This window comes from Vanessa atalanta, chromosome 19, assembly GCF_905147765.1.
Source record: "Vanessa atalanta chromosome 19, ilVanAtal1.2, whole genome shotgun sequence".
NCBI lineage: Eukaryota > Metazoa > Arthropoda > Insecta > Lepidoptera > Nymphalidae > Vanessa > Vanessa atalanta.
In genome coordinates, this window is record NC_061889.1 from 511501 (window position 1) to 565484 (window position 53984).

Sequence of the window (53984 nt, forward strand, 5' to 3'; positions counted from 1 at the left end):
TAGAATAACTGTTGAGTGAATGGTACCTACACAGAAGGGGTTGTCCAAAACCCTGCCACCCAGTAAATGTTAGTCAATGCGCCATATCTCTAAGATTATCTTCGCAGGAGATATTATGAAATGCAGAACCTATATTATACTGTACGGATTGCGCATTTTCTGCCAACAAGACCTATAGGAACTGTTAATAGTCATGCTTAACGCCTACCGAATTCCCTTTTCCTCTGAAACTAGGAGAAGGTACACGAAAAGGTTACTGATCTGGTCTATAAAAGTTGTTTTTTTTTTTAACAATTTGTAATTTTAAATGTAACGTTGCAATCGATGCTGGTATTAAGCTTATACAAAATATTTACCACTTACAATCAGGTGACCCATTTGCAAACCCCCCCTCAACTTTTGGTATAAAATATCGACGTAGACAATGATCTCTCTGAAATAGTAATATCGTTTTAATCACCTACCATGGACATGGCATTCTTTAAGATTATGCACCCGATATTAAATCCTGCAGAAGAGCAACTAGTGGAATCTATAATCTGGACTTTCTTTTGATGAATTATATTTTTATAGCAAAACAATATTGACTTTACTTCTCAATGTGATTGATAATATTGTAATGTTTGTAAAACGTAAGAGTATTTCCTAGATATTGTGACACTTATAATATTTATTAATACGAAAAACAAACCTGGTCCTATTAGACGAGTAAAAGGGTTAGTAAATCTTTCACGGGATAATATAATACCCCAAAATGCGTTCAAAAATTACCAGATGTAAGTCTTGTTTAAAGATGAATATAATAAAAGATGTTATTCGGAATAGACGCTACTCATACTATAACCTTCTGGCGTACTGTCATTATAGATACTAATCAAAGACAATGAGATTTCGACATAGACAATTTTACTATTTTTTACTAATTCATATATTTCCAAAAAATTTAATAGATAAATCTGAACATGGACAATTTTACTACTCACTACTAAAGATTTAATGATATATTCTTAACATTAATTTAACGTTCAAAGATAATGAGTCACTTTGCGACATTGCCCAAGGACATTACATTAACAGCCTGTAAATTTCCCACAGCTGGGCTAAGGCCTCCTCTCCCTTTGAGAAGGCTTAGAGCATATTCCACCAAGATGCTTCAATGCGGGTTGGTGGATATACATGTGACAGAATTTCATTAAAATTAGTCACATGCAGGTTTCCTCACGATGTTTTCCTTCACCGCCGAGCACGAGATGAATTATAAATACAAATTAAGCACATAAAAATTCAGCGGTGCTTGATTGAGTTTGAACCCGATCATCGGTTAAGATGCACCCGTTCTATCCACTGGGCCATCTCGCCCAATCACATTAGTCATCCCCAATCCACCACAACAACAAAAAGTAGATTTTACCTTTTTTTATTTTATTACTCTTAAGTATTCATGAAGATATCAATAATTGTTTCGATAGGAGAATTATATATAAATAATTTATAGAAACTAGATTCAAATGTTTATTATATTACACACTGAGTACACTTAGGTAACTATAGCTATGACTTGCTTGCAGTACACATATATAAAGTTTCTAATATTTTTATCTAAAATAGACGTTGATAAATACATTTTTTTTTTATTCAATTTCTTTTAAGTACATACATAAAATATTGTTATACACTAATTTATATTTACAATGTGTCATTATAATTCAACGTTTAATATAATCTGTCTTTTAAAAAAAAAGCTATATTAACAAACAAAATTCACTCGGACATGTGGCAGTGAGAGTACTATGTAATATCATAAATGTTTATATCTGCCATTATTATTTTCCATCGATGTTTCGATAAATTAAAACAGTACTAATACAACGTACTTCAATGTATCCAAAACTATAAATAACTAGGTAACAATTTTTAAAGTTTTTAAAGAATGTAAATTATTGTGACATTACGATTTCATTTGTATAAGTTTCAATTGTAGTTGTTGTTAAGAGTGGCATAATCTTTATTTTGTAATAAATTCTGTATTAAATAAGTCTACAAACATTTATTATTATTCAATACGAAAACGCAATAGTTTTATGTAGTCTAAATAGATATAGGCCGCTAGAAGTACTACATTTTTAAGGGTATTTTCATCGAGCAACTTAATTTTTTACATGTTTAAATTATGGATATGCTGAGATGCAAATGCAAGTTCATTTATTTGTTATAGTTTAAATTAAGTCACAGCAATAGCGCCCATACCATACATTTACTAATTGTACAGAAATTTTATAAGGTATTTTACTGTAGCATTTGATGGTAATGGTGGACCATCTGGTAAATAGTCATCACCGCTTAAAGGTTGGCATTGTGGTACCATCCTTTGCATCGCCAATGCACAAGCAACATAAAAAACAAGCTGTTATGTCCCTGTGACCCTGTGTGACCCTGGCTTGCTCTCCCTTCAAACCAGAATACAACAATATTAAGTCCTCTGCTCGGTGGTGAAAAATATGTGTGGGTGGTACTTACCCAGTAGTGTTTGCTCAAAATCACAAGGTAGTATAAACCAATATATTGCAATAACAAATTGTATGTAAGTTTTGTGTGAGGAATGGCAAGTTTATTTGCGATGTTTTATCATTTACAATCCAATCAAAAATTCTTACAAAATTTTAGTAAAAAAAAAATTGTTCCGTATACAATTTGCAAATAAACTGTTCAATGGTACATACTTAAGCCGAATGTCACCTCTGTACCCTTTGATCCGTGTCTAAATTAAATACCTACAATAAATTAATTTAAAAAAAAATGTCAATATAAAAATTCATAACAAAGAAACAGAAATGAGAGATAAATAGACAACAAGTAAAAAAACATAACCCTAAAACTGTTTTCACACAGGAAATAGAACCTTATTACAGAGAGGTTTTAGTCGGTTTTCCTGTACGCACCCCGCGCCCGCCACGCCTTGAGCAGGTTGTAGGAGAAATACAGCTGGAAGAAGTGCACTTGCGACGCGAGGAGGACGAAAGCATACCACAGCAGTCCGTAGGGGTAGCCCTGGAAAATACAATTGTACTATTAGCACTGAGTTATTAAGCAAATCGCATGAAATACTTAAAACTAAGGTTTGTTTATCTTTTTTCCTACTTCCATTGGAATAGGCTATAAGAGGGTCCAGCTTGGTAATCTTTCTCGTGTACGTCGACGTCATCAGACATCTTTAGAAGTGAATTCTCTAATGACCATTTATTAATTATTAACGGCAGTGAGTTCGTTTTTTTGAATCAGTCCATTTACTTAGAATCGTTACAACCGTTCTTTCCATGGCAACCACTAATGTCTTGGGAAATGTTATTTCCTAGGCAACAAATGCAAATCGAACACAGAACACACTCAAACGTTATTTCAAGATGGAATAACGCTTGACGCTTCTCTTATCTCTAGAAAGTTGCACGAGGACATATATGTAATATTGAAATGGATTTTAAGGGACTATTCATACCCATAGACCAACACTAAGCGGAAACCATTCTTATCGGTCAATGCATGCCAACCTTGGGAACTAAGACGTTATCTCTCTGTTGTCTTTGTCTCTAAGAAGTTGTGTCTCTGATTGCACTGGCATCACAACGTATGCAATATTTGGCAATAGATTAAATGAGGATTGACTAAAAAACCAAACCAGTTTCTTTTTTTCGGGCAAATGAGCTACTTGAATAGCCACCTCTAACTAGTGGCCTGGTTACTGAAAGTTGACAATGTTTACATTCCCATGCCTCGGAAAACACGTAAAATCGTTGATCCTGGCCGTCAAAACTTTCTAGTCAGAGCTGGATTCAGAGGTCTAGAGATCTTATTTTGCCTCTTATCATATTAATTTTTTACAGATCCAATGTCAATAATTAGCGATCCACTCACCATCAGATCATCTACATGAATGTTCACCTACCAATTTTTAAAAAATAAATGGTAACCTACCTGCCACATTTGTATATCATCATCGTCCTCATCTTCATCTAATGTTAGATACTGGTACACATCCCCACAGTAGTATATCACACAATACAACAACGGCCCCAGTCCTATAGCCATAATGCCATATATGTACCGACGGAGGTTCTTTACATTGTTTCGTTTGATTGCTGACAGTCCCAGAAATGAGAGAAGCAGAGATAGACACCAGATATACTCCCACCAGAGTGGCTGTAAAATACATAATAATTGTTCAAAACACACACATAATTGTTATTCAATAACCGTTTGTTGACAAATATATAGCATACTGACGGTCCTGACTTAAACTTGATGAAAAAGATTTTTTATTTACTTTTCAATCATAGCAACACTACTGACCTACTCAATCTAATTGAAAACATCCAGGGACCCACTCAAATACCCAAAAAATTCATGAAATTGGTCCAACAGTTTAGGAGTTCAGTTACAGAGTATGTATCGTATATATAGAGTATTTATATATAAAATCTCTGAGTTTCTCTCACAAGTTTTATATCAACATCGCAAACATTTAAAGCCTCAAGTAACAGTACTGAATTACATGTAAACAAAACAAATAACTGCACCTGAAGTATATACTGACTTGGTTCAGTTTCAACTGCTTATATATTTTTATACAATAATCGTCAGTTTTTTTACATAGTGTAAATAACTATGTATTATGAAAGTGGCTATTCACTGTTCAATACTGATATTATACATGTGAAATTAACTCATGTCTGTTACCTCTTCAAGCTTTAACAGCTAAACCAATTTAGATTAAATTTGGTATAGAGATAGTATGAATCCTGGGAAAAGGTGATGGGACGGTTTGTGTGCTATAGGTAAATTTTAATAAATATTGCACCGGTAATGCCACAGGTTCAGCTAGTAAGTAAATAGCATCCATATCGAGTTCATGTATAAAAAAATATTTTAATACAAATATTAATAGCATGGTTTTACTTAAAATACAATTCTATGTATGTGTTTCTGATACTTTATTAGTTATTTTAAATTTTTACTTATGAAAGTTAAGTGAAATACACAATTACTTGTGGGATCTGTAGCTCTTCTATTTCGAGTATGAATATATCCAGCTTGTCCAGGATGTCTGCTGAAAGTTTGGCCATCATCGTCAGGAACAGTAAATGGTGAAAAAACACACAGTACTTGAGACGAGATTTGTTTAGTGCACTGAAAAACAAAATTTAATCAATTAAATATAAATACTATTAGGGATTATATTAGGGATCATTACAGGGACAGCATAATGAGGCCATTTTAAGGTAAGTTATTATCTACGGCTTTAAACTTGAAAACTTTATGGAAATAGTAAGACAATATTAATATTAGCTCACCTATGATGGCTTAATATATTTATAAAATTGTTAATTTAAGAAATAAGATATAGTTGAATAGTTATTTAAATTATTGAACATTATTTTATAAATTTATGTTTTTTGTGTCTGGGTAAGTACTGTTTTGTGAAAGTTTTATAAGTCTTATAAGGTTATCACACTTGCCGATTGAATTAGTCATTTTTATGGATTTTTAACTAACAAATAGGAAAATAATACGAACTTTCATAATATATAATTCGAATGAATGGCGCCAAACCGTCCACGACCAAGCTTTTGTCTAAAAATAATTTGACGGCTATTGACGAAATGTCGCGTGTCACATTTACTCTGAACATAGAGTTAGCCAGCGCCCAACACACGTAAAAATAATCCCAAAGCTCACCTTATTTGATACTGAGCCGCTATTTTTTCCCTGTGCTCGTAATCAGCTCCATTCGTACCTGTCACCATAATACCGCCTCTAGAAGCCATTTTTTAAATTAACTTCACTTATTAAGTAATATAAATAACTCCCTAGAAGTACTACAATTAGTACTAGGCCGTATATACAGATGTATCTGTTTATATTTAATTATTTTCAATCAATCCATCACAATTTCACATCTGCCAAACGAAATTGAGCTGGCGAACTGACATGCCAAAAATGCCAACGTCTCAAGGTTGACATGTGTACGTTTAGAAATAAGGCGTATAATAATTAATAACATTTTCAGTACATACATCATTCTTGCGAGTAAATTTGATAAAACCTAAAATCAAACACTTATGTTCTCTTAACATAAAATAAGTCGAAGACCTATAATCTAGATATTAAATTGTTAATGTTGCCGTTAGAAATTGTCCCCGCACATCTTATTACGTTTACATAACTTTCTGTAGATAAGGAGTTATAACTCTGCTTTGACATTGTTGTTATTTTATACATATTTATTAAATAAATATTCCTAGGTACCTATTACATAATAAACTTCGATTAGAAATAATGATGTCTTTGATCATGGCTTGAAAATTTAAAACTTATATCTCTATAGTAATGATTCATGATTAAATTTATTTTTTAAATTTTGTTTTGCTTTTAATCTCGGTGGCAATTACTTAATGCCTATAAATATAGCAAAAACCCGTTTAATAGTCTCGTATCTCTTAATTAAATTTGATCGGTCTTGATACTTAAAACTTCCATGTATATAATACGGCTAAATTGGCATATGAAATGAAAGATCGATAACGATTTTAATTGTTTCGACGTTGTTTTATAAACACGAGGCTTATTGATTAAAACGCAGCCTTTATTTTGATTCAGTCGGACCTATTTGCGCGTTTATATAAGGCTTGCTAGCTCTTTGTCTTTCATTCATACATTATTTTTACGAGAAACATGAAGCTATTAGCGATTGTTGCGATGTTCGCGTTTGTGGCGGTACAGGTAAAGGAGCCTTTAATATTTGTTGCAATGATTAGTTTATTAGTTTTGCTCGTTTGCCACCTGTAATAAAAGAAAAAAAATACTAATGTGATAAATTGGTGCATTCATATCAAACAAAAATTATATGTATTTGATAAAATGCAAGTAATTATAACTCTTTGAGTATTAGACAGATTCATCAAAATTTAATTATGTACTTAATAATGACTCAAGAGTTAATAAATGGTCTAAAAGTGTTTACCAAGTCTCTTGCTGGTTCTTCTGCGGAAAAATTCGAAATGGTTGCAGTTTTAATTTTAATTATCTAGGTAACTTTATACAATTATGATTTAAAAGTGCTTGTATCATTAAAAATCGGCTGAAAACTGTTACTTAGGTACCCACCTACCCGTAGAGCAATGCGGTTTTATAATCTCCAAAACTTCTCATATGAAGACCATTGATAAAAAAGTTTTTTTTTTAAATATATTTATTAGGTTTTTTATGTTCAATGATGATGACCTTTTTTGGACGGTGGAACAAATACAACAAGCCATTTTTTTTTGTTGTTCAATCTCTAGTTCAGCTGTTCAGCCCCGGTTCCGGATGAAGAGAAGAAAGAAGCCGAGGTTGTACCAGCAGCGGTCGCTGTTGAAGCCTCATCGCATGCCGTACCAGAGGTAATAATGAAATTGTATAAATATCACTATTTAGTTCTTAGTCTGGTTTAGTTACACTATATACTGATCATTACTACAGAATCTCCAATGCCCCCCCCCCCCCCCCATAGAACATACTCTTTCATGGCTATTTAGAGCACTATCAAATATTGTATGTATGTACTATATCTCTATATTAAATGAAATTTATAAAAAAACAAAATTACTGATACAGTATTCTATTTCTAAAATTAACATAAAAATGAAACAATAAAGACCAAAAATAATAAATCTTTTCTTAAACTTAACAAACATCGATGATAGGATGAACATGTGAATCTTGTAAAAAATATTTACTGTGAAGCATTTCTTGCGGAAGTGATGTCCAGAATCAGTAGCAGGTTAACGCATCATCTAAAAATAGGCGGTTAATTTCGCTACCATATCCGATTAGGGAGAAATAATTCTCTGAGCAGCATAGGCGTTATAAATTTCTGCTTCAAGTGTGATAGTTATGCTATTTCTAAACTCCGTATCAAAATAAAATTCAAAATAGCTAGATTTCTGATAAACTCGCACCAATAGAGTTTTACAATAAGAATTAAATAAAAAAAGTAAGGTTCTGGCGCTCCAGACTCGAATCGATTCAGTTAGCTACTGCGTAGAATACATGCCATCTGAGTGCTGCATATATTTTTTGGCTTGGCTTTTGACTTAAAAATCTTGGTGTACCGGTAACAGTAATCTCAAAGAGTAGATTAAATATAAGTCATGTGTTATCATCGATGCCTCAAAGTGTACAATATAATTCAATTAATTGCGCAACATTCGGTACAATAAAGATTTTTAATTGAATCATTATTAAAAACATGGCATGAACTGCGAGGATAATTGTAGTCTGTAATTGATTTGATATAGTTCGCGGAACATTAATATGATCAACTAAATATTCTCGTTATATATGAGTGAGAAATTCTAACCTTATAACCAAATATGTGAAATACAAACATCATAACTTCACTAATAATCTTAAAATTTGGACAAATATGGCGTTCACGCGATCGATTAACGGCTAAATCGAAGGCGATTTGAGTAATCTGAACAGACTTTCGTCCAAATTGAAGCTACTTTTTTGTTGATCAACAAATGATAGCCCAGTAGTTAGGACGCGTGCATTTTTACCGATGATCGCGGGTTCAAACACCAATGAATTTTCATGTGTTTAATTTTTGTTTATAATTAATTTCGTGCTCGGTGGTGAAGGAAAACATCGTAAGGTATGCATGTGTTTAATTTCAACGAAATTCTGCCGCATTGGAGCAGCGTGGTGATAATTTGCTCCAAACCTTCTCCTCAAAGGAGCCTTAGCCCAGCAGTGGGAAAATTACCGACTGTTAATGTTATAGTGTTGTGGTGCGTGACTTAACGTGCTGATCTTACGTTAAATCATTATCATTTTATATAGGTTTTCTCACAATTCACAAACAAAAACTCTTTCTAAAGTTATTAAATAATAATAAGAACACAATTATTATGGGCATTTTGTCGAAGATAACTTCTATTTTAAAATATTTTATTTTTATGATACGATCTGTTTTTTTTCTTAATATTAATTTTAATAGTTTTATTGTTTCGCAAATCAAGAACTCAGAACCACTGTGTTAGATAAGTCTAATACATAATATATACCCAATAAATATGTGTGTTATGATTTAGGCAAAGCCCGACCAGTCTGAAGCAGTCGCTAAACCTGCTGAGCCAGCAGCTTCGTCGGCAAACGCAGATGAAAAGAAGGCGTGATTACCGCATCACATATATCGAGAGCACATGTATTTAATAAAATAATATAATACATATTATGATTTACTTTATGTAATATTTCTAATAATAAAGCCTTACTGTCTTGCTTACTGTGGTAGTTTATTGAATGAACGTTTTTTTATATTTTTTTAATAAACGGTTCGTATAAAAAAAACATCGTGTTCGTGAAAATTACTTAGGTAGAGGTATCTTATGTTTTTTTACAGTAGGTTTTTTTGTAAGGACATAGTCATCTTAAATCAAAATTTTCTTTATACGAGAAGGCTTTTTATTAGCCCTTTGGAATCGTCATTCAGCCAGTCAGGTTTATATGTAAAGCTACCACCGGTTCGGAACTTAGAATCTAGTCTTCTCTTCGTAGAAAAAAAAACCGTAGGTATGTTTACTTTACCTGCAACCTAGTGAATAAGATCCAAATTCAAGACAACATATTAAAGGTAAGAGGATTCCTTAGCCAACAGTTAGACATTTACGGGTCGTCACTATAAAAATTAAGTAAATGGAATACCATAATTACTTCTAAATAGACACGCCTTGGCATTTTCTATATTATAACCCCTTAAAGGAGAATAAAACGAGAATATTAGCAGAGGGCATACACAGTATGACAAGTTGTGATTATGTGTTTTATGAGGAAACAAATATGTACCTCCTGGAATTTTTTTATGTCTTGGAACTGCTTTTTTTTAATTTAATATACAACATCCACGGGCTCACAGTTGCCCGTGCCTTTTTACATTTTATTTTTATACATTTTGGCGTTATTTTATATTTTTACTAAACATCAGCAGATCTTCGCTGGACTTCGCGAGCTTGTCGTCTTCTTGGAAGACGTGGCCAACACTGACATTTTTTTTTCAGTTTAAAATAATATATAAATAATATATGGTAATATTATATTATTTATATATTGCTTGGAACTGCTTATGTCCGCATGTAATTAAGTAACATTTTTAGTTTAAATATACATATACACAGGTATTACGCAGTCGTTACTTTATTATACAGGAAAATTTAACCCAATATATCGTTAAAACATTTATTGAAATATATTGGAGTATGTAGTAACGGTAATAAAATTATGAACTACATATGATTCCACAATGACTAAACAGCTAGTCAATTTTTTCAGTAAAAATATAATCCTAATTTTTTTTCGTAATTGCTTTACATATTCATTAATATCGTTACATATGAAATATTAAGTCTACATTTCCGTTTAGTACATGGAACCTCTTTTTTTAATTATAAAACATTCAGATTCAGTAAATCTGCTACCCAAGCCTAAATTAACTACCTGATTTTGAAAGAAAATTCATAATTTCTGTCCCATTACACATTATGTTATTATCAGTCGGTGGTAAAAAAGAGTATATCTCGCACACTAGCCGGTGTGGGCAGTTCAAGTGATCCTAGAGTGACGGCTCCAGCGCTGCCCGCACGGAACCGGGACGTGCTCTCTGACACTACCCCTGGTCCTTGAATATACAACGTCACCTAGAGATAAAATAAATCTTCTTATAAAAACAAAAATACTGAGTGTAGAAATATGAAAATCAGGACACAGGTTTATTTCATATTTTTATTTATAACGTAAGTTTCCACTCAAAAGGGATATTTGGATAATCAACTATAAGGGATATGGGATATCTTTGTTTGAATTATACCCGTACAAAGTCGGGGCAAGCAGCTGTTATATATAGTATAGTAATGGATTTACGGCTGAGTAAGCCAGTGTAAATACAGAAATATGACATAGTGCTTTAGTGAAGATAATTGGATGTTGCTTTTGATGCATTATTTCTTAGAATCCTAAACTCTGGGCAGTCACGCAACTTATTTTAAAGAACCTACCTGCTGAGGACTATGATGACTAGGCTCTCCAGATAGCGGCATAGACCTCGGCTCCCGTGATGATTCCTTCCTTCTTCTCTTGTTGTTACGACGTGTGTCTTGCCGTTTTCTAATACCACCTATATGGACAACATCTGAAAGATTGGTATATTTTTTATTTACATTGGAATATTAAGCAACACGTAGAGAATAAATGCAGAAATCGAGATGTAATCATTCTGTCGACTAATAATTCAGTGCTTGATATGTTGTGTTGAACATGCTGTTTCAAATAACGAAAAAATATATTTAATGTTATCATACAGAACATATAAATAATTGTGAATTATTTCGGTTCTTTCACCGGTTCTTCTCAGGTCCGAGCTGTTTTGTTTTTTTTTTACCTGTCGTAGATTTTTGATTATCAATGACCAAGTGTAACGCTTAGGTATATATTGTATAAAGATTTTTCTTACTTTGACTTGACTTTCACTTTGAGAAGAGGTAAATTTAAAGAAATTAAAATAATGACTGTCGCTTCTCAATTTGTTTTTGATAATGTTATGTATGTACGCAAAAACATAAATGATTTTCCCAGAAATTGTGACGTACATTCTATTAACACTAGGAACAAGAATAAACTTGTTACTCCAAGTACCCGATTACACAGGGTTAGTAACTCTTTTTTGGGGCAATGTATACGTTTTTACAACAGGATCCCAGAAAACGTTCAAAATTATTCAATTATAAAATTCAAAAGAGTCGTTAAAGAGCGTTTGTGTGCTAAAGGATATTACAACACTAATGACTTTTTAGTTGACTGCACACCTTGGGAATGAAATGATCGCCTCCAGGCTGTTTCAAACAACTAAAATATACTTATCATTGTACCTACATGGAAAATGGTTAAAAAAAATATATCCCGCTGAGTTTCTTTCGCCGGTTCTTCTCAGGTCCGAGGTGCTAAATTCCGAACCGGTGGTAGATTTTTGACAATCAATAAGCAAGTGCAAACACTTCTATATTGAATTAAGATTTTTGACTTTGACTTTGACTTTGAGACTTGTACTTGACTTTGAATACGGAGCCGAAAAAAATCCGCACAGGAGATGTAAAACTTTTGCGCGGTATATTTATCGGTAACTTTCAATCGACCAAGATCTACGACATATATGACGTACACAGAATTAATACCCAAACAAAACACGGCACAAAAAAGCTATTTGAATGTTGAACGGTTCACGGTTAAAAATAAAAAACAATAGGAACGCCAGTGTGACCTCAAAACCATTGTAATACTTACTTGTATTGCCCGTTTGACAAAACTATATACCATACCTTCATCTTCTCCGGGAGGAGGAGGCAGGGGATGCGGCGCGCGGGCTAGTGGGATGCTTTTTCGTCGATTCTCTATCAAGCGAATGAGACAGTCCAAGGCGGCTTGCTTATTCTATTATTAGTTAAAACGAGATATTATAAATGGTCATTTTATATTTTACCAAAACCAAACTATCATAAAGTCCATTATCTTCGAAGTATTTTATCTATGATATTGATTAAAATGTATCTGTCTTTAAATTAATAAAGCTAGCAATTGTGTTAAAATGTGCAAGATTCTAGTCATAAATCATGAAAATCTACATCAGCTTTTTAAAAATACAACTTACATAATACAGTCTCAAAAGGCATTAGGATACTGACCTTGATCTCCTCCAGCAACGGCTCAAACGCAGCTGAATCATTGTTGTCACGTAACGCCTCCCAGCTTTTATAGAGTTTGCGATCCGACAACCTTATTGAGTTCTCAAGTTCACGTACCTCTAATACAGATTATCTTCTCAATTTAAATTCAAGTATGTGATATGCAAAAAAGTACTCGTGAATTACGTACGCAGATAATAACTAATATATTTTAATATACCAATGATGCCGTCCTGACCGATTATGCCCGATATTACGCAGGATATATTTTAGTGTGTGCACAGACACAGGATCACACTATTCACTGAATCATTCTCGTTATCCGATGGGACGGCAAATCCGACACGACCGAAAACAGTAGGTACAGACCTTTAAGTGCTTTCCGAGGCACGGGAGTGTACACAATTCCAACATCCAGACGCCAGACATTTACTGAAAATTTTTCGTTAGAAAAATCTAATCTTTTTATGGGCTTGAACTGCGGTTTGCCACTCGAATTGTCAATATACCAACATAAAGATCGGAAAGCACGTACTGCCACTGGTTATGCATTTGAAGTGTTGGAATATACAAAAATTCAAGCCTCTATACATAATAGATTTCTCTTTCATTATATTATTCAATCTTTCACTCATTCACATTCGCTCACCACTCATTCAATCAACGAACAGCTTTACTTGATTATTTAATATTCATTATTAAAAACATTGTCAAACAGTGCAGACGTGTCTTATTATACCTACCCCATTTCCCTTCAGGTTATGGGCCCAGGTCATGTTTAAAGTTGTTTAAATAATTAAAATTAATAGTAAAAGTGTTACTCAAAATGGATTCGCGAAGTAAAAGAAATATACAACAATTTAACGGTGATCGCTATAGTACTTGGAAGTTTCGTATAAGGTCACTACTAGAAGAAATGTAGTTATTGCCTGTTATTGACGAAGAACCACCACCAATACCAGATAATGAGTGGATTAAGAAGAATATGCTAGCAAAAGGTACGATTGTAGATTACTTGGGTGACACATTTTTAAGCTTTGCAAGAGGTTCTTCTACTGCAAAATCCATAATGGCCGAACTAGACAAAGTATATGAGCGGAGGAGCTTAGCGACTCAATTGGCTTTACGTAAACAGTTACTTAATATGAAACTACAGCCAGATGTGACACTATTCGAACATTTTAACAATTTCGATAATATCATTACTGAATTAATATCGGCTGGTGCAAAATTGGATGAGATGGATAAAATATCACATTTACTTTTAACTCTACCCACATCATACGATGGTGTTATAACGGCACTGGAAACACTTGGAGAGGAACAATTGCATCTATCTTTTGTAAAAACTCGTCTTCTAGATCACGAAGTCAAACTAAAGAATACCACGACGACAGAACTCAAAGTTTTACATACATTAACGAATAAATTCAAATCGCAGAACAAAATTGGATTCGATAAAAGGAAATCATATAATTATTATAAAAAGAAGTCATACACCGGAAATTCATCATATAAAATTTCAAAATTATATTGTGATTATTGTGGACGACGAAATCATATGAAGAAGGATTGTCGATTTTTCAAAAAGTTACAACAAAATGGAGGTAGTAGCGGCAGTAAAACAGCAGCTGCGAGCGCTTTGCAAATCAGAAACGATAACGAGGACAGTTTCGCATTTATGTTTTCAACGTGTAAGTTGTCAAATTCTTATAAATATCATATTAATAATATTGTTTTCATTTTAGATTCGGGTGCAACTGACCACGTTGTAAATAGTAAGGAATTATTTTCTTCCTACTCAGACTTCACAATACCGATTAAAATTGGTATAGCTAAGAACAATGAAAGCATTCAAGCGTTTGGTAAAGGTACAATAAATGTCACTACTAATTTAGGTTTTCAAGGGGCGATTAATAATGTATTATATGCGCCGGACGTGCCATGTAATTTAATATCTGTATATCGTATTCAACAAGGAGGTATGGTTGTTATATTTAAAAATAACAGTGTTTATATTAACAATAGTATCAAGTGTTTAGTATCGAGTGTTATCAGTAATAATTTATTTAAATTAGTTTTTCAAGTGCATACGCGATCTCAACATAATTTAAATTTGTCTCAAACTTCTACATCTTACGAACTATGGCATAAGCGTCTAGGTCACTTAAACAAAAATAAATTTAACATTCTAAAAAACTTAATTGATGATAGTTACCTAATTAATGATATTATGCCTAATGATACATTATGTGAGTCTTGCATACTTGGTAAACAGTCGCGGTTGCCCTTTGCAAAATCAAAAGATAAATCAGTCAGAAATAGGCCACTTTTTATAGTTCATTCCGATATTTGTGGTCCTATTACACCACCTACATTTGATGATAAAAATTATTTTATTACTTTTATTGACGATTTTACTCATTATACAGTAACGTATTTGATGCATTCTAAATCTGAAGCATATAAATGTATGAAAGACTACGTAACAAAATGTGAAAATTTATTTAATTCTAAAGTTGTTAATTTATATTGCGATAATGGCCGAGAGTATCTTTCAAACGAATTCAAAGAATTTTGTGTTGACAAAGGGATAATGTATCATTTAACGGTTCCTTACACCCCACAACAAAATGGTGTATCAGAAAGAATGAATCGTACATTAACCGAAATGGCTCGAACATTGGTTACAAGTGCGAAATTAAATAAAATATTTTGGGGTGAAGCTGTTTTAACAGCTACTTATTTAATTAACATACTACCCACTAAAACTCTGATAAATAAAACACCATACGAAATGTGGCATGGTAAAAGGCCGAAAATAAATCATTTAAAAATGTTTGGATCTACTGCATACGTTCATAACAAAGCTAGAAAAACTAAATTTGATGAGAAATCTTTCAAGTCAATATTGATCGGTTACGATGCAAACGGTTATAGATTATTCAATATCGAAAATAATCAAGTTTTTATAGCTCGCGATGTTATTTTTGACGAGTTAAACTTTGAAAAATCACGCCCTACACGTAGCAGTAGTGACAACATTGAAACCCTTTCAAAATTTAGTAAGCCCGAAATTGATTCGGCAAAGCTAAAAATAGATCAACAACAAGATTCTTTTAATGACAATTCGTTGGACGGTTCATCGAATACCACTAATTTAAGACGTAGCGAAAGAATTCGAGAATTACCCCCAAAGAATTATAAGCAAATGCACGATCCTGATTTATTTTTATCTCTTTTTAATGATACGCAATCTTTACCTACATCATATAAGAATATTTTCGATAGGCACGATTCTGATAAGTGGTTGAACGCTATACAGGATGAAATTGAGTCGCTTCGAAGCAACCAAACGTGGACATTAGTTATTAGACCGAAAAATGTTAATATTATAAGTTGCAAGTGGGTATTTACAATTAAAAATAATGAATTTGGTGAACCTACACGTTATAAAGCTCGGTTGGTTGCTCGAGGTTTCACTCAAGAGTATTTACAAGACTATCACGAAACGTTCGCACCAGTGGCTCGGATAACTACTTTTAGATTTATATTAGCACTGGCAAATCAGTTTGATTTACATTTACACCACATGGACGTTAAAACCGCGTTTCTAAATGGTATATTGAAAGAAAATATTTATATGGAAGTACCGGAAGGTATTTTAGCAAGTAATAACCAGGTTTGTAAATTGAATAAAACATTATATGGCCTAAAGCAGTCGTCCAGGTGTTGGTATGCACGGTTCGATCTCATTCTCAAGGAAATGGGTTTTAAGAACTCTGAATTAGATCCTTGTCTGTACATATTAGATAAAAATTGTATAGATAAAAACGTGTATATAGTTCTGTACGTTGATGATTTAATTATTACTACTAAAAATAGTAATTTATTACAAGCGTTTAAAAACAGTTTAATGCAAAAATTTCAAATGACTGATTTGAAGGACTTAAAACTATTTCTTGGTATTAGAATTCAAAGAACAACTAATACAATTTCTTTAGATCAAACAACATATTTGCAAAATGTTCTAAATAAATTTTCTATGAAAGATTGTAATCCATCGAATTCACCTTTTCCTTCTAAAATCAATTTTGTAGCTTTAAATTCAGACACTCACTATGATGCACCTTGTAAAAATGTTATAGGATGCCTTATGTATGCAATGCTTTGCACAAGGCCAGATATTTGTGCTTGTATTAATATATTAAGTAGATATCAATCTAAAAATAACGAAGAGTTGTGGAAATATTTAAAACATCTCTTACGATACATTAAAGGTACAATTAATTTAAAATTGGTTTATAAAAAATCTGAATATAAAGAGATAATAAGTGGGTATGCAGATTCCGACTGGGGAGGTGACGAGAACGACAGAAAAAGTACAACTGGCTATTTGTTTAAGGCTTTTAATAATTGTACAATTTCGTGGACCACACGAAAACAAAATACTGTCGCCGTCTCTTCAACGGAAGCTGAATACATGGCTCTCTTTGAGGCTGTGAGAGAAGCAGTCTGGATAAGGTCATTGTTAAATAGTATTTCTATACAAATAACAGAGCCTATTGTAATATTTGAAGACAATAATAGTTGTATATGTATTGCCAATAACCCCACAAATCACAAAAAATCTAAGCACATAGATATAAAATATCATTTTATTAGGGAACAAATCGCTAATCAAATAATAAAGCTAGAACCTATTTCCACAGGAAATCAACTAGCTGACATGTTCACAAAAGCGATACCCTCCAAGAGATTTATAGAATTAAGAAAGAATTTAAATTTGTTTTGAAAAATAATTCATGTTTTGTGTTAATCAAGTAAATGAAGGAATGAGTTTATTTAATAAATAAAACTATGGTTTATGTAACTAAATAGTTAGTATTTTATTTGTAAAAATGAGTAATGAAAGAAATTATGTTATGGTATTGTTATATTATATTAACTTGTATTTTTGAGGGGGACTGTTGGAATATACAAAAATTCAAGCCTCTATACATAATAGATTTCTCTTTCATTATATTATTCAATCTTTCACTCATTCACATTCGCTCACCACTCATTCAATCAACGAACAGCTTTACTTGATTATTTAATATTCATTATTAAAAACATTGTCAAACAGTGCAGACGTGTCTTATTATACCTACCCCATTTCCCTTCATGAAGTCTTTTCGGTCAGGTCAAATTCACCGTTCCCACGGTCTATAAGAATGGAGGAATAGTGTGTGCTATTGAGAATAGCCGCCGTATCGAAATCGGTAAGAACGATATAATTATGAATTTAACGTAACTTCGTACTGTAATACATATAAACATTAATCCAATTTGCATAGTGTATCATAAAACATAAATATAAGTAATAACGATAAAACAACACACTGTCTTTACCAGCCTCCCTCAGCTTAGCGAGATGAGCAATCATCTGCGCGCGCTGAGAACGCAACGCGCGGCGCTGCAAGCGCGTCCGCGACGCCGAGTCTCGAGCGTTGCGCACTTCACGAGCGAGCGCAACCACTTCGCGAGCTTCACACTCTAAACGACGCTCTAGTTCGCTAAGGAAACCAATAATTGACAGTGCCTTAACGATTTCCACTCCCAAAGCTTAAAAAATATGTTAATTATTTTTTAAGCAACTTGATTATTGCTTATTGCGGTTAATTTATATAAAATATTCTAGTAGTTACTAAAATGGTAGTAGTTACTAAAATGGCTGTTAAGGCAATATAATTACTGTTAAATGAAATTCGTATATTAGTTGGATTACATGAAAAAAGCACTACCAACCTTGGATACTCGTCGGTGACTTTAGCATAAGATTGTATGTTTCTAATAACTTCAACTAAATGGTGAAGCTGGTTGCAAAATTCAGGCAACTGTTCTGGAGTCAAATACTGGCCGCCATACCTTGAAGTATTATTCATATCAAATACATAATTATATGTATGTATAATAACGTTGATACAATTATGTCGCTGTTTTTGTATTTTTTAACGAGTAAAGAAATTGTATTTTGAATTTACACGAATATCACTTGTATGTTCACTCGAGCGTCTGAAAAAAGGGCAACTATGTCCTATATGTATATACTCATATCTAGAGAGATCTTTGTCTAGCAGTGTGGAGTTAACACGCTGTTATCATTGCATGCGGTCCAAGTAACAATACTATTAATATGGAGGTTGCAGTGGGGCTATTATGGTGATAGCCTAGCAACTGTTGCTATCAAATATTTGTTGCGGATTGGTAAATGTTGCATTCGATAAACCAGTATTATGGAGTACTACTTGCATTCCACCAACCCGCATTGGAGCGGTGGAATATGCTCCAAACCTTCACCTCAAAGGGAGAGGAGGCCTTAGCCCAGCATGGGAAATCTACAGACTGGTAATGTATGCTACTGCATAGGTCCATAATACTGATTCATATTTTTTTTATTTCATTTGATAGCAACAGTTGCTACGCTAGAACTGTAACAGCCCCACAGATTATAAATTAACAAACCTGAGGTCAATATTAGCAGCAAACTGTGCATCGTCAATGGTACCGCTGGATACGTCGGCTTGTTGTGCAGTATCAGTATCTTCGTTGCTCCCACAACCTATACTTTCACTCATGCTATAAAATCGAAAAATATTGTTCTAAATGCTCATTACAAGTATTTATTAAATATAAGAATTATTTAATTGTTGTTGTTGTATTTGTTGTGTGCCAAACAAAAATGCGGAGCATTGGTATCGAAAGCAAAATAATTTAATTACTAGTAGAATTAATGGGACCCGCAAATATTAATTACCCAGTTGATGTAAATGAGAAGTTTTTATCGAGAGTCGAGTATCGATGCTCGCCGCGTAGTTTACCGAGCAATCTTCCCAACAGGCGCGACTGCCGGCCGGAACTTCCGCTGTCCATAGTTGAGCTAATCGAAGGAATTATACCATAATATATTACAATATTATTAACTAATTTAAATTAAATACTGTCTTTTGTTCAGCTCTACCTACTAGTTAAGTAGACGTTTAATAGATCTGGGTGCCACCGTCATGTATTCCATTCCATCGCTAAGCAGTAATACTTGGTATTGCTATGTTCCGGCTTGGAAGGAATCATAGTTCCCAAGGTTTTAGGCGAATTGTTGATATGCGGAATGGTTAATATTTCTTTAAATTACCAATGTCTATGTCCTGAATTGGCCACTTACCATCAGGTACATAGAACCATGTACACTTTATTTTTAAGAGGTAAATAATATTAGGTCTCAACAAAACTTATAGATTGAAGAGAAACATATGAAGAAAATTCTAGTTTTTTCCGACTAGCTAAGTTGAACTGCGCGACTTTTCTTTAATATGCATATAAAATCTTCCTTTATTGATAATAGCCACATTAAAATCCGTTACGGAGTTTAAAAAGCGGGAAACTCATTTATTCACTGCTTAGAGATGATAATTGTATGTTTTCCTCAATTTTATTACTGCAGATTACTGATTTTAGATGAAGTTCTTAAAATTAGATGAACACTTATCGGAATTAATTTAAACGTCTTTCAAATACTTACCTAATTTTATATTGAATATGATTTCGAAAATTAGTAGTTTGTTTTGCTGCATTAACATTTATTTTAGATTTAGAACCATTTTATTGAATTTATTTTAATTATTTCGTATGTGCATTATTGGTTATGGTGGTTTAGACATTAACGCAATGATTCCATTCTCTATGGTTGAGGCTGTCATATTTTTTATTGACCAAGGTCTATGGATATTAGATATGACCAAAGAGTATACAATAATTCACGCAAGTAAAAAATAAAATACATAAACACTTTTGACAACCTCCAAAAGATAAAAAAAAATTAAAACAGATTTTTTATTAACATCTACTAAAAGAGCAATTATTTAAATAAAACAATACATACATTTTTATTGCATTTTAATTCATATAAAAATACAATTATCATTATTAATATACATAATCGCATTTGCCAGCGAGGCATACAAAACCTATGTTTAATAATAAAAAACGCTACGGCGACATTGCTACTAATCATTTTTAAGTACAACTTGAGGCACATGTCAGTCTGAGTCCAACACAGTATAAAAATGCCACATAACTTAATTTTTAAGCCAAATAAAGACGTATTCCTTTTAGTAACATAAACATATTCGATCAAATCGTTTTAGTGCCAACATAATAAGGCTACTCTTTCAATAAAGAGTATTCAATAGCACAATACAATCACATCAATAAAACAACCATTCACATTTCCTGTGTCAAGGCTCTGTGGCTGAAGCCAAGCCAAGCTCCCCCTGACATCGTCACTACTAAAAGGAACATATCAAATGTCATGAATATTATGCCAAAATTTCAACCAAACAAATGACACGATCAAATCTCCAAAGCCTATCTAGTGAAATTCTAAAATCTACCAATTTGTGACCATAGATTCTAAGTCTATATATATTTGGCTAGCAAGAGTTGCCACTTTGACACAAAAGCCAAACCGTGAGAGAGTACCGGGTATGTTAAAAAATATAATTCTCCATTTAAAAAAAATGCGTAAATAATCCGATATACTGAAGAAATACATTGAGTAAATAAAATACCTTTGCGAGGGATTAAAACAAGTACCATCTTTGACTGGATCGAGCGAACCCAGCTAAGAGTCTAAGCGAGGGACCAGTTCGCAACATTCATCTACATTAATATGTGTACAGATAAATACACCTAGACCTATAATTTACAGACTAATTTAATTCAAATAGATATGAACGTTTTTTTTTTAAATTACAAAATAAGACTTATGCTTAGATAATTTAACATCTGCCTCATATTGTGATTCTTTTCTAAAATAAATCAATTCCAAAGACTAGATTATCTGTAAAAATATTATTCACTTATTTGTTTACATAGGTTGACATATAATTCGGACTCATTACAAATACACAGTTTAATCTATAAAATCATAAATAATTAAATCATTGAGAGATAATAATTTAATAAGTTTTTTTAATATATAGAATGTCAGGCAAAAGTATTGAAGAGATATGCCAATCTTTCTGTATACATATTAATGCATAGCCAATAATCAATCAACCCTAAATAAAATCCTGGTCCCAAAGATTCTTAACAATAGGCAGGAGCTGGCTTTACCAGAGTCCAGAAGAAAATCCACCGGGGGGCACACGGACGCGCTTAGGTGCCTCGTTCCTGGGTTCCGTGGGTGTGACCGCTTTGGGGCTCATAGATTTGGGCTCAGGGGGTGTTGTAGGTGTTGGGGCAGCATTAGGTGTCGAGGCAGCTTGGGGTATGGGGGCTTCTTGTGCTGGCTCTGGGACTGGGGCGGGAGGCGCTGGGGCTTCGTGGGGTTCGCTCGCTTGACCGTTTTGGCTAGGGGTTACTGCACCGTTTGTTGGCTTCGCTGGCTCATCTCCATAACCTGAAATTAACGATAAGAAAATGTTTGAAAAATGAATACTTAATTCTGTAAACTTTTGTGGTGGACAAAGGAGCGACACTACGCTCATTTACATTTTCAATGGAGGCTTCGTGATTCGATTTCATTTCATGCAAAGGCTAAACGGAGCTTTGGCGCAGAGCTTAAGAGAGGCCTATAGCCCAAGATAACTTGCATTTAATGATAATATTCTCCCATAAAACCTTATAGTAATTGATGCACTAGAGTTACTGCATATAATTGCAACTACATTAGCGGAAAACATACAATTGGACATTGCGCACATGTAACCAATATTAGTATTATATTTTTTGTTTTATTTACTTATTAATATTTTAGTTGTTATGTGTATCGATTATATTGATATAACTTTTTTTTTTACTAGTGTTACGTAAAATATTACCTTGGATTAAACTAGCTGCGGTGGCAGGCGCGGGACGGCGGCCTCGGGTGGGTTCGGGCTCCCCACCAAAGATGTCCGTGTGACCGCCACCAGGGGGGCGAAGCACTCGGCTGGACGAACGAGATCCGTCTCCGAGGCCAACGTTAAAAGATGTAGACGTCATTTTAGATGTATTCTGAAATAGAAAACTCGTTATAATTGATATCATTTAATTTATAAAAAGTAAATTGTCCTTTAAACATATTTAACCAAAGGTTTAGTCTGTTATACGGCATGTAACATATACCCATAAGTCGTGATAAATAAAGCATCACGATATTTTTCTTTAACTTCACCGCAAGGGTTAAATTATAAACACAAATAAAACCTCAAACAGCGGTGTTTTCTGGGACGTGAAATCGCCAGCTTAGAAAATCCACGCTTGCAAACAGGCTCTTCAAAATAAACAACCTATTGTTTTTTTTTTACTCGCAACTTTCATAATAATTTAGCGAAAGCAAGAATGCCTAAAATATCAACTGCCTACACTCAATCTAAAATGGTTTTATGACCGTTCTTTTTTGGTAATGTTATAAGATCTAGTTTTAAAACATGAGTACATTAAACGTTGCGAAATTTTAGTAAACAACATAAATCTTTTCATATATAAATATGTTTTCTTCACATGTTAATTTAGCTTCCATGAATAATTAGATAATCTATGACGTATACGAATGTCACTTTAAAATAGAAAAAAAAAATCAGTAAGAACAGTTGCAACCTCATTTAGTTAAAATTAAAAAAAGTAGATAGAACAAAATATTGTAGACCCATTGATTGCTTAGTGAGGTGAGACGCCTATACTCGAAGAGAAGTCCTTATTTATAATTACATTAAAAAAAAAGAACAAAACACTGTTTTTATTATAACAAAGGAATTAAAGTGGCTTAAATAAAATAAATAAATAAAATTCCAACCACAATAGGGCAAAATATAAATAAACAGTGAATTATCGCAATATCATTAGTCGATAACTTAAATATAATCTATGATATTCATCATGAACTAGCGAAAAATGTCGATATTCATATCGAAGAAAAATATAGAAGCTTTTGTCGGAACTTCGAAAGTAAAATGAAAGTGGATACAAATAGAAGTTGAATAGTGTTCATATTAAAAAAACTATATGTATGTATGTGTATAGTATTCAAGAACGTTTTATAGTACATAGCTGAGCTATTACCAAATCGCATGGTATACGTTAATTAAAGATTTGTTTATTTTTATTTTTTCTTATTTAGAATAGGCTATAGATATCTATATGATATTACAGTAGAAGGCTTGGCTATTGGCTATTATTAGTCTATACTAATAATAGCTAATAGCCTTCTACTGTAATACTCTATAGTAGGGTCTATATCGGATATCTCAATTGTAATATGTGTATTAAGAGATAAATAAGACTAATATTATTCTGCATAAGTGTGTGTGTGTGTGTGTGTGCAAACAACAATGCCACCTTTCCGGTATAAGATTGAGGGAATAAAGTGTATTTCCTCAAACTTATACTGGAAAGGCAATCTGATAACTGACTAGGTACTTTCCGATGCACTGGGTTGTAACACTCCGGTCTAGTACTGAAAATTACCGGAAGCTGCATCTTCAGCTATAGGCTACTTGACCAACGAGCATATCAATTAGTTCATGGCAGGTCGCTATTTAATGTCAAAATTAATTTAAAAAAATCTAATGAAATTTCTAGAAAAAATTATGTAAAGTTAAACATCAAGGGAAGTTATATACTTTCACTTCTAACTACGTTTCGTCTATTTTTAGTTCGTATTACTTAGAAATCGATTATAATTTGGGCGGACCAAGGCTGCGGTTTAAACTTCGAGTAACGACCTCATGAATCAGTAATCCAGCGGGCATTAATCATATTGTTCTCTAACCACAATAGTTCAGCGGTACCATTATTTATACCACACGCTAGGCAATGTACAATTTACAAGTCGAAAATTTATTCGTTGTCAATCTTAAGTTTAAACGTATTAGTAAAAATACTTGGTGGTAAGGCTTTATGCAAGTCCGTCCAGGTAGGTGTACCCACTCATCAGGTATTCTACCGCCAAACAGCAGTACTCAGTATAGTTGTGTTCTGGTTTGAAGGGGAACAGGCACAAAGGACATAACATCTCATAACATCTTATTTCCCAAGGTTGGTGGCGCATTGGCGATGTGAGGAATGCTTAATACTTCTTACAGCACCATTGTCCATGGATGGTGGTGAGGAATTACCATCAGATGGCACATTTGGTCGTCTGCCAGCACATATCATTGAAAAAAAGCTGTCTAATAAATAATAGTTAAAATATCGCACTGAATTGTAACCTATTTATATTTATTATTATTATTTTCTGAGTAAAGGTTTATGATATAGTCTTGTCGACGTATAGTAGAAGGCGCGAGTCGTATATCATATAAAACAAAAATATTAATGATACATAACTCATTATTATCGTTATTAGTCAGTGTTAGTTATTCCTTTAATATTCTATCTATATAAATAATTATGAATGTATACGTTATACACTTTATTGTACACCACACAGAGAAAATAAATAACTACAACATAGATCCAGTCTAATTAAAGATGCGTATAATTTTGGCGACCATATCGCTTTACCGTTAGGATAACTCAAATGTATGTAATTTTTCGCAGCGTTCCTGAGTTAAGTTCTAAATTCGCCCATTAAAACACTTTTTTGAATATTGTCCTTCAATATAAGCGCTATCTTTATCTTACCCGTGTGAAGACGGGGCGGTCTTTTTTTTAATTTGGTATAGGAAGTCAAACCAGCATATAAGCTGTTGGTAAGTATTCACACCTGCCCAAAGACATTAAGATTGTAAGAAATAGTAACATCAACCTTACATCGCCAATGCGAGGCTAACCTTGGAAAAGATGTGAGGTCCCTAGTACCTGTAACACCGTCTCATTCACCCCTCAAACCGGAACATTACTACCTAGGCAGACTTGTACGCATTACTAATAATATACATATAAGTACAAGTAAAACAAAACCGTTTATTTTATTATTAATAATAATAATAATCATGTAACTGGATATTTTTCTATAACAATGGTATTGTTCGAACTTAACAATTGTTAAACAAAAGTTTCTTAAATATAATAAACATAGATCTCATAATTATCTTACTCTCGTTTATAGTCCCATACACTTTATTTGTTTTTAAATGTCAGATCGAATAAAAAAAAAAGTTTAATTAAAAATTTACAATGCAATGCAAATTCATAAAAACAAAATATTATAATTATTTAAACTTAAGCAAAAATATACGGAACATAAAGAAAATTGATTGCATATAAAAAAAACGTACCTTTACAAGGTAATACTTTTTATTTTTTAATAGTTTGCATGTTTTGCTTGTAAATGATACGTATGACGAACAAAGGATTCATATTGATCCATTTTTAATTACCTCGTTCCGAAGGGTCGCACCTGTTTCCTAGTATCGGTGCATCGCGACAGGTGCACGCAAACCACAAAACCCTACAGACGGACTGATTAGTGTTATTTGTAACGCTTCAATTACTAAGGGTTGACAAAGAATATGTAACCTACCGGAACATGATTATACGTACCTAATATGGTCGTGTATTTTAACGTGATGTCGTTGAATACTGTATTTAAATTAACCTCTGAGAATAACATTATTATATGCTATAATAATTATATTATTTAGAATACTATTATTTATTAATAATTATATTATTATAGAATTAGTGCCACGGTTTTATATCATCTATATAATATTGTGTTAAATAATATATCTACTTTATATATTAATGTATTTTTTAAGATTATAATATCCGTTATCATTGTGTTTCATGCTAAAATGGGAGATGAAAGTTTAGATGCAGATTCGTTATTTCTGATGTAAGAAATATAAAAATCGGCATTTATCCCACGATAAATGAGATAATAACAATTGCTTACTTTTTTTTTTTAATTCATCAAAGAGGGTAAAACTTAGGATAAAATTCTATGCGAAAATTCGTTATTTTTGTATGTTAGGAATATGGATATCCTTATTTAGGTCTATGTTTGTGAGAGTCCAAGTTTTTCAATGTTTTATCAACGGCTTTAATAAATTAATCAGTTAATTCCCGATCTTCGTAAACTTAATAATACCTAAAATAGAATATCATAATTCGCATACCTAAATATGGAACGCGGACGATACCACACTCTCGTTGGTAGACAATCAGACACATGGCGAAAGTGACAACCTACACGGACATACGTCAGAACAATTATCATAACAATAGTTCATTCAACGTTCTAATTAAGACGTGCTCATTATTATTATCGCTACAATAAAACGCGCATTTCCTTTACAATGACGATAACGCGTTTTATATAAATTGTTCAGTATGAATTAATTTTAAATTGCAACGAATCTTAGTGCAAGATAACATAATCTATTATTTATTATGTTCTAATAAAATAACAAGATACGCGAACTCGTAATTCATTTTAATAATCCTTCACAATCATCTAGATCAAATACGCAAGTTAAAACCGTTTATAGAGACGGCTCTCTGGATGTCTCAACCTTTGCAAAAACGGGACGAGCAGCTAGTATCAAAACGATTACGCTATGATTATTACTAGTTTCCACTAAAAAGTAATCGACGACATTGACAATAAAATTGTCGAAGCGATATCGATTGACAAAAAAAAAAGACCCGCTGAGTTTCTTTCGCCGGTTCTTCTCAGGTCAGGGTGTTTTCTTTTCCGAACCGGTAGTAGTGTTTAATTTGACTAAGTAAGTATAATGCTTCTATATTGAATAAAGGAATTTGAGTTTGAGTTTGAGTTTGAACCTCTGTGTCGTCGAAAATAATAAGATTCTGTCTAGGCTGTCTTACGACTCGTAGAACACTGAACTTTATCGACTCATTCTATAAATAGTCAATCATAATTACCCATTGAGTTATAGGAATAGAAGAGTGCTGTAAAGAGCATAATATTTTATGACTGTTACGAGTACATATTCCTTAATAGAATCAAGTACTAATAAATATAAGTACCAGGATACAACACTCGTACCACTACACAGAGCTCTTATAAAATATACCAATTGATATTTAACATGTCTACTATAAAAGACTCAGACTTACTGCCTCCACTGATGTGAGAGGTGCTGTTTTTTTTTCGCGAAGAAAATCGGTATTTTGATTCAACGAGCAAATGCTGATAGATTTATTACCTATGATACGCGATAATATTATGGTACGATAGTTATAAGTAAAATAAAAGTGGCGGTCTGTTAACGTCCCACTGCTGGGCAAAGGCTTACTCTCCCTTTTGAGGAGAAGGTTTGAAGCTTACGCTACTGCTCTAATGCGGGTTGGCGGATAAACGTCGCCGAGCACGAGATGCATTATAAATACAAATGAAGCATATGAATTCAGTAGTACTTGTCTCGGGTTTGCACTTATATCTGTTAAGATTCACGTCTTGTAACCGCTGGCCCATCACGACTTTTGTATAACTACAATACATTTTTATCCCTGACAATGATTTCCCAAGAAAAAATAAAAAATTATAAGCGACTTTAGTATAATTTCAGAAATAAATCAATACTAGTCTTAAAGGCTAATATTACTGTTCTCCCTCCCACTACGTGTTGGGTTTTTGCAAGGAACGAGTACGATAACCCCAAGGAGGCACCATTGAGCAATAGAGGTTTAAAGATACACGCCTACGCGATTAGTGCAATAGTTCCTTGATGTTTAATGCATTTTATATTGCAAAAATCTATTCAATTTATAATATTGTTTTATTGTAAAATAGAACTACACACACAAGTAGTACTCTAGGAATTATGAAAAAAAATACAGACACATTGATAACACCATAGTCGCTATAGTAAAAAGTACTGAGTTTCTTGATGGTTTATCAATGATAGAATCTACAATACAATTAGTCATAGCGTTACTAAGTTTAATCTGTTACATGATTCAAACTAAGCTCATGAATTCCGTGGTACTTGTCCCGGGTTTGAACTTATAATCATCTGTTAAGATTCTGAAGAGGCAGACTAAAATTCATAGGAAAGTAAATATCATTTTGACTTTTGTTTATTCGACTTTGGCCAAAGTCAACACTAACAAAAATAATATCAATTTCGATGTTTTGATATAATATATCGATTACACAGAATCATCGATCCATCCGTTCGAGAATAGTTAAGTTATACTTAGATAAAATTGAATTAAAAAAAAAAACAAATTGTTTTCGAAAATTCATGAGTCAGTCTTCGAGATATTCACATATAAAATTATCATAACATTTCACATAACGTAATATAATAAAACATATAGTACGATTTTAAACATATATTAAGTTAAATTTAACGATACTTCATACCGATGTTTCATTGCATTTGCGTGTCGACAATTTTTATTGTAGCCGTTCCTGTCTGACATTCGTCATTGGTTTTCCTGTTGAGAAATTAGTACTCATAACCAATACCTTGTGTTTATTATACATATGCAAATATAACGCATTTTTATACTCATACATATATATAGACAATTAAAATTGAAACGAAATTATAGCATTCCGACTTTAACGATAAACCCTACAACAGAACTTAATGTAAAGCATTAATTCCCGCTTTTAAAATAAAAATAAACCCAGCGTAAACGAACGTAAGTGCAAGTAATTGTTGTTATAAAATATAACAAAATAAATTGTAACACCATATGTATGTTTCAAATGAAATGTTTATGGCACATATTATATATCAGACAAAAAAAAAACAACAGTTGTGTAACATGAGGTGTAAGTAACCAGATGTTTTCATCTATCGAACAGTCGGAGCCGATAACCTTACAGTGAAAACAGTTTCGCTCTTAGAAATTAATTAGCCGCACTGATGGTCACATCCGGCAGTATAAGATATCTTTCTTTAGGAATATTTCAATAAGACAATTCCAATCGACACATGCAAGTATCCTCACGATGTGTTCACCGGCGAGAACGAAATGAGTCAGACTGTTATCCGAAAGCGATTCTGTCGATCTGTTTATCTCATAACAACTATAGCTCATAATATCATAGCACCGATCGTATTCAAATTGACCTATAGCCTTGAACTTAGATAAGAACGTAGTTATATCATCTGGGATTTATAGAAATATCGTACGAAAATTAAATACAAATTGATGCATGTATTTGAAGCCGCGATCTTTTCTTCCAGTTGTTTTATCAACTGAGTCATTGCGACTGCGACATTAAGATAATCTATGCACGTATACATTTTAGCATAGAATATGACTCATGTCGTTTTAATAAAGGAGGAGAATCGGGAGCTTTGGCGCACCTTGGGAGAGGCCTACGTCCAGTTGTGGATAAAGATTGCCTGTCGCAGATGATGACTCATATCGTTTGAAAGTAACTGAATCATTATTATCTTAGTTTAAACGTCACGGATCATCAGCTTCCGGTTGTTCCGTAATATGAATCAGTGTCTATTTGGTTCTTTGTTTGGTGAAACGTCATTTTTTCTCGGACGCGTTCGGTCGGTTCGGGGAAGTAATGTGATATTAATGATTATGATCACTGGAAACCGAGCCGTGCTTGATTGCATATAGCTCATGATGTAATTTATTTTGTGAAAAATCGCACGCGTCAAATTCCATGCTTTTTATTTTCAGTTGTATCTAGTTTCCGAAAAGGCGGTAGCTGCGGAATTAATCCTCTAATATGATTAAAAAATCCCTATTTTCTGTATCTACTGTAATTTTACGCTTGAACCTACGCTCCTAGGTGATAAACTCGAGATAGTATAGTTTGCTGATGATACTTCTTTAATTTTTAAAATAAAAAGACGTCTTTCGATATATGACGATGTGAACAATACTCTCTCTGAAATAGTAAATTGGTTTAGTGTTAATAATTTAATGTTAAATAGTAAAAAGACTAAATGTATTAAATTCACTACTCCCAATGTAAGATGTGTCAAAACGAGTGTACGTTTAAACGGGGAAGCATTAGATGTTTTAGAATCTACAGAGTTCCTTGGTATGACAATAGACTCTAAGCTCCAATGGGGCCCCCATATAAATAAATTGGCGAATAGACTTAGCTCTGCAGCCTATGCGGTAAAAAAAATTAGACTTTTGACTGATGTGGATACGGCACGCCTTGTGTACTTCAGTTATTTCCATAGTATAATGTCGTATGGCATCCTACTCTGGGGTAATGCAGCTGACATTAATACTATTTTTGTACTGCAGAAGAGGGCTATTCGTGCAATTTATAACCTGGTCCCAAAAGATTCGTTAAGAGGTAAATTTAAAGAAATTAAAATAATGACTGTCGCTTCTCAATTTGTTTTTGATAATGTTATGTATGTACGCAAAAACATAAATGATTTTCCCAGAAATTGTGACGTACATTCTATTAACACTAGGAACAAGAATAAACTTGTTACTCCAAGTACCCGATTACACAGGGTTAGTAACTCTTTTTTGGGGCAATGTATACGTTTTTACAACAGGATCCCAGAAAACGTTCAAAATTATTCAATTATAAAATTCAAAAGAGTCGTTAAAGAGCGTTTGTTTGCTAAAGGATATTACAACACTAATGACTTTTTAGTTGACTGCACACCTTGGGAATGAAATGATCGCCTCCAGGCTGTTTCAAACAACTAAAATATACTTATCATTGTACCTACATGGAAAATGGTTAAAAAAAATAAATCCCGCTGAGTTTCTTTCGCCGGTTCTTCTCAGGTCCGAGGTGCTAAATTCCGAACCGGTGGTAGATTTTTGACAATCAATAAGCAAGTGCAAACACTTCTATATTGAATAAAGATTTTTGACTTTGACTTTGACTTTGAACACAGTCAAACTCGTAGGTAAGTACTAACGCAGGCTATGATAAAACGCCAGCCTAGAAGATGATTTGATTACACCCTATAGTGTTCAGATAACACAGACGCCGGAAGACCATTCCATACTACTTGAATAATATATAATAATTTTTTTTATTTACGATTTTCACAAAGCTAAAAACATTTAAAAAAAATTAAAAAAATTTACTAATATTATATATACGAAAGTATTTATCTGTCCGATGCTCTTTCACGGCTAAACCACCGAACCGAATTTGATGATATTTGCTATTTTTCAAGCTTGAACTCGAATAAAAGACGCCTACTTTTATACCTAATGTCTGTCGGCCAAACAATATAAAGCGAGTGAATTCGCGGACGACAATAAGTCAATAAATACTTACAACTTTCGTTAAACTAAAACCAGACGAGAGAAACCAAAAAAAATATCCAGCGAATATGAAATCTAATAAAAACCTTATAAAAATCCGTCTGTTTATTACGTGCGTTAAGTTGAAAAGAGCAACTTATCAAAGTGCCAAATTACGTTATCGCGAAAGTCGACGAGAATACAAATAAAGGTTGAGCAATAATAAAAAAAAAAAAATACTGAATCACGTCTGACCAATCATGTTCCTGTAACTCTATCTGTATTGGATTTTAGTCGATTAATTTCGTAGAAATAGAAATTTAATCTACCTACAAAATCACCGTTATACATCACGTGTACAGTAATCTTATATTGAGCTGTGGCGATCTAACTTCGTTCTACATTCACGAAATTCACGTATTTACAAGTTTCCAACATCACCCGTAGAGATCTGTGGGAACACTGGAACCTCAACGTAGAATACGATCGTGAAACGTCTGATATTGTTATGCGAAATTGAGTATAATTATAACGGCGACGGTTTTAAGATATTTTTTCTTTTGAGAAAGGTAGGCGGACAGAATTGCGACCAGTGCCCATTAACAAGCGCTGTAAGAAAAATCACCATTATTACATCACCAATACGCTACTAATCTTGGGAACTAAGATGTCTTCGAACTGGAACACAACACTACCAAGTACTTGCTATGTGGCAGTTGAATATATCATGCATGGGTTGTACCCACCCAGACGGGCTGGTACTTAGTCCTATTACCAACTATTTGACGAGTGATATATCAAGCGAGTTCTTACAGAATAGCGCCGCGATTAGTATTTGTGGGTCAAATCTTGCAACTGAATTTTAAACCACTCCCACTCAACTGATTCACTCGGCTGAAATTTTGCACAACGTTCTGGTGACAAAACATTATAGAATATAAAATATTAATTTGAACTGAACGCTGCTTGGTTTTCCATAGCGACATCGGCTGCCACCGACCAACGATCATATAGATGAAAGCTATAATAATTAGTGAAATTGACTTGGATTAGCATTTCAAAAACTGGAACCAAAAAAATCTTTATATTTTTTTAATTACCTCCAGGCTATACCCCTAACTTAGTGTCTTATAACATATCTAAATAATAGAAAAATAAGATAAAAGAAAGGCCTTAAATGAGGATTCGCGTTATGGATAATTTTATATATTAATGGCGTAAGCCGATTTTTGTCCCAGTGATTATGGGACGATAGCTGCACGTAGACGATCGGTTATGGTCTTATTTTGCAGAAAATTATAGAGGATTCTTGATTGCAATTTACTAAATTGTTACGATTTAACAAATAATTAATTTAAGAGAGCGGATTAAAGTTACTGGCCGGGTAGAAAGCGACACTATGGCTGTATAAAAAAAACAAATGTAAAACGTGCGAACAGACGTCGTCAGCTTACAATGGAATTAAATAAAAAAAAAAAACTTGTCATAAGTTTCGAAATTTCAAAAAATCTGTTGACTAAACGCGTTAAGTTTCGCAAGTTACCAGTATGAGTAAAAAAGTCCGTTCGATGATATCCAACTGATATATTATGACTCGTGATAGGGTTGCAACGAAAAAGAGAACTGCGCCGACCCCAAATAAAAAGTGATAAAAACCAGATAAAAATGTTGATTACATAACCCTGTCTCCTTTAGGTATCATTGATTGTAATGATATAAGCACTAATAATAAATGGTCCCGCTCACCATAAATATTTGCAATAGAAATATTAATTTAGTATTGACAATGAACGCTTATCTTTGAAATCTAAGTTGTAACGTTCGCAATTACTGACTCGCCGATCACATTGACCCTTCATACCGGAAAACATCAATATCAAGCATCGCTGTTTGAACATAGAATAACTAGCAAACAAACGGTATCTAGTTATAAGCGTATCGAGACGAGTCTAAGCTAGACTTTCATACAATATTTAAGACACATTTTTGCTATATCATTATTCATTTTTGTACAGTATTTTAGCGTTTGTCCTTTTTGAGTTTCTTTTTCTCGTTTTTTTTTAGATTAAATTATTAATTTATATAATTAACTACCTGCCTATCCAGACTTCTTGTATGTGATATGAATTATTATTTTTTTGCAGTTAATCCAGAGACCCACAAAAACGCACAAGTAAAAATCATCAAAATAGTTCGTTTGGAGGAACAAGGAAAGGTTCGTTCAACTACATATCACAGTAACTTAACGCATTTGCATATTTGCAACAGCCGCAAATTATCAAGACTTCTGACCTACGTACCTAAATAAAAAAAAAAAAACATTTTTTTTTTTATAAAATAATGATAGGTAACTATATAGAAAGTAGATATTCCATCACGAAACGCGAGAACAATAGAAATTCAATTGTAAATTTGTCCGTTGACCGCAACGGGCATTCACTTGTTGCAAAATTGAACACTCCTACGTTACAAGTAGGTTAAATATTGCATACAAAGTGCATTGGCTTGATACCTTGTATAGTGATGATTTCACTGAATTTCTAAATATAAAAAAATGATTCGTTTTATTATAAAAAAAAAAAAAATTAAAACGAAATGAGTTCGATTATAAATAAAGTAATTATTAATTATAATTGTTTATTAATTTAAATTTTAATATACCTCGTGTATGTAAATAGTTCATGTAATTACGTATTTACTGTAGGTAGTTATTTAGTTCTGACTTATGATACACGACTCTACTGAATACTAAAACGACCCGCCATGAAAATAAATACAAATTCATCCATACATTTGTCATCAGACATTTCAATACATTATTCAATTCGTTACATATTTTTTTTCTATATATTCGTTAAGATGTTAGCTATTTAGCAAAGGATATATGAACAAGTTATAAGTTAAATTAAATATATATATTGCAAGATCTGCATAAAAAAATATACGGATAATTTGAAAACTCTACTAAAGTCTGTTTGAATAAGGTCATTTTTTATTGTGTACCATTAAAATAATTATATCCATAGTCATTATCGTCACGATGATAGCCAAAATATACAAACGATAAATATAATCGAATATCGATAAAATCAAACAACTCATCGGACAACTAAAACCACGATATCGATATACGATTACATCCCTGCACAACAGTAATCGATTCGTCTGTCAGGCGAAGCGGAAATATCTCTTATACGGATATCGTAGCAATGTTAAAATAATCAGAATAACGTCTATGGCGTGTTATTATTCAACAAGGTCGGGCAGTTAAGAGACCGTATATAGAGAAACAGCAGCAAATAGATATTTACTCTGTATTTCAAATGGAAAAATGTATTGAGATTCTTTCCGGTTCTTCTCGGTATAATCTACATTTCGAACATTTAGTAAAATTCTGTAAACTGACGATTCAAAATTGCTTGTAAAAGCCTACTTGAATAAACTAATTTTTTATTTTATTTTAATTATTCTCTATCCCTGCAACATAATTCAAATGCTCTTTGTGGTTCGACATTGAATCTCACACATAAAGTTCAGGAAGATGGAAAAGTTTTGTCGCCAAGTCAACAATCTCTTCCATGCAACCTTACGATAGATAGTCCGTCTGAGTAGGTACGATCCACCCATCAGATATTCTACCACCAAACAGCAATACAACAACAACAACCTTTGTGTTCCAATTTAAAATGTATGTGAGCCATTTCAACTACACTAGGGAAGTAACATCTTAGTTCCCAAGGTTGGTGGCGCATTGGCGAGGCAAGAACGGTTATTTTATTTTAATGTCTATGGGCGACGGTAAGCACTTAGAACCAGGCGGTCCATTAGTCCGTCCGCCATTCTACTATAAAAAAAATATATGGTTATAAATGAAACCTCTTTTTTACGCTTAACCGTAGAAAATACTTAACCAATGTAGATAAAACTTATAACAGAAGTAGAAACGCGTTTTAGGACAGAGACTGCACATTTTGTATATCATCTCATCAAAGAATTAGAGACACCGTTTCGCCCGCTTTAAATTTAGACACTATTTACATGAACAATGTTTTATGGGATTTCATTAAGTTGACGCAGTAACGTTCAGCAACTGAAATCACGCGGAGCACTTTGTCATAAAATATAATTTATTAAAATATATGAAAATACTAGTAAACCAAATAAATCTAGAGAGAAACATTGCTATAGATCAATAGATAATAGCGTCGTCATGCCTCTTTAAATCCGATACGACTCTCACGCCACTCACTATACGCTAGTGGTACCACGTCAGACATCTTTACAATTTGCAAACAAGAACTGTAGTTTCAACTCATAACTCATAATGCGCGGACGCACAGGCTCCGAACAGAGTCAATATTTATACGTAAGATTTTAATTGATTTTTAAACACAATAAACTTAAAAAAAAAAAAAAATTCAGAACATATGGATACATTTTAATTAGAAATGGACCCCTAAAACTTCCTTTATTTTATTTTAACAGAAATTGTTTATTTGTACATAATACACCACTACCGTTCCCTCAATTGAAATCCACGTTCAAAACTACTTATTTATTGAAAAGACGCAACTGTAATACAATGAAATCTCTGAAATGTTTATAAGATATTATAACATTATATCAAACTATATTTTATAAATGTGAAAGTAACTATGTATTTATAATACTTCATGTCTAAAGCACTGAAGCGAACGTAATGAATTTTAACAAACGAGATACCAATTACGGGATCTATGAACTCCTTATCCCTTGAATATTTCTTCGAACATTAAGATTTAACTCGTATATTTATTAATTTAATTTATAAGTGGATCAGAAAGTGATCAAATTGATATAAATATCAGTATATAATTTAAACAGGTAGCGAATTTTAAGTGCTTTTGAATTTTACCGGATTATATTTAATGTTCCACTTCACAGCTACTTTTAACTAAGCCTTTTATTTAAACTATTCTAATGTCAAAAAAACATTCATAAATAAGACATATTACTCAATACAAGATAATATTATTGATAAAAAAACGCAGACTTATATTTGTAATTGGAATGGTGTAACAGAATAACTATTGAGTTTCCTGCCGGTTCTTCTCGTTAGAATCTACTTTCCGAACCGGTGGTTTAAATTTAATTCAATACTGTAACATGATGATTCAAAAGTCATTTCATTTATATTTCCTACTTAAATAAAGACTATTTCGATTTTGTGAACAAGACATTCGTAGGTAATGTCGAAATATCGAACTCCACCTAATAAAAATAAAAAACATGGTAAATATCCCGTTTTAAAAATAACCATATTAATTTACAATCTTATATTTCGATTTCGTTACCAAACCAACTAATTCGGAATGGACCAACAACCGAGAACCGGCAACAACCGGCGTACAACTACATAGGTACGGTAATTAAATAAAATTATATATCCTGTCTGAAATATATATACATATGAACATGTAATGGGTACCTACAGAATAATCTGTGTGTACAGTAACCCGATACTGATTAGCGTAATCGTGTAATAGATATATCGCGTTTCTGCAAAGGCAACCGCGAGCGAGAATATGTGGTCCAGTTGGCGAATATGGTGCAACCAAGGGTAATCTGTGAACGTTCTGTTCCGTATACGTATAATTATACGATACTACATAAGAGTCGAAATGTTTAAGCAATGTAAATTATGGGTATTTGTTAAGTGGGTGGGTGTACTTAAGTACTTTGTTATTTGGCTTCTTGCGATACTTAATATGGAGGCATTTTTAAGTCCAAAAGAATTATCTTATTAATGGTCACCAAATATATTGATTCGTTTACGTAAATAAATTATCTTTTACGTTATATTAAATTACGTATTTAAGATCATTCAATTTAAAAATAGCACTGAAAACCTTTCTAAAACGAATGCTATTTAATAAATAATACTATCAACCAATCATTATTGACAGTATATTTGCGATTTTGAGACTTGAGTCTAAACAGATAAATTTATAGAACTTACATTTGTTTCTGTAGTTACAGTAAACACAACACTATTTTCATATACTATCAAACGTTCAATCAAACGTTCCGTACTAAAACGTAAAAAAATATTTTTTAAACACCAATTCTTAAATTGTTCAATAATTTTGAAATTTAAACCAATATGAAGTTTACTAATCAGTTTATTTGAAATAAATTAACTATATTCTCAAAAATCTTAAAAAAAATCAATATGTATCATAAATAAATAACATGAAATAAAAAAAAAATTACCGTCTTTTAATAATATGAAAAAAATGTATCTATCCTTAGATCAAATTAGCTCGTTCATGTACAGCAATATTTGTTATTGTCTCAATAAACTCGGACATTTGTTGTTTATAGAGCCAATAAAAGAAAAGCTATCAACCCTATATGCTTTGTCACCAAAAATTACTCTAATTTATTATGTCTGAGTAAAGCCTGAGTATAGCTTGTCGTATGGTTTTTACAAACCCATCTGGGGCACTACCAACTACTTGTTTGATTATAAGTCTTGTCAATACCTATAATTATTGTCAAGGCACAAGGGACATAAAATATTAGTTTCCAAGGTAGGAGGCATGTTTGCAATGGAAAGGGACCGTTAAAATTTCTTACAGTGGCGTCTAAAGGTGACGGTGAGATTCCTTACCATCATATGGTCTATTTTACTCTGTCTAACTAAATATAAATAAAAATGTTGGTAATGAACATAATAAAAATCAATAAGACATTAGGTATATTACACACTATCAATTTATATATATATAGGTATTAAAAAACCATTGAATGGTAATTGTTAATTTCCAAGCAGTATAGGTATATACATTTAACTATTTTAATATCATACCTCTATATATATATATATATATATATATATAACTTGATTTAAAAGAATAACTACTAAATTTACTTACTAGTATCTAATCTACATTCCGAATTGCTGGTAACTTTAAAATTAATATAATATTGTGCAATGATAATTCAAGGCTTGTATGAGCCTACTTGAATTGATTATATTTTGATTTAGTATTAGTAGATGTCAATAGAGATATATATAATTTTTATTTCTAGAACATTCAAATTATTTTTTATGTTAAAATACTTATTACTAATAAACACAATGTTAATTTAGCAATATGTTAATAAATTAAAGAAATTTATACATAAATATCAACTAAAAAATACACTTCACAAACTAATAATGAACATATCATAAATTTTATTTATTTTACTGAAACTTATTGATCAATATGGAATTGAACATACTATCCTAAACTTATAGAATTGTTCGAATTGACTATCAACACTGTCAAAACTAGACAGTCTAGAAATATGAAACTTGGAACATAAGTTTATTTTCTATAACATACACACCCAGTGGAAGACATGCGAGGGGTAGCTTCGTATGAATATTACCCATATAGCAGGACAGGAATCTAATTGTATCTAAGCTTGCACTTATACCAGTATTCAGAATAAATGATATCAACCTGTTGCTGAGGTAAACATAAAATCCTATACAGTGTGATTTAAATAGATAATCAAGATTAAATATTTACTAACAACTAAGTTAAGTAACCTTAGGTCCTGAGGTTGGTGGTGTATTGGTGTACGAAATGTTTAATATTTCATATAGCAAAAATGTCTATGGTCATTGGACCGCTTACCGTCAGGTGACCTATATGCCTGCCCGGTTACCTATTGAATAAAAATAAACAATACTACCTGACAATCATAAAATCATGCAGAAAAAAAAAAATTTCGTCTCAATCACAACACCACCTTCCAGATCCTGGAAACCATACGGCTACACACAAGTTCCATCAAAGACAGCCAAATGTATATGAGTTCAGTTAAACACACATAACAGAAGATTTATATACGACGATAAATACATATGAAAGCAAATTAACTTTTATGTATCATTGGTAACAGTGCAAACTTAATTAGAATGGTTGGAACAGAAATACTGCACACCTTTCGATGCCAGTGATAAAATTAACATAGTAATTTGATGTTGTTTTTTTTAGTATATTTTTATTTGTGCTTGTGTAAGTTGTTTAGTTGTATCATGTTATAACATAAATTCTTGGTACAATTTTTAGGAATATCCATCAAAGTAACTTTAAATAAATATTTAAATTTTTAATTAGTCATTTTTCTATACCAATCATATTTAAGATAAGATATAAAAATAACATTATTTCCCTTTTAGTGGTAAATAAAACAAACTTTATCACGATTTACTTATCATTAGGCAATTCGATTTTTATTTCACAGGTATTATTAGTTATCATTTTAATTTATATTAGTTGTTATGATCTAGGATCAATTTTAGTTTTTAATTTAATTATATTTCAATAAAAAAACGTATACACGATAATGTTGACACATATTCCAATAAACCAAAATAAATAAAGATTAAAATGTATCTCGATCCTGGTCAATAAGCAGAAAAAGCATAACAAAGAGCGGTTGAAAGCCTGCAATTATGATATGACTAACTGTACTTTCAATACGTCGAGCAACGGTCGAATCGGCGTGTGACAAACGGCAGATCTAACGGCTTTAATATTAAAGGCGATCAAGAATCCGCATATTAGCTGTTTAAACGCAAATATGTAAAAAATCTGCCCATCCCATGGCTCAGACAGACAGAGCACATTGACCTTATAATCTTGAAAAATAACGGCTTACTGAACTAAACGCAGCCGGCGAAAATTAGAAACAATAATATTATAATTCGAGATCTAAAAAGTTGTACTTAAGACCAAAATAACGCCATTATTTTGTTATTTACGTTTTTTTTCAAAGACTACAATTTTAAATATATTTAATAAAGTCAAAAAGATTACTCACCTCCAATCGGTTTCCTCCTTTTTGATAGAATGAAGTTAAATTCGTGTGGGATAGAGATAGCAATATATTTGACATTCCTGTGTTGCAAAATTATTCATACAGATTGTACCAAAATAAAAAGTCAAGAAATTATTTCATTAGTATTTTTTATTTTTATTGTAACAACTGTCTATACTGAAATTATTTTATGTTTAAATTAATTACCTTTCTATCTTAAATAAATAAAATTATAGTTTTCGAAGTATCTATGTGTACTACATTTAGAAAAATAAAGATACATAAAATAAACGATAAATAAATAACATAGATAGAAATTAAAACTTTAAATATATTATAAAATATGAAATAAAATTTCCTTAACAGTAGGATATAAGTTTATTAGGCAACATTAAAAATTAATTCCACATAAAACTAGTTTTCAGCAGTTTTTAAGATTTACATATTATGTCTAGATAATATTAAAGTCAAACATTTTTTTCAAGTTTTTTTGTTAAAATGAACTTTAATATACAGAATAATAAATTTTATAATTTCAAAAACTTTAATACGAAATGTAAAATATTTTTAACGCTATTTATATAAAAAAATAGTGTTGTGCATTGACGAAATCGATCATTGTAATACTGAGTAATAAAGTTATAATTAAAGTCAAATTAAAATAAACAAACAACATTTACCATTGAGTTGAGGTGATGTTATTGCGAACTATCAAAAAAACTCTTTTTGTACATTAACTGGCTAATTTCGCTAAAATATATCTCAGAAAGAATTGCACCTGTCTTAGTTGCAATAAAATTGCAGAAAATATTATATTAGGCTATAAGCGAAACTTTTAAATATGCCTGAATTTAATTGTTAAAATTTAACTTTCTTTTTATTTATATATCGTACAATGACTAAAATAATGATAGTAGTAATTGTAATATCATCTCTTTATGTAAAAACGATATCGACATTCGACAATATTTATTCTCAAGCCATAACGTGGACCTTCTTTTATGACAATTGACACTAGTGCTATGCTACCATAGAGTTTATGAACAACAGCTTACAGCCCGCACTAGTGATTATTAGTGCTACTAATATTTTAGATTGGCATTTGGCATTCGTCTATTTTAGTTTTGTTTAGCTAGCTAAAATTCGTAAGAATAATTTTTAATAATGGAAGCGACACAAAATGAAGTACTAAAAGAAAGTTCAAATGATGTTTCGCCGGAAAGTAATAAAGAAGTAAGTATTAAGTTATATTCACCTTGTTTTATAAATAGAAATAAAACAATATCAGGTGACGGTGGATTTTTAAAAAATCTACAGTGAAATTAGTATTTCTCTCTCCTTATATAGTTTATGCGGTTTTATATGTATATAGGATTCGTTGCTAGGGCGCTTTATACGTGTTGAGTTCATATATTTGAATTAATTTACCAATAGGTAACCTGTAAGGTATTGGCGTTATGCCAAATTTAAAATGTTTACGATATTTTCGTTCTGAAGCACGTTTTATTCTTTTATGGTTAACGAGAACCTGATGCCGCATATTATTGAATACTTTGTGTGATAATAATAACACTTTTTGATACAAATTGTTGCTATGGTTTTGTAAACAACTATATAATTTTGATAATACACAGTTGTCTTTACTTAACAAATATGAAATTAACACTTTACACTTCTAGTGGTAGAATCTTATTAGTTTTTAAATACCTTTCATATAATAAATGTTTAAAAAAAAATCAGTAAATTAAATATTATTTTTAATAATTTTACAGGAAAAACCACCTACACAAAAACCAGCCATTCAAGATCCACCAAAGAAATCAAAAAAAGATGATCGTTCCAAAAAAGATGATCGTTCCAAAAAAGATGACAAAAACGTTGAACAATTTATGAAATCACTTAACTCAGTACCAACTGTCGATGAAAAACTGTCATTGGTGTGTAAAAAATATGTACAAGCCACCGAAGACAATAAAAAATTACAATTCTACATCAAACAGTCAGATAAACGCTATGCATTGCTATCCAAAGAAAAGGAGCAATTGCAACTTGAATACAATAAAACAATATTAGTTAAATCTAAGTTGGAAAATCTGTGTCGAGAGTTGCAGAAACAGAATAAAGCTATTAAGGTATATTTTTAAATTTAATATAAATTCTTCTATGGAATTATTTCCATATCTGATAATACTAATAAATATTTTTCATATTTATTTTTGACCTAATTGAGCAGCGTCTGAACGAATATAGGTAAAACTTACATGACAAGCATGAATTTTATGTTCCTGAATAATTTAAAATGTACATTACTACTTTGAGTTATGGCAATTGATTGTAATATCTTAAATATTTAAAATTTTATTGTATAATTTATGTACCATAAAAATTAAGAAAATTACAAAATAACAGGATTTTATAAATACTTCTAATAATTCTTGCAGGAAGAATCTCTTCTCAAAATTCGAGAGGAAGAAGAGAGACGTAAGGAAACACAAACCAAGTTTCAGAACACCCTCTCTGAAATAACAACATTATTGCAACAAAACAATGAAAAAAATGCTAAATTGAGGGATGACAATATTAGTATGACGGAGAAGTTTAAAAGTGTTGTACAACAGTATCAGTTGAGGGAGCAACAGGTAATATTAGTCTTATTAATATCATGACTCTCACCAAATATGTCAGAAGGGTGATGTAGAACATTAACTTCATGTGCTTCTACAATTATAAGTGTCATGCACCTTATTGACTCGGCTAGTTGTATATTAAATATGTAATTGAAAAGTCCAATAAGACAAAGAGGAAAGAATGCTTTAGGTATATTTTATGACTTATCTAAGGCCTTTGATTGTATGCAACATGAATAATTAGTCAAAAAACTTTCAGATTATTCTAAATAAAAAGATTTTTTATACATGTCCTCCACATTGAAGAATTTTTTGGTCTATTTCTCTTTTTTATATAAATAAACTGCCTTTCAATTTCGAGGACACTTAGATTTAAAAGAGTCCAATATTTTAGGAGGTGACATTCAAGCACCATTTTCACAAATGCATGGCCGGCTAGTGTTCAATTAAATGTAAAGCTACAGCCTGTTCAGAAAGTAGATTTTATCTAGAATAACCAATAATAGGCAAGAAACTCTTGTATTAAACTATTTGCCTCATTTATCAATGTTTTTTTGACATGAGCTTTAAATTTTTTAATAGATTGGTCTATTAAAAAGAAAGTAACTGTGAAATCTTAATATTGAAACATACTGTGCCCTAAAAAGTGTATAAACTTTACGAAGTTGTATACTAGGTGTTATTAGTTTACCTTTCCTCCTCATGTCTATACAATGTGTATACTGCAGGCCTGAGTCTACATTGAAGCTTTGATTCTTAAGTGATTCCTAGAAATAAAAGTATTTCTAGGAATCACTTAAGAATCAAAGCAAAGTATCAGTTACATTTAGATCACTAATATTTAAAGATACCATCAGGAAAACAGTCAGCAAACATAACTATATAACAGATACCTTTAATATCAAAAGGAAGATCATTTATATATAATAAAAAATAAAAAAGGTCCGAGTATTGATCCTTTTGGAACACCATACTTAATACAGATCCAGAAGACTTTATCCCATTAAGTCACATGTTGAATTCTTTGATTTGAGCATGAGATCAAGACTTTCATATATAAAAATGAATTCTTATTTCTCTTGGTCACGCCATAACTTGAGAACGACTAGCAATTTCATCTATTTTTTTAAAGTTACCTCATATATTCTTGAAGGTTCATTTAGAAAATTCAGTAAAAGTGCGTAGTAAGCGTTTGTGCCATATAAGCAGTTAATAAGGGTTTTCTAATAGGGACTGTAAGCTAAATATTTATCGACTTAAACAAAAAACACTTTTTAGTTAATTTTCATAAAGAAGACCTGACAGAATTTACCAGATCACGTAGTTTTGCAAAACTTTTACTGGGATTTGCAGAAGCATTAAAATCTTCCTTGCACTATAATTTAATTCAATGAACAAATAGTCAAGAAAGATAAATTAAAATTGAATATAAAAAATTGGGAACACATTAAAATTAAGTCTTTTTACATACCTCTAAATATGCAGGTAGTAGCAGTTCGTAAATTATATATTATTAATTCATATATTAAAACAAAGTAAATAATGCACTAATTATTAGGACCACTATATAGCAAGCATCCTATGTTTTGGACAAGTATTTTGTCATTCTGGTCCAAATATCTGAACCATCAAAGTTTTTCTGTTTCCCAACACAGCAATTCCCTAAAACTTGTAAAAATATAAATATAGTATAAGTAGCTACAGTGTATTAATTATTGTAATTATTTTTAGGTGGACAAAATGGCTAAACAAATGACTTTAGAAACTCAATTGTCTGATGCGAAATTGCAAAAAGCCTCTCTAGAGCATCAAGCAGAAAGAGAACGTATTCTAGCCGAGATGGAACAGATGAAGGTGACTCTTGCACAGTACAGGGCGAAGATCATCGAACTACAGGGCACAGAGTCATCGTTGAAGGGTCAGCTGGCAATTTACATGGAGAAGTATGATGAGTTCCAGAATGCTTTGGTGAAGAGTAATCAAGTATTTGGTGGTTTTAAAGAACAAATGGAAAAGGTAAGAAGTTAGAGTATTTTTGTGGAAATTGGAGCTATTTTTATTTTCTAGTGAAGTTGTCTTTAAAAAAATAATTGTACACTATAGTGATCACATCTAATTTTCTTCAGCACCAGAGATTGTGACATAAATTCGTTCTTATGACATAAGCTACTAGTGTACATCAAAATACTCAGTTTGTTACAATTTCAGATGTCAAAAAAAATTCAAAAGCTTGAAAAAGAATCACTTTCATGGAAGAAACGTTGGGAGACCTCACAAACTGCTCTCCTGGATATGTGTGGAGAGAGGCAGGCTAGCGAGGAGCGAGCCGCCGCCTCAGCGAAACATCTCTTGCAGATGCAGAGCCTGTGTCGAACTCTACAGGTAATATTAACAACAGACAAATTATTTTGGCTCAAGTTTTAAGTCCCCATTATTGACATCATATCCATTTCCAGACTGAACAAAGTGTAGTATTATGTAAGAGATTAAATGCGCATTACTCCTATACGCCACATTGTCCGCAGGCGGAGCGCACGGTGCTGCTGGGCACGCTGAAGGAGCACAACATCGAGCGGCCCGCGCTGCCCGCGCCGCCGCCCGCGCCGCCCGCGCCCCCCGCGCCCGCCGCGCCCGCCAGCGACGCCAAGGTCTGCCCGCCCTCCTCTACTGCGATCTGACGTTAGAGTGTCAGGAGAACTCTTAGCCAATACATAAACTTGTAGTATAGCAAATCTTAGTTCATTATAGACTAGTAGGAATTATTTCTTTTGTTTTTATGAAATCTACTCCGAATCGGTGGTAGATTTTCATTTATTTCAACATTGCAGTATGACGATTCAAAAGTGCTTTTATGAGCTTACTTGAAAAAGAATATTATATTAAAAAATTTAATATTTTGATTTTTGATTTTGTGACAAATCTATGGCCTTCGATTGTATACAATATGAACGCTGGTCAAAAAACCAGACATTTAATATAAGGCTCTCAGTCTTCTGATTTTGTATATGAGCATTCAAAATCAAAATGTTAATACAAAAGGAGATCGAGAATCCACTCAATGCGAGGCCTTTCAGGGATATATTCTTGGTCCATTTCCCTTTCTCGATTATATAATTGACTTACCTTATCTAGTAGGTAAAAAACTTTACATAGTAAGGTTTTCTCATTAGAATTTTTAAATTATGAATTCGTTATATAAAATAAACGAATGTGAACAATGCTCATTCTAAATAGTATGTTGATTTATCTTCAGTTTTTTAGTCTTGTCAGGTATGAGGTGTCTTTTTCGGAACCAGCTATAGTTTTTTTTTATAAGATGGGATTTTTTCTCGGTTAGGTTATTGCTATAAAATTTTGAAAATATAAAACAAAAACTGATAATGTGGTTAGTTGGAAATTATCTCCCCATCTATCCGCGCCTATAGCCAAACCGAAAGTCAATTTTATATTCATGTCTTTTTTTCATTACCTTGTTTATCATTTATAATTAAAATTACGTAACTGTTATTTATTCTGAATTATGACGTGATATGATAGTAATAGTACCCTAAAATTCGTTTCTAATCAGACTAAATGTCATTATACAGTCAGATAACCTAACCTAAATATTCTGTTAAAACAATGTAGGAACACAAATCATCATTAAATAATTAAATTTATTGCTTTACCAGGTTGATGCAATGGCAGCGAATTGCGCACAACTAAGACAGAGTCTTGCACATCTACAAACTCAACTGAACGTCCTAACTAATAAAAATAACACTAAAGAAGAATCTCCAAAACCAGAGAAACCGAAAAAGTCAAAATCGAAAAAGAATAAGTCGGATAAACAAGCACAAAAAGCGATTCAAGAAAGTAGTAAAGCGAAAGAAGCGGAGAGTGAATCAAGTGTTAAGGATACGCCAAAGGAAATCTCACCTAGTGTTGAGGAAACTAAAGTTAAAAACGAACAAGACACAGACGAGAAAATAGATAGTAAAACAATGGAGAGTCTCATACAAGCAATCAACATGGCTAATATAAATATTTGCGATTTAGAAGTTGTTAGTGATGATGTTGATAAACCAAATGGTGACGTTAATGAAGCAAAGGCAGTATTAATAGAAGAAATAGTCGAACCACTAAACAATGAGCCGAGTAATAAGGTTGTTTCAAATGAAAACGAAACAAGTAGCGAAAATAAAGTTGTTACAACTGATGTTGAACCCAAAGAAGTCGTAGTTACGAATACTGAATCAATTCAAGAACCTGTTGATGTTGAAAAGGAAAAAAATGCTGAAGAAACACCAGTCAGTACATAAACCAAGGATTTAAGCGCATCCTATGTAAATAGACTTTTGTGACATATTTTTAATTAGTGCCAGATTGAATCGTAATGCGATATTGTTATAAATGACTAGGAATTTGTTAAACTTTATAAAAATGGGGTTTTCAGCAGTATTAGGACGAACAAACATATTCCTTATGTTTTGTTACGTTAAGAGAACAATTCAAATAAAGTTTATGAACTTGATCGCGTTTACTTAATTATTATTAACTGGAAATCCTATGGATGGTACAATATTAATTTTTAGAATAAAGTATTTTTCTAGTAAATAACTTCTTAGATATTCATAACTCACGTAATTTAAGTTACTTCGGTTAGATTATGTTGTTTATCGATGTATTCTCTATAGTGAGTGATCGAATAAAAAAATGTGCATCGTGAAAATAGGGAATCTGCTCTGACTAAACAATTTTTGTTTTTTTTTTTTGTTATTGATACATGGACCGGCAAATGGGTCACCTGATGGGATGTGGTCACCACCTATAAACATTGGTTCTGTAAGAAATATTATCCATTATTTACATCGTTAATGGGCTGCCAATTTTTCGAATGAGATGGTATGTCTTGTGCCTGTAGCTGATCTGGTTCAGTCACACTTCAAAGCGCAATATAACAATACTGAGTATTGCTGTTTGGCGGTAGAATATATGATGTGTCGGAGGTATATAACTACCTACCCAGATGGGCTTGTTCAAAGCCTACATCAAGTAATCTGTCAAGTCTTATGATAAAAATCATAGGAATACAATTTGTTAATTGTTGTCAAGTATTCTGAATTCTGTTGCAAAACATTAATGTTATATTCGTGAGAGGAATTCGGTAGCTAATCTACCCAAATCAGGTAGTCTAGATCAATAGATAGATAACAAAGGAAAGCGCAATACCTAGGTATGATCAGTGAAGGTTAAATTAGTTGTAAAATCTCATGGTAATAGTTGTATGGTGCTAAATAATGATTCTTCTATAAATCTCGCGTTACGATTTAAAAGATCGCAATCTAGGAATGTAATTGCCGAATGACTTTTTAACGTTGTTTTATAAATTAAAATAATCGTCGAAAAGTTTAAAGTAATGTTTTATATGTGGTATTTAATTATGACGACTGGTTGCTTTTTGTGTGATTTTTTATTTTTTTCATTCAGCGTGTCTAGTCAACAATGACGTTTAGTATATTTCGTGCTTCGTGCGTTCAGAAATGGTTTTATTGAAATAGTTTTAATATTAAATACACTGTTCATTGCCTAAATTGATAATGATTACAAGCGTACCATAATATGTCTGTGACATAGTAGCTCCTAAACGGATGAACTGATTTTGTTTTTTTTTTTTCATAGAGAAAATTGTTTTTTTTTTTTGTTAGTATATATGGGTCAAACTTTGTTAATTGATTTTGAAACCAGTTCCAAACAAGCGATTGAGCTAAAGCATACTCACCGGCAGCACTGTGATCACAGCAAATCTGCCTTTACTGCCGGTGACTGCTCAAAATCGAATCTTAAATTGTTACAATACAAGCGAGGGCCCTTACAAATACGTTTGCTTCCGCTGATAGTACTAAAATAATTTTAATTAATTTCAGAATTGAATATATCCAGTTCAAGTGACGTTCAATGATTTTTATTTGAGTGTTAACTACCCATTATCACCTTAAATGACAGCTATTTTTTTAAACAGATTCGTCCGTCGTTTTATCTAAGAAAACTACTTTGTCTATGATTTTTTGTATATACAAATATCTACTGTTTTTCGATTATGTACGCTTTGCATTTATCAAACGGAAACGTTATTGAAGATTGTAATGATTTTGACATAACGTTCAAGTTGTCTGATTAAATTTTTTTTAATATTATTCTGTTATTTTATTACACTAATACCTTTATAAATTTTGTCATTATATTATATATATTATGATTATGCCCTTCTCGATATCGACCGCGGGGCCCAACTGCGCCGGAGATACACAACACAACAATAAACAACTGACGTTGACTCTTGAATTAAAATGATTATTTATTATTTATTTAAAATCTCAACAATATTATAAAGTGAGTGTTTGTTTGTATGACCGATCATCATAAAGATTTACAAACAAGTCAGAATTAAAGATAAGAAGATTGCACCTAACACCCCCTCCTTACGTGCGTGCGATACGTGCGTGCGAACCACGTGTGGAAAACTAGTACGTGGCTTCGCACTACTAAGCAGTGTTTTTTTATTTTCCAAACACAATGACTATTGTATTGACCGTGATTATTGTGTTATGATTCAAAGGAAAGTTTTTACTGTATCTAAAGAAAAAGTAAATTATTTAAATATCGACTTTCGAATGAAAAGACATAGATGTACGAAAGATGTGATTATTAATTAGAAAATTGCACTGAAAAATGTCCACTGCACCGGCGAAGCAAATCCAACCACTAAGTAGTTATATAAACACCTGAATCTAAGCCGATCAGGAATTACAGAATGATTATCCAATCTCGATAAATAATTGAAGGGGCAAAGAGACAAGTTTTGCGGAGCCGCCAGACCGAAGAAAATTAATCACTATTGTATTCTATCTGGTTACGTCTAGGTGTCATCGATCCTTTTTCTCTCATTTTTTCAAACTAGGCTGCTAACTACTATTCTGTAAGAACTGGGCAATTCTACCAAGAAATTTTCAATTAATTGCAATCGAATCGAAACGCTATCGTTATCGATCCAGTTGCGGTTCGATCGAAGTTGGATCGTAATATTATCAGTATCGTATCATAACCGATATTATAAAGTAAAATTGAAATAGAATTTACTTGGTGGCAGAGCTTCCACCCACGCATCAGATATTCTACCAAAAACAGTATTTTTTTTTTACTAAAAACTAAGTATTGTTTTGTTCAGGTTTGAAGGGTGAGTGAGCCAGTAATCCTCTTACTTAGTAGTTATTGAAAACGATTTAAGGTGATACGCTGTGTTCAAGCGTGTATTATTTAAATGTTTTAATTATTATAGTTGAGGTCATCTACTTATAATGTTTTGTCATTTCAAAAGCTCCTTGTTCTTATATGTGGACTAGCTCACTCGTCTTTTAAACCGGAACACAACTATACTAAGTATTGCTGCGTGACGGTTTCCACAAAGCCTACCACCAAGTACCTAGTCCTTTTCTCCACATATCTCACATTTGAAAATGTAAAATTAACGTAAATATTATATTATTGGTCATGGAGCCAGGAGACCTTTAGTACAGGGCAAGTGTAGTTTGAGCTCGTGTCTCCCAGACACAATTCTAAATATAATTAAGACTCATTTTAACTTTAATGTCTGTTGGAAGGAATAAAAAAAATTATGATTATTATTAATATTGAATGTACCGATTGACAGAACACGGAGTCTTAAAATAAAATAGTTTATTCAATAAATAATTTGAATATAAACCAATGATAGTTTTTTTTCAATAATTTGTTGCAGAACAATCTTTATCCATTCTTTAAACAAATATAATTGTGTAGATATAGTAAAATACAAGATTTTTTCTTGGTTTTTTTTTTAACAATCTGATACCATTGATTCATTTATTAAGGATCTAACGTGCATTAGTCAATGGAGTAAATCATATCGTCTGAGATTTAATATCAGTAAAGCAAAGGTTCATTGGTAGCCAGGGTCTTGTTTCACGGATTTACTAGAAGAATTTACCATAATATAATAAGTGAAACAGCGTAAAATTTCATTGTTATCTGTGATAGCACCTTCTTGGGCACCTCAAATAATTGAGGTTATTAAAAAATATTCGCTGCCATGGGCTCACTTAGAAGGTTGAGTAACTTTCTACCCATTCCAACTAAAGTTATGCTAGCACAATCCCCCCTTCTACCTATTCTTGAATATGCTGACACTTGTTATGTTAACTTAAGTGAAGAGCAACTAAATCTACTTGAGTGGCTATAAAACCTATATAAGGTTCATATTTGGATTACGCAAATATGATCATGTCCCTGAATTTCATCAAAAACTCAAGTAGCTCCCTATTCGCCTTCGCAGGAATTTTCACATTTTTTTTTTCTATTTAATTATTATTTAATCGAGCGACTCCCTTTTATCGCAAAGAGTGATTCAAGCTCCTAAGGGAGATTCATAAGCGCGCTCTTCGCTCGGATGAAATTTTAATTTTCCCCTTCATTTATTGGTGAAGCTTCTCGACTTTGGAATACTCAATCATAAGCCGTTTTTTTAAAATAATATTTAAGACTTGTTTGTCTCGTTAATATTACTAAGAAATCGTTGTTGTTAGCTTTTTTTTTTTAATTTCTCTGGTTATTACAATACGTATATTGTATGGGTATATACTTATGTATTATAATGACATAGTTTTTAAGTATGTATTTATTTATTTATATTTATAGTTATGTGTATATTGTGTATTTTTATATAGTAAATGCAGTATATTATTTATTCGCAACTTAAAATAAATGTCCCAATTTTATTTTACAATCAGTCCTCTGTCCAACGGTTGCCTCTAAAATATCGATGCTTTAGCGACAAACCCGTCTGTTGCGCCTCATCAAACTTTTGTTAATTCGAATGTCAAGTATTGGTGTGCAATAAATAATAAATAAATAAATATTATGTTAAAGTTTGTTTACGTGTCGAAATTGTGATGTTTTTTATTTAATTAGAAATCTATTGTAAATGACACGCTGTAGTCCCGAGACCCCTGAACCTCCCTAAATATGAGTCTGTAGATTAAGCTCTAACCCCTTTCCTTAACAGAAATCAAAAAAGAAGAATAGTAGAAAGGTATCAACCCGATCTGATTCTATTCTATAGTTAACCTCATCCCATTTTCTTGGTACATCTATTTTTTATTTAAATCATTGCATCCGTTTCATTATGTCGCTAATATTTTGTAAATCAATAAGGATTGTACTCGCAATGTAACTTACGGAACATCCAGTTACTTAAACAGCCGCGTTCAATTGCCTAATAAAACTTTGCACGTGATACAATTGCAAACGGTTTCGTCGGCCGTGACGATTTATCTTTCATCGAATTATTTTTAACAACTTTATCAGACTTTAGTTGTAACAGCCCATAAATGTCCTACTGCTGGGCTAAGACCTCCTTTTTTTGAGGATAAGGCATTTAGCTCACCTACTTCACGACGCTGTTTCTGTGTGGGTTAGTGGATACACATAGCTGATTTCTCTAATGCCACATGCAGGTTCCCTCACGATGTGTTCCTTTACCGCCGAGCACGAGTTGAAATGTCAGTGTCGCTTGAGCGGTTTTGCACGTATTCTAACCACTGGACTATCACGGCTCATATTAAACTTTATATTACTCTTATTTAACTTTATATATTAATAACGTGCTTCTGTTACTCTGTTCGTGTTGATGTAGATGTTCGTTATTGGTAAAACCCTCATTGAAATAATTCGATTTTATGGAGAAATTGTTACAGTTGTTATAATTATATTAAATGGATGGCTCGGTCACGGAACTGCAGGCCAAACTGAAGGGAGTCCAGCCAACTGTGCAGGACATATTATAGGGCACAAGTGTGTCCACAAACACAGGTGCACTCTCTGTTTCCTCACAGTCAAAATCCAATGGGATGGCAAATCCGACACCGCCAGAAAGGGGTCAGGCGCAAGACCATCGACTTTGCGTGCTTTCCGAGGCATGGTAATGTACATTACCAACTTCCAAACTCAGAAACGAAACCCAAAAACCCTATATCGGCTCTACTTGGGGTAAGAAACCAGAATATCTGAACCTGCTTTTAGACGTGCTAAATGCAACAAAAATACAAAAAAAAAAACCAAGTGCGAGTCGGACCTACACATAAAGGGTTCCTTACCATTATCTATAAAACCGGCAAAACAATCATGTCTTTTGCATGGGAGCTCCACTTAAATATTTATTTCATTCTGTATTTCAAGCCTCTAACTATCGCAGTACATGAGATACTACCTGGTGATAGATGCACGGAAGGACAGCGGAGTCTTAGTAATAGCGTCCCGTTTTACCCTTTGGTTATGGAACACTAAAAACATGCGGTCCTAGGTCCGAAACAACTAAGCCTGCTAAGCCTAGTGAGCGACTTTTTTGTTATTAGACCATTATGTAATATATGGATGGATAATTGATGGTACCTACATTCTCTTAAATTAAAGATTTATTGGACCTGCGCATATGTTAGAATTTTATAACATTATTTGTAAATCTATAACTTTAAAATAGCAACAAACTCTTTCGTTTTCATAATTAGAA

The 53984-nt window shown here is 32.4% G+C and overlaps 4 protein-coding genes across 6 annotated transcripts; 1 reads left to right on the plus strand and 3 right to left on the minus strand.

The window, feature by feature from the left end:
* Positions 1–1498: 1498 nt before the first annotated feature.
* On the minus strand, positions 1499–5987 carry LOC125071290 (protein jagunal). Its single transcript, XM_047681468.1, has 4 exons — positions 5731–5987; positions 5040–5181; positions 3970–4194; positions 1499–3048 (listed from the first exon to the last, which is right to left on the minus strand). The coding sequence occupies exons 1-4, from the start codon at positions 5817–5819 to the stop codon at positions 2917–2919; spliced, it is 588 nt and encodes a 195-aa protein (XP_047537424.1). The 5' UTR covers positions 5820–5987; the 3' UTR covers positions 1499–2916.
* Positions 5988–10390: 4403 nt separating this feature from the next.
* LOC125071396 lies at positions 10391–20405 on the minus strand. 2 transcript variants are annotated; one of them, XM_047681621.1, is made up of 9 exons: positions 20329–20405; positions 19567–19689; positions 19275–19388; positions 18558–18677; positions 18162–18325; positions 12768–12886; positions 12405–12516; positions 11088–11221; positions 10391–10730 (listed from the first exon to the last, which is right to left on the minus strand). In XM_047681621.1, exons 2-9 carry the CDS (start codon positions 19680–19682, stop codon positions 10584–10586), a joined length of 1026 nt encoding a protein of 341 aa, XP_047537577.1. In that variant the 5' UTR covers positions 19683–19689; positions 20329–20405; the 3' UTR covers positions 10391–10583. The 2 variants fall into 2 exon arrangements, with proteins under 2 accessions (XP_047537577.1, XP_047537576.1); XM_047681620.1 differs by having other exon boundaries at positions 18153–18325.
* A 280-nt stretch (positions 20406–20685) lies between these two features.
* LOC125071468 (WAS/WASL-interacting protein family member 3) lies at positions 20686–40848 on the minus strand. Of its 2 annotated transcripts, none has more exons than XR_007119919.1 (3): positions 22631–22805; positions 21860–22209; positions 20686–21477 (listed from the first exon to the last, which is right to left on the minus strand). XR_007119919.1 is itself a non-coding variant. In XM_047681726.1 (3 exons), the coding sequence occupies exons 2-3, from the start codon at positions 22791–22793 to the stop codon at positions 21920–21922; spliced, it is 453 nt and encodes a 150-aa protein (XP_047537682.1). In that variant the 5' UTR covers positions 22794–22805; positions 40779–40848; the 3' UTR covers positions 20686–21919. The 2 variants fall into 2 exon arrangements, 1 of the variants encoding a protein (XP_047537682.1); XM_047681726.1 differs by adding an exon at positions 40779–40848 and having other exon boundaries at positions 20686–22209.
* A 970-nt stretch (positions 40849–41818) lies between these two features.
* LOC125071460 (gamma-taxilin) lies at positions 41819–47915 on the plus strand. The gene is made up of 7 exons (XM_047681716.1): positions 41819–42008; positions 42548–42907; positions 43217–43414; positions 45134–45418; positions 45611–45784; positions 45928–46050; positions 47074–47915. Exons 1-7 carry the CDS (start codon positions 41940–41942, stop codon positions 47701–47703), a joined length of 1839 nt encoding a protein of 612 aa, XP_047537672.1. The 5' UTR covers positions 41819–41939; the 3' UTR covers positions 47704–47915.
* Positions 47916–53984: the final 6069 nt, after the last annotated feature.

Bases quoted from the DNA above. Each gene is read 5' to 3' on its own strand.
- LOC125071290 (XM_047681468.1), bottom strand. From the start codon at position 5,819: ATGGCTTCTAGAGGCGGTATTATGGTGACAGGTACGAATGGAGCTGAT. The intron at 5,182-5,730 runs GTGAGCTTTGGG...TTTGTTTTTCAG, and splicing joins GCGGCTCAGTATCAAATAAG to TGCACTAAACAAATCTCGTC. The intron at 3,049-3,969 runs GTAGGTTACCAT...TGTATTTTCCAG, and splicing joins ATGATATACAAATGTGGCAG to GGCTACCCCTACGGACTGCT.
- LOC125071396 (XM_047681620.1), bottom strand. From the start codon at position 19,682: ATGGACAGCGGAAGTTCCGGCCGGCAGTCGCGCCTGTTGGGAAGATTG. The intron at 19,389-19,566 runs GTAATTAATATT...TCGATTTTATAG, and splicing joins TTCTCATTTACATCAACTGG to CATGAGTGAAAGTATAGGTT. The intron at 18,326-18,557 runs GTTGGTAGTGCT...TGGTTTCCTTAG, and splicing joins GTCACCGACGAGTATCCAAG to CGAACTAGAGCGTCGTTTAG.
- LOC125071468 (XM_047681726.1), bottom strand. From the start codon at position 22,793: ATGACGTCTACATCTTTTAACGTTGGCCTCGGAGACGGATCTCGTTCG. The intron at 22,210-22,630 runs GTAATATTTTAC...CGTTAATTTCAG, and splicing joins CGCAGCTAGTTTAATCCAAG to GTTATGGAGATGAGCCAGCG.
- LOC125071460 (XM_047681716.1), top strand. From the start codon at position 41,940: ATGGAAGCGACACAAAATGAAGTACTAAAAGAAAGTTCAAATGATGTT. The intron at 42,908-43,216 runs GTATATTTTTAA...TAATTCTTGCAG, and splicing joins AACAGAATAAAGCTATTAAG to GAAGAATCTCTTCTCAAAAT. The intron at 45,785-45,927 runs GTAATATTAACA...CATTGTCCGCAG, and splicing joins GCCTGTGTCGAACTCTACAG to GCGGAGCGCACGGTGCTGCT.